We start from the raw sequence: 60,948 nt of genomic DNA, 5'->3' as shown, positions 1-60,948 counted from the left end.
GTGTGATCACATGTAATGCTAAAAGCACTTACTGCAATAGCCATGTCTGTTTGTCTGTCCGTCTGCATGAAACAACTCGGCTCCCAGTGAACCTATATTTGGCACACGTTTTCTTCAAGGAAGTTTCTTGAGACAGTTCAATTTTCAGTGAGATATCTGTATTTGAGAACTCATCTGTCTGATGCCAACTTGTCAGTCTTCATATAAATAAAACATTTTGTGCTAATTAGATTACTGTTTCATTTTCACCATGAGAGTGGCTACCTTAACTTGTTTATTTTTTTTTTGATTTGTTCAACAGTTGCAAAACAGTGAATCACCTGCAGTTGTGTGTGCTGATGCTAAAAATCTTTCTTCATGGTGCATGGTGTTTTTGCATTAATGTACTCAGAGCAGCTCATGTCTGCTCCTTGAAATTACAGCAGGTAGTTGAGATAATGGCCATGTATGTAAACGTAAAAACTAAAAGGAACTTATGTAGAAATGTATGAAAGATGCTCAGTAAGTGTTTATGCTACGCTGACTAAACATATACTCAGTATTTCCAATACTCTAAAAACAATCTCCCAGCTTCATTATCCAAGGATTATAATTATTCAGTATTTCCCTGACTCTGCAATTTATCAGAAAAGCTGGAGTCGACAAGTCTGTGACTCTCCTTGAGTAACCCAGCCAAAGCTAAAATGTAAAGCCTATAAAGTATCTGTGGAGAGACCTGAAAATGACAGTTTACAGGCACTGCCCATCCAATCTAATGGAGCTTGAGAACATCTGGCAGGAAGAATGGAGTAAACTGCTCAAATCCAGGTATGCAAACCTTGTTGAGACTTAGCAATAAAGACTCAAAGCTGAAATTGCTTCCAAAGGGGTTTATATGAAGTATTGAACTGAGAGTCTTAATATATATATATATATATATATATATATAGGGCGGCACAGTGGCGCAGTGGGTAGCGCTGCTGCCTCGCAGTTGGGAGATCTGGGGACCTGGGTTCGATTCCCGGGTCCTCCCTGCGTGGAGTTTGCATGTTCTCCCTGTGTCTGTGTGGGTTTCCTCCGGGCGCTCCGGTTTCCTCCCACTTTCCAAAGACATGCAGGTTAGGTGGATTGGCGATTCTAAATTGGCCCTAGTGTGTGCTTGGTGTGTGGGTGTGTTTGTGTGTGTCCTGCGGTGGGTTGGCACCCTGCCCAGGATTGTTTCCTGCCTTGTGCCCTGTGTTGGCTGGGATTGGCTCCAGCAGACCCCCGTGACCCTGTGTTCGGATTCAGCGGGTTGGAAAATGGATGGATGGATGGATATATATATATATATATATATATATATATATATATATATATATATATATATATGTCAAATACAACTGACTCACTCATCACAAAATCTCCCAAACCATGAGGACTTGGGACTTGAAATTTGGAATGTAGGTTACCCTTGGTCCATAGGTGCTTGCTAAGAAACGGTTTTAAAAATTTCATGGTCCAAGCGCGAAATTTCTCATAGTTTTTTAGACCCATTTCTATGTCTGTCCGCTTATCACAAAAGAACTACTTAATGGATTTAGATATGGTTTTTTTCTATAATTTGCTTGAACATTCTGGTTGATTTTGTGACTTTCTCGTCTCACTAAGTATCTTTGCTCGCTTGTGGTACCGATTTATTAGCATGAATCCGAGAGAGACTCATGAGGCTGCGGGGCCCTCCTTACTCGCATGTCTGCCTTGGGGCGTAACCTTAACTAGATAGATAGATAGATAGATAGATAGATAGATAGATAGATAGATAGATAGATAGATAGATAGATAGATAGATAGATAGATAGATAGATAGATAGATAGATAGATAGATAGATAGAAATTCATAAAGTAACTAGAACTTTCACTAGAAAGAAAGAGAGAGAGAGAGAGAATGCTAGTTTTATTTTAAGTCATTTTGACTGACATCTTTTCGGTTCTTGTTATTCAAAAGGGTTAAAAGGCTGGTGGGCGCTCCGGTTTCCTCCCACAGTCCAAAGACATGCAGGTTAGGTGCATTGGCAATCCTAAATTGTCCCTAGTGTGTGCTTGGTGTGTGGGTGTGTGTGTGTGTGTGTGTGCCCTGTGGTGGGCTAGCGCCCTACTCGGGATTTGTTCCTGCCTTGCGCCTTATGTTGGCTGGGATATACTCCAGCAGACCCCCGTGACCCTGTGTTAGGATATAGCAGGTTGGATAATGACTGATTGACTGACTAAAAGGCTGGTACCCCAACCTTTCTTGGTTTCTCTTCAGTGGTCTGCTTTCCAATCCACAATTACAGTAGTGCTGCCACCGCTTCCTGATAGATAAGAAAAGGCACTATATTACATAGATAGATAGTAAAGACACTATATTAGATACATAGTATTTTACTTGTCCCCAGGAGGAGAAATTGCTTTTTTCTAGAAGGTCAATAAATCAATAAATAAAGTTATTATATTATGACAAACAACAAACCCTCTCAAATATGCAACAGAATGACTAAAAAGAAAGAAAACATCTGATCTGGCAGTCCCAGTCCCAGTGAGGTGTTTTGCAGGTGTATTGCCTTTTGGTATAAAGGAGCCCCATTAACGTTTCTTGACACAGTTCTGCTGTATAATTTGTTGGCTGAAAGTCCTCATTGTTATTGTGTCACAGAGAGGATGTGCAGCATTGTTCATAATGGCACTCAGCTTTCTTTTTATTCTCTCTTCCACTACTACAGTCAGGGGAACAAAGTGCTTCCCATAACTGAGCCTCCCCATTTTTATTAGTTTGTCAATAAGTTGGGCCTCTCTTGAAGTGATGTTACTGGCTGAGTACACCACTGTGTAAAAAAAATCACACTGGCTGTCACTGAGTTGTAGAAGATGTTAAGGATATCACCTCCACATTAAAGGAACACAGTCTCCTAAGGAAAAAAGAGCCTGCTCTGTTCGTTCTTCTGTAGTTCCACTGTGTTCCGAGACCATTCCAGTCTGTCGTTGATGTAGTCCTCCAAGTACTTGTAAGAATGCATCGCCTCCACATCCACTCTCTGAATAGTGACTGGACATAGAGGCTCTTTGGTACGGCAAAAGTCAATAACCAGTTTCTTGGTTTTGCTGATGTTGAGTTGCAAACAATTATCAAAGTTCTCCATCTGACTCATCTTCACTGTCTCATCCTCCTTATCAATACTCCCCGTAAGTTTTGTAAGTGCAGAGTCATCTGAGAATTGCTGCAAGTGAGTTGACTTGGTCTTGCATTTATAGTTGAAGGTATACAGAGTGAAGAGAAAAGGAGGACTGTTCTTTGTCTTGCTCCAAATATTCTATACCTGCCACCTTTTTAAATTTTTTGTTGCTTGTAAATTCCTCATTATGACCCTGGAGGAAGCCACATAACAAAGTTGATACTGGTGTGAGTACCTATCAGCCGGATTTGAGTGCCATGGCCAGTACTGGTGCATTCCAAGTGCCTCTTGTCACCTTGCCTGTACTGCTGACTACTCATATAATGAGTCGTCCTTAGACTTTTGGTAAATCAGTATGTTTTAAATGCGGACTGTAGACAAACATTTAAATTTTATTTGCACATTAATATTTTTTTGTAATAACAGGTATGACAAAAAACATTTGTGTAAAAAAACACAAGAAAAGCATTTAATACTCCCTGTTTGATTTTAATGGAATACATTTTTTCTCAAGTCATTAATCTAAGTATTCTTTACTTCATCTTGCAAACCTGTCTTTATACAGTGTCTTCCATAATGTTTGGGACAAAGACACATATCTCCTTGATTTCTCCCTCAAGTCGAACAATTCACATGTGATTAAAGTGCACAGTACAGACTTTAATTTGAATGGATTTACATACATTTCGGTCACACCGTGTAGAAATGACACTTTTTCTGCATGTTCCTCCCATTTCACAGCCCCATAATGTTTGGAATAATTGGCATTACCAACGTTTGTGATTCCGCAGGTGTGTTTCATTGCTTCATAACATACCTAGACTTGATTCTGCCTGTTGGAGTCTGTAGTTGCCATTGTTCAACATGAGGGCAAGAGCTGTGCCAAAGTCAAAGAACCAATTAAGAGGCTGAAAAACACAAATAAAACCATTCAAGACATCAGTAAAACCTTAGGATGACCAAAACTGTTTGAAATATTATTAAGAAGAAAGAACACACTGGTGAGCTCAGTAATCACAAAGGGACTGGTACACCAAGGAAGACCTCCACTACTGATAACTGAAGACTCCTCACCATGGTAAAGAAAAAGCCCCAAATGCCTATCAAACAGATCAGAAGTTGTCTTCAGGAGGCAGATATGGATGTGTCAGAGACGAAGGTCTGCAGCAGACTTTATGAACATAAATACAGAGGCCACATTGCAAGATGCAAACTACTAGTTAGTCACAAAAACATGATGGAGGCTTACAATTTGTGAAGAAAGGACTTTAAAGAACCTGTAGAATTCTGTAAAAATGTGTTGTAGACAGTTGAGACAAAGGTGAACCTGCATCAGAATCAGAGCAGAGTATGGACACAAAAAGGAACTGGCCAAGATCTACTGCATACCGCCTCCTCTGTTAAACATGGTGGTAGGGGTGTTATGGGTTGGGTGTGTAAGGCTTCCACAGGTACTGGAACAATTATCTTCATTGATGATGGAACTCCTGATGGCTATTGCACAAGGAATTGTGAGGTTTATAAAAAGATCTGATCTGCTCAAGTTCCAGTAAATACCTCCAAACTCACTGGACAGTGTTTCATCCTGCAATTAGGTAATCATACAAACATGCTACTGAAGCAACACAGGAGGTCTTCAAAGCTAAGAAATGGAAATTTCTTGAATGGCCATGACAGTCACCTGATTTAAGTCCAATTGAGCAGGCCTTCCATATGCTGAAGACAAAAGTTAAGGGGCCAAGTGCCCGGAACAAGGAGGAGCTGAAGAGGGCTGCATTAGATAGATAGATAGATAGATAGATAGATAGATAGATAGATAGATAGATAGATAGATAGATAGATAGATAGATAGATAGATAGATAGATAGATAGATAGATAGATAGATAGATAGATAGATAGATAGATAGATAGATAGATAGATAGATAGATAGATAGATAGATAGATAGATAGATAGATAGATAGATACATTAGAGCTGGGGTCTCCAACCTTATTTCCCCTGAGAGCTACTTTTACAAAATGAAAATGGCCGAGAGCTACTCATCTTTCTAAAGTTTATTCTCATAGCTTATTTCAACCCAAACAAACTGAATACGCTTGTTTTTCCTGAACATTTACAAAATGTTGGTGTCCACAACTCACATTTTGCATTAAAACTTCACAAAAAATATTTAGTTCACCTGCAAGTGCATTTTGTATGTCTGTATGCATTTTCTAGTGTATCTCACGCTACTGAATTAAAACGTGAATGCTGTCAAAACAAAACAATGCGATTCCAAATACATAGATATGACTTATTCATTTGTCATTTTGTTCCATGTCACTGTGTCACTTTATTCACAGGTCCAGATGCAGGTGTGATGTGTTTTTTAGTCAGTCAGATGACTGGCACTGCATGGATTCAACAAAAGAGGTGTATGGTGGAGTGGAGCCACTTTGGTTCACTCATATGGAGTCATTTAAATGTTCGTCTCTCAGTCTTGTTCTGAACTTTGATTTCATGACATTCATGTCAGACTCACAGAGGTATGGAGACTCCAACAAAGCAGACATTTTCAGAGCTGCTTGGTGAAGATTCTTATAGTTATCTGACTCTACGAAGCTCCAGAAATGCTGAGAATTCTGTTGAGACTTTAACTGCACATTTTTTTGAAGGTTTACTAATATATAAAATATAAAATCCAATGTCTTTCTGTCTGTCCGCTTTTCACAAGAGAACTACTTAATAGATTTAGATCGGGTTTTTTTCTATAACTTGCTTGAACATTACGGTTGATTTTGCGACTTCTCTCATTTCGCTGTGTATCTGAGTTCGCTTGCATTAATGGGCTGGGGGGAGGGGCCTTCCTCACTCACTCGCCAGCTTCGGGGCGTGTGCCTTAACTCTACTTAGCTAGTGAATGACAGAACAATTGAATTCAACTTTGCTTGATATAAAATAAAGTGTTAACTTAGGTATTGAAAAGTTTGAGTCTGGATATTCTCTTAAGTGTATGCCACATTGAAAAGATAGATTGCAATTCAGGATTGTGGTTTGTGATTTTGTGTTAAAAGGATCATGATATGATTTTTTGGAAAGATCGCCTACCCCAAATTTGACTAATGAAGTTTTCAAGTTTATGTAGGATTCATTAACCCTTTGGCGACCTACTTGGAAAGGAGTTGTGAGCTACTGGTAGCTTGCGAGCGACATGTTGGAGACCCCTGCATTAGAACATTGGCAGAGCATCAGCAAAGAAAATCCTCAGTGCCTGGTGACGTCTATGAATCAAAGCCTTCAAGCAGTCATTGCAAGGGATGTGCGACAAAGTCCTAAAGATAGATAGATAGATACTTTATTAATCCCAAGGGGAAATTCACATACTCCAGCAGCAGCATACTGATAAAGAAAATATTAAGTTAAAGAGTGATAACAATGCAGGTATACAGACAGACAATATCTTTGAATAATGTTAACGTTTACCCCCCCCGGGTGGAATTGAAGAGTCGCATAGTGTGGTGGAGGAACGAACTCCTCAGTGGAGCAGGACGGTGACAGCAGTCTGTCGCTGAAGCTGCTCCTCTGTCTGGAGATGATACTATTTAGTGGATGCAGTGGATTCTCCATGATTGACAGGAGTCTGCTCAGCGCCCGTCGCTCCGCCACATATGTCAAACTGTCCAACTCAATGCCTACAATAGAGCCTGCCGTCCTTACCAGTTTGTCCAGGCGTGAGGCGTCTTTCTTCTTTATGCTGCCTCCCCAGCACACCACCGCGTAGAAGAGGGCGCTCGCCACAACCGTCTGATAGAACATCTGCAGCATCTTATTGCAGATGTTGAAGGACGTCAGCCTTCTAAGGAAGTATAGTTGGCTCTGTCCTTTCTTGCACAGATCATCAGTATTGGCAGTCCAGTCCAATTTATCATCCAACTGCACTCCCACGTATTTATACGTCTGCACCCTCTTCACACAGTCACCTCTGATGATCACGGGGTCCATGAGGGGCCTGGGCCTCCTAAAATCCACCACCAGCTCCATGGTTTTGCTGGTGTTCAGGTGTAGGTGATTTGAGTCACACCATTTAACAAAGTCCTTGATTAGGTTCCTATACTCCTCCTCCTGCCCACTCCTGATGAGCCCATGATAGCAGTGTTGTCAGCGTACTTTTGCACGTGGCAGGACTCCGAGTTGTGTTGGAAGTCCGATGTATATAGGCTGAACAGGACCAGAGAAAGTACAGTCCCCTGCGGCGCTCCTGTGTTGCTGACCACAATGTCAGACCTGCAGTTCCTGAGATGCACATACTGAGGTCTGTCTTTAAGATAGTTCATAATCCATGCCACCAGGTATGACTCTACTCCCAACTCTGTCAGGTTGTCCCTAAGGAGCAGAGGTTGGATGGTGTTGAAGGCGCTAGAGAAGTCCAGAAACATAATTGTTACAGCACCACTGGCTCTGTCCAAGTGGGAGAGGGATCGGTGTAGCATGTTGATGATGGCATCCTCCGCTCCCACCTTCTCCTGGTATGCGAACTGCAGAGGGTCGAGGGCATGGCAGACCTGTGGCCTCAGGTGGTATATGGCATCTTTAATAGACCTGCCATTGCTGTGTTCCTAATATTATGATTCCCAGAAATGGGGGGCCATATAGAAGTATTGTGGTGACCGAAATGTATGTAAACCTCCTTAAATAAAGTCTGCAATGGGCACTTTAATCACGATATCTGAATTGTTAGATTTGTAATTTAAAATGGTGAAGCAGAGGAGTAAATCAAGGAAAAAAATGTGTCTTTGTCCTAAACATTATGGAGGGCACTGTAACTGTTAAGAATTATTCACAAGTGTTGTTTATTTAAATAACTAGGCTCACATGAGATCAAATAAGATCACATTTTGTCTTCTACTGGCCTGCATTGTATTGACACATATTTATATTACAATGTACAGAAATATTTCATATCTGTCATTATCCACATCTACATACAGTATATATAGTGCCCTCCACTGTGGGGTCTCCACACATACCTACAGCACCTTCAGAAAGTATTCAAACTCCTCAACTTTTTTCTCACTTTATTATGTTGCAGCCTTGTGCTAAAATCATTTAAATTTATTTTTTACCAACATCATGCAACATTCAATACCCTAGAACAGGGGTCGTCAGCTCCAATCCTGGAGGACCACCATGGCTGCAGGTTTTCATACTAACCCTTTTCTTAATGAGTGACCTGTTTTTGCTGCTAATTAACTTCTTTTGAATTAATTTTATTTGACTTGAAGACTCAGACCCCTCAATTGTCTCTTTTTCCTTAATTAGCAGTCAAACAATAATGAGACACAAAATGAGCCAAAACGGGACCAGCAAACTGTGACCATCATACAATATCTGAAAATAAAGAAAGATGAAGGTCTCAGGAATGTCGATCTGTTCAGGTCCCCAAAACATTTGAACAAACCTCTTAGATAAGAGAAAATCACCAATTTCAGAAATATGTGCTAATGCACCACGAGAGCAGCAACAAACCATGGAATTAAAGAATGGATTTAATTAACGACAAGAATCGGCACCTCATTAAGCAGCTGTTTGGAGTGAACTTGGTTGGAGTTTGAGGCCCTGACTTAGTTGGTCTTCTGATGGTTCACTCACTTTGCAATTCATTTCTGTTTGGATGCCATTTAAGGAAAGAAATTAAGCAATTCAGAGGAACAAATCTTAAAAAAGCAATTCAATTAAAATGAATTTCACAAGAAGTTAATTAGCAGCACAAACAGAGCACTCATTATAATAAAAGGGCTAGAATGAAAACCTGCAGCCATGGCGGTCCTCCAGGACCGGACTTGGTGACCCCTGCCCTAGAATGACAAAGCAGAATCAGGATTTCTTAAAAATAAAATACAAACTATCCCAATAACAAAAATATTCAGACCATTTGCGCTGACAATTGAAATTTCACTCAGGTGCATGCCATTCTTCTGATCATCATTGAACTGTTTCCACACCTTCTCTGGAGTTGACTTCTGGTCAATTCATTTGATTGGAATTGTTAGGAAAACCACACAACTGTCTATAGAAGGCCCAACAGTTGAACAGAAACCAAGTGATGAGGTCAAAAGAATTGCCCACAGAGCTTAGAGATAGGATTTAACACATATCTGGAGAAGGCTACAAAACATTCTGCAGTAGTGAAGGCTCACAGGATCACAGAGACCTTCATATTTCCTTAAATAGGAGAAGTTTGTGAACAACTGTGACTCTTCCTAGAGCTGGCTGTTCAGCCAAATTAGGCAAAGTTGGAGAAGGGACATGGTAAGGAGGTGACCAAGAAGTCGATGGTCATGATGGCTGAGCTCCAGGGAACCTGTGTGCAAATGGGAGAAAGTTCCAGAAGGGCAACCATTTCTACAACACTGCACTAATCTGTGCTTTATGACAATGTGGCCAGATAGAAGCCTCTCCTCAATAAAAGACACATGGAAGCCTAATTGGAATTTAGAAAACTGTGAAAAGCAAGATTCTTTGGTCTTATGAAGCCAAAGTTAGCATTATGTGTAAAGCAGTGTTTCCCAACCTCGGTCCTGGGGGCCAACTGTGGCTGCAGGTTTTTGTTCCAACCAACTTCTGTTTTTAATTGGACTCCTGGGCTAATTAAGTGATGTGTTATTTCCCAAGTTCTATGTTTTGGGAAAAATATAGAAATTAGAAGACTTCTAGGTGTTGTAATTGTTTAATTAATTAATTATTTACTAATTAGTGGGTCTGATGCTAAGGTATTTGCAGCCTTTGATTATTCAGTGTTGTTTGCCAGTGTGTCTGCTCTGCTCATTTTTAATTGTCATTAATAAGAAACATCCATCCATCCATCCATTTTCCAACCCGCTGAATCCGAACACAGGGTCACGGGGGTCTGCTGGAGCCAATCCCAGCCAACACAGGGCACAAGGCAGGGAACCAATCCCGGGCAGGGTGCCAACCCACTGCAGTAATAAGAAACAACGAAGGGGAAAAACTGCACAGAGAAAGGGCAAAATATAATGAAATCAACAAAAGAGAGTTAAGCATTTAAATCGACAGCAAAAGCAGAAATATTTCTAAATGTCTTATAAATGTAAATATCATGCTGCTGTGCTTTTCTGAATGTAGAATAAAAGAAAAATAATACCAGCTAATTAAATGAGATCAGCCTTATCAGGTGTTGTCACTGATTAGGAATCTGGTTGGAACAAAAACCTGCAGTCACAGGGGGTCCCCAGGACCGAGGTTGGGAAACACTGGTCTAGAGGGAACCAGGTACTTCCTAATCATCTTTGTAATACCATTCCAGCTATGAAGAATGTTGAGGGAATACTGAACAGGGCAAAGCACAGAGACTGGGCTGACGTTTCATCTTCCTACAAGACAATGATCCTAAGTACAAAGCAAAGACCACAGAAATGTCCTTGAGTTTCACAGCCGGAGCCAGACTTGAACCCAGTCAAACATCTGTCAAGAGACCTGGAAATAGCTGTCCACTGCCAGTCTCCATCCACCTGACTGTAAGCTTGAGAGGATCTGCAGAAAAGAATGGCAGAAAGTCTCCAAATCCAGATGTCATGTCTAACTTAAGAAGGGTCTACAGTGTAACAAAGTAGTGCATAAAGGGTTCAATGTGGTATTTGAGTTTATATATAAGTGCTAAGGTCTGACATGATTACTCACATACTACAGGGACTTGAGCCTTGATTTTAGTTTAGATCAAAAGTTTATGACCTGATACGTACTGGGAATTAAAAAAAGTTGAAGTAAAATGACATGTGCTTGTGTTTTTATTACGTGTCACGCATGTGCGTCTGAGGATCTCCTTGCTGGCTCAGTCGAGGTAAACAGTAACCCACCATGGCGAGAGGGGGCACTGTCGCTAACTTTGTTTCCTTTTCTCCCCACAGCTCCCAGAAACCTCCTAATGAAGGAAATTAGCTCTGCCTCTTCCGGTCCTCCCATTAATAAAAAGACCGGGTGCCTCCACTAATTTGTCTTTTGATGAGACCAGTTCCGACGAGTGAAAGCTTTAGGAAAGCCTTCCATTGTTTTGTCTGCTATAACTAAACACTGAAGTTATTTTCTGTTTTGTTCCCAGCTCCCTTACGTTAAGTATTGCCAGACGACACCTGTTTAAGTTTATTGAGAGATTTGTGAGAATTAAAAGGGATTACCCGGTTGGTGTCCCAAATATTTGTGATTTGTTCCAGCTTTGTTTGAACCCGTGTTCGGCCATCTCACATACGGCAAAGTGATTGGCAAATTAAGTGCTATGGCGGAAAGAAAAAGACCAGTGACATTTACTGAATGTCAAGCAAATCAAAGAGGAAGAAGACAATACAAAACACCTAATAGGAATAAGAAGATGGGATCTGCAGAGTGCTATGTACAGAGTATAAAATACAAGAATAACAAAGGTGGAGAAATGCATGTGACCAGACCGGAGGTCAATTGGTTTCATTTGTAACATTTCTAAAATCTAATTTTCACTTTGTCATTCTGAGATATTGAGTATTGGTTGATGTGAGGATAAAACTGAATTTACATGATTTTAGCATAAGGTTTCAGCAGAGCAACGTGTGAAAATAGTGAAGGAGTCTGACAGCTTTCCTAATCCACTGTATTTGTATATTTTATTTCTTGCATTTTTATTCTTGGATTAAAGTATTAAAACCAAGTTCCTTCACCCTCGCTATCAATTATTTCACTCTCCTTTAATGAAAGTTGCTGCTCTTCTTGCCCAGTTCCCCGGTCATTTGCCCGTAGCAATGATACTAACATTGACACAGTTGTGTTCGAATCAAGTAAAGTAATCAGAGGAAGCTCCACATTCCTCTCCTGGAATACGCGATTTTGCAGGGTCATTGCCAGCATGGAATCAATTCCAAGGATGTAGAGAGAAGTATCTTCTTTTAGCTCTTCTGTGTTAGTGTGCGTGATTTCACAAATCAGAGACTTAATGTAAATATCAGGACTGGAGGCTGAGTTGGCCTGCAAGTCCTGTTGCACATTTGCCTTCATATTTTTCAGTTCTTCTGTTACGACAGTAAAAAAGCGCCTTCGGAGGGAGGCATTTTGAGAAAGCACATGGTTGTTTAAATTCTGAAAGTTAAACTTACAGACAGCTTGTTGAGGATTGTCCTGGAGCAAACAGTTTTCAAGTCCTTCGAGAATTTCTGATGACTCCATGATCATCATTCCTTTGGATTCAAGGAACCTTTGGAAGGAATCTTTGTTTAACAAAAGTCCAAGATTTAAGGCCCCCCAGTTAATCGACTGGCCTGAAAGTCCCATCCGTCTTCGGTAATGGCAGAAGGTATCCAGAAATGAATTTGCGGCAGCATAGTTGGTTTGGGCTGAGTTTCCAACAAATGAAGTGATAGAAGAGTAACACACAAAATAATCTAGCTGACAGTGTCTTGTAGTGTTATGAAGATTCAGGACCCCTGCAACTTTAGGCCTCATAACTTGCTCATAGTGAGATTTGTTCAAAGTCTGTATCAATCCATCATGTAGGACCACTGCACTGTGAAAAACCCCTCGGATTGGAACTTTGGGGAAAGTATGTCTGATGGCAGCAACTGCCTTCTCAACATCTCTGAGAATGCCCACATCACAGCAGATACTGGAGATGGTCGTTCCAAACATGTTGTTCAGATTTGCAATATCGAACTGTCTCTCAGGATTTGGGCCACTTCTGGACAGAATAACAATGTAGCCACCACCCCGCTGGGCAATGAACTTCACAGTCTCAAATCCCAGTCCTGACAGACCACCAGTCACTATGTAAACTGAATTCTTTTTAAAAAACATTCTTTGATTCTGATGGACTGGAATACAAGAAATATCCCTGTTTTCTAACAACTTATCCATAATAACCAATGGGATGGACTTAGTGGTGAAGTACGATCCTGGATGCTCAAGGGACATTGTATCACTACAGGAATAGACAGTGCTTTGCAAGCATTTACTGTTGAGGTTCAAGTCCTTTGTACCTAGTTTGATCGATTTCATCCACTTGTAGACATCGATTTTGTGCTTCTTTAAGAAAGCCTTTTGAAAAATATGGGAGACTTGAAGGACGTGAACATGAGTTTCTTCACTTTCAAATCTGAGGAGATTCTTAGACAATGGATGAGTCCCGTGGTTCTCACACACTATAACAATGTGTTTGGCAGTGGAAAAACAAACTTCTTGAAGAACTTGTGTGTCATACGGGGGCAAAACAACCACAGCATTGTATTTGTTGACTTGGCATTGTGAATAATGCTCAACTGATACCATCCATCCAGATCTACCAGCAGAAAACTGTAAAACTTTTGTTAAGCTTGACTCAGGTGCAGAGGTAAAAATAGCTAACCGTTTTTGATGCTTTACTTTTGGTAAAGTTATTTGTAATATTTCCCATGACAGTATAAAGTGGGATAGACATGGAGTTTCCATGAGAGATGGAAATTTGTGCCCATCATAACATACAGACTCGGGTAGAATAACTTGTGACGACGCCATTATGGGGAAACAGGAAACGATTGGATCTCCTACTTTCCATTTTTTTACATCCCTTCCCAGGCCAGCAATTACACCACAGAAATCCAACACTAACAGATTGTGTCCAGTTGACGCATGTTTATTCCAATACAGCGTCTGAGCAAAGCTCAAATCGGAAAAGCTGACTGGAAAGAAGTCACATGAATGAAGGCAAATCTTCTTAATCTGAACCTTTACGGACTGTCTCCCTGGGGGCTTCTCATTGTCAGTAGTGAGCTCAGCGTACAGACCAGTAATGTTGTAGGGGTCTGTTGTGCGGAGAACCACACTCTCAGAAGGTGAACTAGAAATCTTTGGTTTGCCATGATTTGAAATTTTGGTGGGCGTGCGACTAATGTCAGCTGTGTAAATGTGACCCTTATTTATTGCGATTTCTGGAAAATGTTTACCTTCATATGAAGAAATGACTTCTGCCAGAGCACACATGTCCTCATTGCTGACAGATGAAACATCAATCAGCTGGAAGGAGAGAGTAGCAATTTCTGCCGCACAGGCCCTGGTCATACCAGACAGTGCAAAGCCTGGATTTATATGATCAACGGTCCATTCACTTGTTCTGTATGTGATGGTTCTGACTGGAAATGCCAAGTTATTTTCTTTTAAATAGAGTATCATCTGGCGATAAGCCTCACAACAGCTTACTATATGCTCAAGTACCATTTGTGAGCTTAGATCACTAAGGTTTTGAATTCCCCAGAGGAACAGAATCATGTCAAAGCTGCGACCATTGACCTGGATGTTAGACTTTGTTAATAATTCATTAATCTCAACTGTGGACCCCCGGTCTTGTCTTTTCTGTGAAACAAATACAGATTTTGGATCCAAGTATGCCTTTAAAGTCCTGGCAACACCTAGCTGATCTGCAAACACCAAGGCTATAGGTGCAATTTGTGACACCGGTTTTTCTGTGACCTTCTTCCAGTTATTCTGGTAGAAGAACTTGGTCACAACAGAATTGTGTGTTCCCAAAAATCGGATGGTTACTTGCTGGAGTTCAGCTAACACAAGGCCCTCTTCGTTTGTGAAAGCGCCACACACTTCACAGATCTCAGGCGTTTCTTTTGTTGTTCTTAGGTACAGAAACATGTCCTCCTGTAGAGGCTGAGAAACAATTAAACTTCCAACAGCTGAAGGAAATCCTGGTCTGGGTTTGGAACTACTCATCACAACAACAGCTGTCATTTGCATGAAATAGTCTAAAATTACTGGGTGAATGCAGTATTCGTGGAGCTCTTCTAGGACCTCTAATGGGACTTTAATCTTTGTGATGGCTTCCTCAAATTCCTTTCCATAATTCACCTCCCTGAGTTGCCTCAATACAGGTCCATACTGGAATCCTGCTTGGAAAAGTTTTTCATAAACCTCATCAGATTTCACTATTATTGTACACCTTTTGTAGATCTCTTTCACTAAGATGTTCTTTTCATGCACTAAACTGTTATGCTGAACACTGCCGGAGGCAAATGTTGTCTTTGACGAATGAATTTTAAATGTAGTCTCTCCGGCAAATGGCTCTAATTGAAGCTTCAGCTCAATAAAATTCTGATTTATGGTACAAGGACTGTGAAAGCCAGCACTGATCCGAAGGGATCTCAGAGGCAACTTTGGTTTCAGGCTAGCAAAGACAGCGGCCAGTCCAAGTTCTACGTACAGAGCACCAGGCACAATTGCAATGCCATTGTTTTTATGCTCATAAACATAAGGCGAGCTATCAATAGAAATGTCACACACAAACTCTGTGCCATTGTTCCCAACGCAATGGAGAACAGGATGAGCCGAGCTTCCCACGGTTTCTTTACCTTGGCGTACCATTTCAAAAGATACCTCCTTCTTGATGCAATCGAACTGGTACCTTGGGTAAGGGCTTGGCAGAGTCTCGGTCCCTTGATAAAACTGTTCCCAGCTGATGTCAAAGCCTAGCTCGAACAGTTTGGTCACCACAGTAAGCAGAGTCTCGTAGTCCTTATCTGGTTGCACTATGGGAAATATTAGTGTCTCAGATCCTAAAATCTCTACAATGTTCCTTTGTAGTGCCCTTCTGGGACCAATTTCTAGAAATACAAGATCTTTCTTGCCAAAAACAGACGCTTTCACTGCCTGCTCAAAGGATACAGGTTCTCTAACATTCTTTGCCCAGTAGTGACCAGTGTTGAAATCTCCTGTGGAAACAAATTCTCCTGTTACTGTAGAAATAAGATCTGTGGTCATTGGTCCAGTTTGTAGGAGGCCAATTTTCTCCTCAATCACCTTCAAAATTGGATCCATCATATGACTGTGATAGGCAGCAGGGACATCTAAGGCATGCAAAAAAATACTCTTGGAGCTAAAAGTTGATGATAACTTCTGGTGAACATCGTCTATTGCCTCTGCATCACCTGATAATGTGCACGATCTAGGGCTGTTGAAGGCAGCAATACTGATTTTCCCAGAATAAGCATTAACAAAACCTAAAATATCAGAAACAGGAAAGTTGCTGACAACAAGCATCTTACCTCCGGTGACTTTGCCCTGTAAGAGACTTCGATAGTAAATGACTTTCACAGCATCCTCAAGGGAGAGCAGACCTGAGCAATGTGCGGCTGCAACCTCACCTACGGAGTGACCCAAAACAGCATTTGGCTTTATACCCCACTGACTCAGAAGGCTTGATAAGGCCACCTGGATGGCAAACAGCAATGGCTGGATGATATTTGGCTTGGAGAAATCATCATAGTCCATTTCATTTTCCAACCGGTCTAGAAGACGAATTGAATCGTAATCATTAAAAATGTTTTCAATTTCAATAATTTTCTCTCTAAATATATTTTCTTCCTTTATCAGTTGTTTGCACATCCCCTTGTAGGTGACTCCATTCCCACAGAACACAAACACTAAGTGTCGATCGGATTTGGAAGCTGCTATTTTCATCTTGACTGTGGTTTGGATCTGCTTACTTAAATTCCCAAGAGTCGATGTTACAAAGGCTTTTCGGTACCTGTGTTTGGCGTGACTTCTCCTACATGCAGATGTATATGCCAGGTCATGCAGCTCTAATGACACACTGCTGTCAATTTTCCTAACAATGTCAGCCATTGTCATATGAATGGCTTTCTCTGAGGCTGCCGAGAGTACAAACAGCTTCAACGTCTTTTGAACTCTGTGATTCAGAACCCGGGTCTCTTTGTATTGCTGCACCACAACATGTGCATTAGTCCCACCAAATCCAAAGTTATTCACTCCTGCGGCCCTACCAAATGGTCCACTGCTTTCCCATTTTTCTGCTTTAGTTGGAATTTTAAGATTGAGAGCTTCTGTGTCAATGCTGGCACTGTCTTTGGAATAATGGAGGGATGGAACAATAGTTTCATGTTGCATCATCAAGAGGATTTTGATGAGCCCTGCTATACCGGCTGCAGATTCAGTGTGTCCAATGTTACCTTTTACAGAGCCAATGACAAGGCTTGGAGAGCCAGCTGAACGAAATTTAGCAATAGCATTAGAGATGCTATTGGCTTCAGTAGGATCACCCACTGATGTTCCAGTCCCATGAGCCTCTATATATTGTATGTGTGAAGGGTCAACATGTTTGGAATAAATGCTGTGTAGAAGCTGCTCCTGCTGCATCATTGATGGCCTGGTGATGGGCATTACTGTTCTTCCGTCTTGATTTACAGCACTGCATGTTATGATGCCTCTGATACGGTGAAGATCTGTCATTGCCTGAAAAAAAAATAAATAAGAAATTTGTTGGTCAACTGATTTTAAAATTGATAATGTATTGTTATACACGTAAGTTTTGGAAGGTCTAACAGGTGTTGGTTTGGAGTGTCATGGGAAAGGAAGAGGGAGACACACTGTGACTAATACGGTTTCCATTTCCTGTAGAGTGGAGGAGAAGCTGCTGGAAGATAAATGATCTGACATTCAGTATAATCGCTGCAAGCCCCACCTCTTCTGGTCATAATACAGAGTTTTTAAGTTTTTAAGTTACGTTTTAAGGTGAAAGCTTGGATGGCAGTGAACTTTAAATTTTAATGAAAATAAGACAGAGGTTATAGTTTTTGGTCCTGGGGGCACCAGTGGGTCTATTTCTACTTCTGCTCCTGTGGATTTGGGTCCCCTTGCACAATATGGTACACCTGTTATTACAAATTTGGGTTTTAGGATAGATGAGGATTTTAGACTGGACGGTCAGATCAGTGCGGTGGTGAAATCTTGTTTTTTTCAGATAAGACGTTTGGCGAAGATAAAAAACATTCTTTCCAAAGATCAGTTTACAACAGTAATCCATGCCTTCATTACAACCCGGTTGGACTATTGTAATTCGTTGTATGTTGGTGTTAGCCAGTCCACCCTGTCTCGGCTGCAGCTGGTGCAAAATGCTGCTGCACACCTTTTAACTGGCACGCAAAAGAATGAGCACATCACACCTGTGTTATCCTCACTGCATTGGCTGCCTGTTCAGTTTAGAGTTCATTTTAAGATTCTTTTATTTGTTTTTAAGTCCTTAAATGGGCTTGCTCCACCCTACCTCGCTGAGCTGCTGCATATGCACTCTCCTTCCCGCTCACTCAGATCAGCTGGTCAGCTGCTTCTGGATGTGCCTAGGACTCAGCGAAAGCTCAGGGGGATAGGGCTTTTACCGTTGTGGCTCCAAGGCTCTGGAATTCACTGCCGATCCACATTAGACAGGCCTCGTCACTGCCCATTGTTAAGTCTGCTCTTAAGACTTACCTCTTTGGTTTGGCGTTTGATCCTGTGTGAGCAGTTGATTTTGCTCTGTTTTAACTCTGTTTAGTTGTTTTTACTATGTTTTAATTAGTTTTATTTATTGTATTTTATTTATTTATTTATTATTTTGTTTTTGTTTAAAATTTATTTTAGTCTATGTTCAGCACTTTGGTCAGCGGCTGTTGTATGTAAAGTGCTTTATAAATAAAGTTGAGCTGACTTGACTTGACATTCTTCATTCAGAAGTCAGCATTCTTTCAGGGACCTGCATTGGAAGAAAACGCTGCTCCGACTCTGAAGCATTATTTTCCGCCAGTAACGGCGTACTGCAAGATAACGTGTAGTGAATACACTTGACTTATAGTTTTATACTCTTTCTCTGTATGTTTAGCATTCATTTGCTCAGAGGTTGATGTGCTTGCTGCTTTGTGAGCAGCTCTTGTTTTCTCCACTTTAGCGGCCCACTTCTTATCTTCTTCCGTCAGCATCTTTTCGAGTTAAACCTGATTAAGTCAGTTTTTGTGTTGCAATTACTTAGTACGTTTTTCTTAAATTTTCACTTAAGCTGGCACTTAAGTGTTCAATCTGCCTTAAGAATGATTTAAGATATGAAGAGGTAGAGGAAGTGACGGCGAAGGTGGTAGGGAATGAAAACGGCTCCCGTACACATGTGCTGCATGGCCGCCATGCTGCCCGCGGACGAGAGTTGATTCTACAATAAAATAAAATAAAAATAAAAGGAGTAATAAAATTCATCACCCCGATAGCGGACAGTAGATGTCATGTAGTATATACAGTATGTACCAAATGTCAGGTCAATAGGTCAAACGGTTTGCGAGCTACAGGTGATTTAAGATCCTGGACAGACAAACGTACAGCCACGGTAGCGTATTATATAAGAAGATAGTCAGCTGCTGTCAAGGGAAGCTACAACGATGGCATCTATCATTTTTCATTTCTTTATTTCGATTTCAGTAAGGAACATTAAATGAAGTGTACAAGGGGAGCCCCAACTCTTTCCTTTTGGTGCTTTGTCTTTTTACAGTACGCTCAGCGTAAAACTAAGATCCAACTGTCCACTTATGACTGGATACACCACAGATTTTATGACGTTTAACTAAACACCCATTATGGTTTTTCTGAGGACCAAGAATAAATGTCACGGTGGTGCAGTGATTAAAATGCTGCCTCACAGCTGCAAGAACTTAATCTCTTAGGTGGATCTATCAGGGTCTTGTGGATGTGCTTCCTGTGACGGCAAGTGGGGACCACCCCTACTAGAACAAATGATCTTCTGTCCGTGTGCTGAAATCACCCAGGGTGAATCCTCCTAAATGAATGCACCTAAATCACCAAAGGAGAACTCCCACTCCCAACAGTCTTCAAAGCTGCAGAGCCTCCACATGCATTAAATGTCAGGGTGTCTGTGTGCTGCATTGTTTTAAGCGTGATAAACTCTCTGCTAAGGAGCTAATTTCATTAAGACACCCTGGAGCCTGTGGAGGTCTTAATCTGGCTGTTCCCAGACTCAAATCCTGATCCAGTCATGGTGCAGAGTTTAAGCATTCAATGCATTTCTAAATGGGTTTTCTCAAAGTATTCGAAATTTCTTGCACATTTCAATAAACCTGTACAGGACTGAGTGGTTTTGGAAAATTAATGGCTGGATAGATGAAGTCAACTGGAATTATAAGTTTCTGAAATTTGTGAAATGCTAATATTTTATTTAGCTGTTTACAGTACTCTTAGTCACTCTTAGTGATATATCCACTTCAACTGAGTGTGCTGTACAATTTATATATTTAAATGCTAATGTTTTCCACAGTGGCATTTAATGAACATAGTCAAATACAGAAAAAATGGAGGTGTTTAACATACTGTATCAAGTAAGGGCTGTGTAACATTAGACAACTTTTTCGGTGATTTTCTGTCGTAGCCTTCATTTACATAATCTTAGCCATTCTGAGGCAATCAGCGGTGCGTTCCCATGTACAGTCATGTAATGTGACATACCCAGTGACTCACGCTAGCTAGTGCATAACATACTCTGACAAAATCAAGCAGGTTTTGTGTTTAGTTTAAAGGGCAGGACAACTGACAACCAATTAAGGAAGTGAATACGGAGGTACCATGTATATCATGCAGCAACAAGGATTAAGAAGCAGAAGAGAAGCTCGTCTGTCTGATGTCTCGGGTTTTACATACCTTGACAGAAATCGCAGTATAGAAAATTTGCATGCAGATCTAATTTTAGTGTTAGTTTTGCAAAAATGTATCTAACTTGAAATCTGCCTATTTCACTTGTCATTAAACAGATGCCGTTTTCCACTTAATGGCGGAAATATTTGTTCATAATACTATGTGATATGTGGCCGGCTTTTCATTCCGGCCAATACCCCCAGGCCGCCAGCTGGAGCCTTCCCTGCAGCATGGACGTGCCCCGAGTTCCAGCAGGGACTCATGGACTATGTAGTTTTTATGCACAGCCCTGTTGGATACCTTGGGGACCACCAGGAGTCGCTGTAGGGAAGCTCGTGGACTCTTACATGCCCCCATAACCCGGAAGTACGTCATAATCCCAGGACAGGAAGAAATGGCGTGCTTCCGGGTTGAAGAAAAGGACTGTTTACCCTGACCCGGGAGGAATAAGGACTTGTGGGTTGTGGAACAGGAACCACTTCCGGGTCAGGGGATATAAAGGACCATGGGAAAGCCCAGTACGCTGAGCTGAGCTGGGTGGAAGGGTGGCAATGCATCTGGGAGTGGAGGATTGGTTATTGTTTGTGGAATTATTGATTATTATTGAGTATTGTGGAGTGGAGGGTGCTTTGTGCACAATTATTATTATTATTATTATTAATAATAAAACTATTATTTGGACTTTTATCTGGTGTCTGACGTCCAGTCTGAGGGTTCAAGGGGTCACGGAGACCTCAATCTTTCACAACTATTACCAGTAAAGAAAACGTTTGCAGCATTGTAAACAGCTAAATTAGAACTCTTATCACAGCTGCACTTGACACTATAGCTGTTTATGGAAGAAGTAGTTTTTAATTTCCATGTCCTGTCACGTATGCACACATGGGGCGCAGCTTAAGGGCTAAAGTGAATGTAGGTACCCACCAAGTCAGGAGTTGGCACTGTTTTATGACCCTTTATCTCTTTCTCTCTCTGAAGACTAGGTGATTGACGGCCCTTCCATCACTGACGTCATCTCCAGTGTTCGTTTTCCTGGACCCGTCCCTTTCTGCTGTCTATCTTCATAATCTAGAAAACCAGTTGCCTGCTTCAGTTTTGTCTTGGACTCGTGTCTCCACAATTAATTGTGTGTTTATTTTCCTCAAATTTTTCAAATTATACGAGGTCACTAAGGTGGTACCCCAACTTTTTATCTCTGTTCCTTGTATCTTATTATAGCCCATATAACTGATATGCTAGCTAGTCCGAATGATGTCTCAAAGATTATTTGCATGGTATTCAGTGAATAAGTTAAATGCTCTTTGCACAGCGATAAAGCTCGAATAAACTTAAAAGGAAGTAGATAATTTCCCAGGAGGGAATAAAAGGAAAGTGAGAGGTGAATTCTAATACACAAAATTTCAACAATCAGAAAGTCTGGAGTCTGGGTTTGCAGTAAACTAAATGTAAATTATAGCATTGTGATGTAACTATGTCTAAGGTTGATTCCTACTACTGAATTGCATATTTGAGAATTTTATTATCTGTTAAATGTACAGTGTAGATATGGGATTACGTTTGGTGGAAGAACAAGGAAATGATTACCAAAGTCCAATGCTTAAATCGATTATTAAAATTTATCATTTACCTTTGTTAAGGGTTTTAGAAGAACAATCCCACATCCTTCTCCCCTTCCATAACCATCTGCACTGCTGGAGAAAGGTTTGGAAGTCCCATCAGGAGACACCATCTTGGCTTTGCTCAGAGCGACATAAACTCGTGGTTCAATTATGCAACTGACACCTCCACAGATGGCCATATCACAGTCTCCTGGATGAGATAAAATACACAATCACTATCTGGAGTCAGTCGTTGTTGTACTCAGTCAGAGGATTAGAGATTCAAGATTACAAAAGTGAGAATTCCATAAGGATAGTGTTAACAAAATCAAAGGAATTCTCTACCCAAAAATGATATTTTCTTAATATGTTGTTTACTCCACATGGTTTGTAGTGATGGTCAAGAAGAAAATGATCTTAATCCTGTGTTTTCATGCAGAATGGAGATAAAGTTTTTTATATACCAGCACTCAATCGGGAACAATGCCGTACAAATGCAAATGATGTGAAAAAAATTATCACATTACTTGTACTGTATAATCCACATGTTAATTATCCAGATCTGTGTTCAGAACGGACAAAACACAGGCTTGTTTTGCTAAAATATTGTTAAATATGGAAGAGCCATCAACAATTAATGCAAGTAAAATGGTATCCAAGTTTTGAACTGAAGATCCACCTCACCCCCTCATTGATTGGTCAACAGTCCTTCAGGAAATGCAAGTCACATGGGATAGAAGTTTTGAAGTGAAGATCCACCTCATCCCTTCATTCACTGATCAACAGTCTTCTCATCCATTCAATCCAATGTGACTTGCATTTGATGTATGCAGATTTTTCCAGAAGTGTCTTTTTGAAAATATTTTAGCAAAAAAAAAAAACATGCATTTTGCCCATCTTGAGCATACGACTGGATAACTGATGTAGATTATGTGAAATCAGTAGTATTTTCTTTTGTATTTTTTCCACTGATATTTGTCACATTGTCATCAGCATTGGTCTCTGTTGGTTTTTATTATATCATAAACTTGTTTTTATCGCCATTCTGCATGAACACGAGATTAATCATTTTTCTTGGCCATCACTACAAACTACATCGTAACATATACAAAATATCATTGTAGAGTGGGGTATTCATTTAAACAACTCTAAAAATATTTTGAAAAATGAAATGGAATGATGACATATTAAAAAACAGAATCCACCTGAACATGAACGTTACCTGTTTTCATCAGTGTTTAATAAAGTACGTTTTTGTGTGTTGTGACATAGATCTCACATGGTTTCCCTAGTTACTTGAAATTGCAACATTGGGTTTAAAGTATAGTGCCATAACTCCTACACTCAGGAGCTGGTTGAAAACATTTTCACTATGCAATATTTTAATTTATTTTGTTTTTAATGTTGCTTTGTTTGCCTGGCAGTCTCCCACTGTTACCTGAGATCCTAAATGGCTGTGACATTATGTCATCATGGAACTGGCACGGCTACACGACACAATTTGTGTAAGTGATTGTATGTTGGCATATGATGTCATTCTTAACAAATCTGGCATAGGTAAGATCCATAGTTATTCTGATTATTTTGTGAAATCTTAACACTTAAAACCGTATTGTCCTTATTTTTTAAATATATCTGTAGTTACTTATTTTACATGTTAGTCTTTTTGCCACATTTTTTAGCATCTCTTATGTTCTTATTTTTGTTCTTTTCTAAGTACTGCAGGGTTTTTGTGCTTATTGAGAGGGAATTATTTTCAGATAGACACTCACATTTCATCACTTTAGACCATGAAAGATACGTAAGATCTTGCCCATTAGGCCTGTGCTCTTAGATATTATCATTTAGGATTGTACCGAAATCAAACAAATCACCAGGACAAGATAATATTTATCTTCAAGTGTTTAAGGAGGTTAAAGAATACATATAAAAACCCTTGACATACATTCTTAGGAAGTCACCGTGTACTGGGCAAAGTAAGAAGGACTGGAAAATAGCAAATATTATCTGTTTATATAAAAATGGTGATCAGGCAGATCCAAATACAGGCCACAGGCCAGTAAGTTTAATGTGCATCACAGGTAAATTAATGGAAGGAATTATTATGGAATTATTAAAGGAAAGATTAAGTAACACCTGGAGTTTTACTGAACATTTAGCATGGGTTCAGAAGAGGGAGGTCATGTTTTATCAACATGCTGCAATTATATGAGGAAGCAAAAAAAGGATATTATCAGAGTGGAGCATGTGATATTTATCTTGACTTTCAAAAGGTATTTGATAACGTGTCACATGAGAGGTTGGGACATCAAACTAAAACAAATGGGAGTTCAGTTTGTTGTACAAAATTGGCTAAGACGCAGGAAGCAGAGGGTGCAAGGAATCTTATCAGAATTGGGTGATGTTAAGAGTTGTGTCCAGCAGGGGTCAGTGCTAGGGCTTCTGTAAATGATATGGATAGAAATATAAGTATCAAGCTGATTAAGCTTTGCAGATGATACCAAGATAGGTGGATTGGCAGATAATCTGGAATCCGTTGAATCATTACAAAAGGACTTGGCCACAATACAGGCTTGGGCAGATCTGTGGCAGTTGAAGTTTAATTTCAGTAAATGCAAAGTCTTACACATAGAAAGTAAAAATGCTAGGTCTGAATACACAATGGCAGGTCTGAAAATCGAAAGTACACCTTGTGAGAAGTTTTTAGGAGTTGTAGTAGTTTTGACACAGTCAACTGCCAGACAGTTTTCAGAAGTCATTAAGAACGCTAACAGAATATTAGGTTATATAGCACCCTGAGGTGTAGAGTACAAGTCAAAGGAGGTTATGTTTAAGGTTTATAACACACTGGTGAGGCCTCACCTGGAGTACTGTGTGCTGTTTTGGTCTCCAGGCTACAAAAAAAAAACACATAGCAGTGCTAAAAAAAGGTCCAGAGAAGAGCAACTAGGCTGATTCCAGGGCTACAGGGGATGAGTTATAATGAAAGATTAAAAGAACTGAGCCTTTTCAGTTTAAGTAAAAGGAGGTTAAGAGGAGACATGATCGCAGTGTTCACAGTTATGATAGGAATCAGTACAGTGGATCTAGACTGTAACTTTAAAATAAGTTAATCAAGAAGACAGGGACACATCTGGAAAATGGTAAATTATGCACAAACATTAGGAAAGTGTTTTTAACATGAGAACCGCAGACACATGGAATATGTGACCAAGTAGTGTGACAGGCAGTAGAAGTTTAGGGACCTTCAAAACTTGACTTGATGTTATTTTGGAAGAATTAAGTGGATAGGACGGGTGAGCTTTGTTCGGCTGAATGGCCTGTTCTTGTCCAATTTGTTCTTATATTCTAATGTACTGTCAGGAAATTGAGCAGCACAAAAAGAATTAATACTTAGGACTGGGAAATGATTTAAAATTAAAAGACCAAAAAATATCTGAAAAGTCAAAACATGAAACATTTATCAAAATCAAAGTCAAAAAGGAAAGAAATGAGACTCAAGACCAAAGTAGCAAATGTGGAGGTTCATGAACAAACGTTAAGAGTTTCAGAATCAATTCAAATTACAGATAGCAAGTGGAGTGTCATATTGGTATTTAAACTGTTGAATAGATGACATCAGTGGAACCGTGCCCCCAGGTGACCAACAGATGAGTCTTACCAATGCAGTCTCTGAAATGACAGCACCCATACCCTTCACAAGCTTTGTGTCACAGGACTATAATAACATAAAATTTAAAAAGTAAACTACCTCTGATGAAGAAAAAAATAATAAACCCTGCAAGGAATATTCTAAATGACAATAAATTACAATTGCCACGTATAGATTTTAGAAAGGTCAATGCCAAAATGAGAAAACAATTTTGCAAGTTGGCCCATTCACAATAAGGGTACGGTTGGAGTCTTTTCTTACCACTATATACAAGTAGGCTAAGCACCATGTTTAGTACCTTTTTAAAATCTTTATTATTATTATTATTATTATTATTATTATTATTATTATTATTATTATTTTAAGCCAGTTCAGTCACAACATTTAAATTGTGTTAATATTTGACATGCATTTGTTCCCATAACTACACGAAATAATAAACGCAATACAGTGAATATGCAGAGTTAATTTGTTTTTTTCAGAATCTGAGTCATGTGTGTTGTCATTTTTTTATTAAAAAAATCCTGATATTTAATTTAAAAGTATTGTTTCTACTCTGAATCAATAGATTTGAGTCTGCCTGAAGATGAGAGTTAATGAATAACAGTGATGAATTAAAAAATAAACCGAACCTCCACCATCTGTGAAAGGAAGAAACTACTAACATTTCTCCATTTGCCATTCTTTAGCAGTTGGTAACACTGCTGCCTCATCGATCCTGCACTCTGGGTTCGATTCCCACATGTCTGGTTCTGTCTGTGAGTATCGTGCACACTCTGCTCATGCCTGCATGGATTTTCCACCCTCATTCCAAAGATGGGTGGTACTTCTAAATTGACACCATACAGTGGTAACATCATCTCAATTCCTTAATTCCCCCATCAAACAACACTCAATACCATAGAATGACAACGCAATATTAGAAATTTTGAAAGTTATTTAAAATAAAAAAACTGAAATTTCCCACTGATGCAAGTTTTGAGACATTTTCCTCAGTACTCAGTTGAAGACCCATTTGGGAGCAATTCCAGTCTGGAGTCTTCTTGGGTATGACCCGACAAACTTCACACACCTAGATTTGGGGATTTTCTGCCATTTTTCTCTGCAGATCTTCTCAAGCCATGTAAGGTTGGATGGAGACCATTTTTGAACATCTATTTTCAAGTCCTTCCAGAGATGTTCTTTTGGTTTCAATTCTAGCTGGGAATGGAGTTGACCGTAAGCCACTCCTGTATTATCTTTGCTTTATTCTGGCAGCAGGCCATCCTTTAGCCCAGTCTGAAGTCCAGAGTGCTTTGGAACAGGCTTTCATTAAGGGTATCTCTGCACTTTACTCAGCTTATCTTTCCCTTGACTCTGACTAGTCTCCTAGTCCCCCCACTGCATGATGAACCCACCAACATACTTTATGGTTGGAATGGATTTGTGCAGGTGATTACTGGTATCTGGTTTCCTCCAGATGGGGGTGCATTCCATTTGAACTGGAAAATCAGAATCTCAAGCTTCCAAGTAGGATATTTCAACTGGAATTCCCGCACACTATCAGAATTCCCTTCTGAGGTAAATGAAGCCCAGCATTAGAATGGAAGCCAGCCATTTGAATCTTGGTTTCATCAGATCAGAGAATCTTGTTTTTTAGTCTAAGTGTCCTTTAGGTGTGTTTTTGCAAACTCCAAGAGGACTTTTATGTTGGTTGTCCTTAAAATTTTTTCTCCTTGCTCCACTTCTCTGCAGGTCAACCTGGGTGACAACTGGATCTTGGTCACTTCTCTTTCTAAGACTCTTCTTCCCTTATTGCTCAGTTTGGCCGGACAGCCTTCTCTCTGAAGAGCTGTGGTTGTACCAATTGTATTCTATTTAAGAATCATGGAGAGTGTTGTGCTCTTGGGAAACTTCAAAGCTGTACAAGTTTTTTCTTGCCTTCCCCACATCTGTGTCACACAGTCTTATCTCTAAGCTCTACAGGCAATTCCCTCAACCTCATGGCTTAGATTTTGCTTGCCTTCAGACCTTCTATAGGAAGGTGACTACCTTTACAATTCAGTCCAATCAATTGAATTCACCACATGTGGACTGCAAACAAGATGTAGAAACATCTCAACGTTGATCAATACAATAGAATTTGAGCCAGACTTCAAGTGTCATAACAAAGGGTCTGAATACTTGTGTCAATGAGATATTTCAGTTTTTTACTTTTAATAGAGATTCCTAAAATCCTGTTTTACTATTTAATTCTGGTGCTTTGAGTATTGTATGATGAAGGAGTAAAGTGAGTTTAATCATTTTAGCTGTAATATAACAAAATGTGATGAAAGTGAAGGGGTCTGAGTACTTTCTGAAGGCACTGTACAGTAAGTGTACGTGAGTGGGCCCCGTAGTGATGTAGTGTCTTATCCAGGGTTGGTCCCTGCTTTAGGATAGCCTTTGCCCCTACACATCCCTGAATTGGATTACCTGGGCTTCAGAGTGTTTTATTTTTATTAATCATTATAATACTGAAATATAGAGTATTCTTTGTAATTGTTGTGTTTCAACCAAGGTTCTTCCCCTGTTTGGGGTTCAAATTTCTTTTTTATGTCTTATTTATTCACTTTTGATAAATTTGTTCATGTCATATTGTTGTTCATGTTTATTATTTGTATAATTATCTATTTGTTGTTAGTATTATTGATCGTTTAGTTTCTATTTGTCTGTGTATTTTCCATTATGTAGTATGTGTTTTGTGGGTGGTTCCCCAACAGGTGAGGATCCTGTCCATTACTGGCAAAGGACTTCCTTTAACTGTATAAAGGATAAAGAAAAACAAAAACAGTCCCCTGCAGATCATTGAAGGAGTTTGGTAGTTTTAGTCAGTTCTCTTTTATTAATATTGTGCTTTTTTGTGATTCCTCGATTACGTGACCTTTTTTCTCTGCCTTTGACCATTCTTTTGGAGTTTGTTTTGGGACCTGTTTACTACTGAGGTGCCTATTACAGGCAACTCCTTCTGTTCCTTTTGTGCTGATAGAATTTTTGTAAAATGCATAGTTTTATTTATAAAGATTCCTTCCTTGCCACCTTTTTGCTTCAAGCCAAAGGTTGATGGATCCTTTTACTTGTGGGGTTGTTGCTACAGTTTTTGGGATTCTGTGCTGAAGTACTCCATAGTTCATGACAGTAATAGTTCTTTGAAATACATTTACAGGTTCCAGTTACAAAAATGATTACATAGACATTATAGTAAATTTACGGAGAATAATTTAAAGTGTGTATAACCATGATAGCGAATAACATGAAACATATTTTAAAACTGTTACCTTGTTTTATAGCTTGGCAAGCATAGTGCAGGGCCACTAGTGAGGAAGAACAAGCACTGTCAATCGCCAGCGAGGGCCCAGTGAAGTTGAAGCAGTAGGAAATACGGTTGGCAGCAATGCTTGTGGCAGTACCAGTTCCATTGTAGTGGTCAATATTGCTGGCGCTGTTGTTCAAAATCATTTCATAATCATGATTCATGAGACCTGCGGCATGAGAAAAACATTCCTATCAGATTCTTCACTTATTAAATGTACAAGAGTCTTCAATCTGAAAAATTAAGGAAAATGAAGTTCATAACTGAGAAGGACCATTAGAACAATCTAGATGAGTAAAGGCCATTCAGCCCAACAAACCTTGCCAGTCCTGTCCACTTAATTCTTCAAATCAACATCAAGTTGAGCTTTGAAAGTTCCTAAAGTCCTTGGTCACAATACTTGGTCATGTATTCCATCGTTCTCTGTATAGAGAAAAACTTCCTAATGTTTGTGCAAAGTTTATCCTTAATGTGTTTCCAACTGTGTCCCCGTGTTCTTAATGAACTCATTTTAAAGAAACAGTCTTGATCCATCGCACTAATTCCCTTCATAATTTTAATCACTTCAGTCAGGTTTCTTCTTAAGGCTTCTTTTGCTTAAACAGAAAAGGCTCAACTCTATTAATCATTCCTTATAATTTGCCTCCTGTAGCACTGGAATCAGCCCGGTCACTCTTCTCTGGGCTTTTTCCAGTACTGCTGTGTCCTTGGTGTGTAAATGGTTGTGACCTTACTGGAGGGTAGGCATTTAATAGACAATTGATTAGGCTTTATTCAGGATGGAGAGGCCATAGTAGGGAGGTTGTTGTTGGTCTTTGTTGGCAATCATTAGAGTTGTAGGATGAGAGACTGAATGTTTGAGTAGTATCCACACCAGTGGTGAGAGAAGCTGAGTGACACTGCTGTTTTACCAAACTGTAAATCAACAATCATTTTTTCCTTTTTTACATATGTCATCTTTCTTTTTTCTATGATCTGCCATTACTACCTTTTGGTCCTGGATGGTCCCAAACCACTAACAGGGCATCTGCCTCTGCGGATACCAAGTGACAGTAATGTCATTGATCTGCTCATTGAGAAATATTTCAAAGAGAGCAGACCATTCAGTCCAACATAGCTCAATAATCCAATCCTAATTCCTCCAAAATAATATGAAGTTGAGTTTTGAAGGTGCCTAAAGTCTTGCCCTCTATGTGTTAATTTTTTCACGTCTGTGGTTCTCTGTGTGAATTTAAATTAAATTGGCTACATCATTCCATGCTGCATTTTTTCAAAGTTTCCAAAAGAATAATTTTCATTATTAAAAGAATGAGTTTCCTTTAATTTATTCCATATATTGGCATGTTTTCTTTTGCTTCACTTCACTTTTCATCCCCTCAGCTCCATGATAATACATGATTTGGTTTGTGCCATTTTAATCTATAAACTCTACATGTACCTTGACCAGGACAATTGGGAGGTTGGAGATTTGTTGTTGTTTCTTTTTGTTTCCTTTTATTCTTTGTAGGGATTTTTAGATAGTCTTCCCCTAGCCTAAACCCTGAACTTAACCCCACTGGAAAACAGGCCCTGATGTTAATCAGTGGACATGGGCGGTTCAGTGTAAGTAAGTAACGCTTCGGGTTGTGGTTATTATTTTGTTAGATAATTTTTTGATGTTTAGGAGGGGATAACCCTCGCCCCAACTCTTAACTTAAACCTACAGGGATTTGGTCCTGATGTTAAGTAGTTGAGGAGGGCAGCCTGATAGTGGAAGGAACAATTGGAGTTGGATTGGATTATATGTTTAGTTTTTGGTTTTATGTGACTGACTGATCCTTGCCTTATTCTAAACTTAACCCCTAGGGGTATGAGGCCCTGATGCTAAGCCAGTAATGTTGGGCAGCATCAGTAGACAAGGGATAGGAGTGAGGAGGACAGTGTTATTTATGTTTAGTGTGAAGGGAGGATGAGGAGGAAATAAATAAAAAATTTCTTGGACAATTTTGGTAGTGTAATATAGATAGGATTTGGTGGTCAGTGGTATGATGTGTAAAACACCTAATCGAAAAAATTATAGGACGTGATCTGTTGTGAACTTTAGGGTAGTGTTCTTTTGAATATCTAGTAAGTACTGTACTATTGAATCGATAGATTAAATTTTAAATTATTAATAAAGTGATGGTGGGCATTGGTTCGTTTGAACGGCCATAACTAAAAACAAATAATAAAAATATTTGAAATGAATTTGTAATTCAATGATAACGGTACAGATTGGATAAGTGGAGGGATAGTTATAGAGTAGTAGATGGATCATGGATTTAATTTGGATAGATTGAGAGATCCTTTTAAAATAAAAATATTTATGACTGGAAAAGTGTACCCATGCGTTGCCATAAGACTTATGTTCCCCTAACTTGACCACCATTTTCAAGTTCTTCTATTGCCATCAATTTGACATTCGTCATTAGCAGCCATTTCTAGGGACGTGGCTTCAAGGGTTGGGACCTGCAGTTAATCGATGCAACAAGAATAAGGGTCACCCGGGGGCTCCTTTCATTATCTATTCTGTGGATACAACCTCTTAAAAAAATGCTTTTCTATTGTGCTTCTCACAAGTTTTGTTCAGTTTGACCTCTTTGCTTATTTTCTCCACTTTGATTCTTGTCTATCATTAGGATTTGGTAGCTAGCTTTATTTTTATTTGTTTTGGTTTCATTTTTTAAGCACTTCTCCAATTTATCTCAGTAAAAAGTTACCTGTCCATTTCTCCACAGGACAAGTGGCTGCAGCAGTCATGGCTGTTGTGAAAAGATTTCTTAATTTTTTGCAAGACATTTTGTCTCAACTTGTATGGATTTTTTGGTACCCATATAAGGTTTTTTTTTAATAATGGTATCCACCTGAACAATGCTATTTTCCACTGAACTGTAAATCAACATTAATATGCCAGCTTTCTTTTTTCTTTGGTGTGCCATTACTACCCTCAGTCCAGGTTAGTCCTGAACTACTATCAGGCCATCTGCCTCAGTTGGTGCCTTGTGACAGTGATAACACCGATTGGCTCATTGAGAACATCATAAAAATGTATGATTAAAAGATAAAAGGAATCCAAATATTGTATCAGTTTTTCTGAGTTCTATAAGTAATTAAAGTTACAAAGATTATTTTGGGCCACTTCAACACCATTTTATTTTGTTTAGGGATAGGTCATTTTGTGAGTCCTGTAGTTAGGACGAAGCTCTGATGTCATTGACATGCTGTGTTTAAAATTCAGCACTAATGTTCCTTCCTCATTCTAAATTACAAATACACACAACTGTTTGGTATGCAATTTTGTTCTAAACGTTTTTCTGGTTAATGATTTTTTTTTCAATTGACATTTTTGACTACAATTCTGGTTTCGATGACCATATTTTTGATCCGCCCATTTTCCACTTTAACATTGTTGCCACTGCGTATCTTTCTCTGATCCTACTCCTTCTGATCTTCTAGTGATCCATGTCTAGTTGAGCAACAATATGCTAAGCAGAGCAGACTAGGCCACCCCATCTCAAGCTCCACCAAGGAAATTTGCAGAAGCATATCATCTTTCTAGTTTGTGCTAGTCCATCACCTTTCAGGGGAGCCATAGGAAGCTCCATGGGGTATCCTCACTACATGCCTAAACCACCTCATCTGATTCCTTTCGATAAGGTGAAGCACGCACTGTGCTCTGCACCTTGTCACTAGAGTCAAGTGTGATGCCAGACACAGCTATGACTTTACATTTGGACGATTTTTCTACATGGTGTTTTAAATCACTTCGAGACATAGAAAAAAAAAACATTGATGGAGTTCAGTTCTCCTGAGTAAAACATGAAAATCTTTAAATGAAATGATAATGTTTGAAATCCGTACCAATGAAGACACCTGTTTTACTCCCGCTAGCCATTTCCATCGGAATCCCGGCATCCTCCAGGGCTCGGTAGGTGCATTCTAGTAGGAGTTTTTGCTGTGGATCCATTCGGTCGGCCTCTGCTTCAGAAATTCCGAACAGTCTGTGGTCAAGCTCATTGAACCTACAATTTCAACAAAGTAGAGACTTCTTTTGTGAGCAACATGACCGAATGAAGCTTTAGAAATGATATTGTATGTTTTTATTCACAGAAGTTTAACACGTGGGTGGTGCAGTGGGTAGCGCTGTTGTCTCGCAGTTAGGAGACCTGGGTTCGCTTCCCGGGTTCTCCCTGTGTGGAGTTTGCATGTTCTCCCTGTGTCTGTGTGGGTTTCTTCTGGGTGCTCCAGTTTCCTCCCACAGTCCAAAGACATGCAGGTTAGGTGCATTGGTGATCCTAAATTGTTCCTAGTGTGTGCTTGGTGTGTGTGCGTGTCCTGCGGTGGGCTGGCGCCCTGCCCGTGGTTTGTTTCCTGCCTTGCGCCCTGTGTTGGCTGGGATTGGCTCCAGCAGACCCCCGTGACCCAGTGTTCTTCATGAACTCACTTTAAAGTCACAGCCTCGATCCACTGGATTAATTCCCTTCATAATTTTAAACACTTCAATCATGTCTCCTTTTAATCTTCTTTTGCTTAAACTGAAAAGGCCCAACTCTTTTAACCTTTCTTCATAACTCATCCCCTGTCATCATAGTCACTCTCTTGTGGACTTTTTCTAGCGCTGCTATGTCCTTTTTGTAGCCTGGAGACTAAAACTGCACACAGGACTCCAGATGAGGCCTAACCAGTGTGTTATAAAGCCTCAGCATAATCTTCTTGAACTTGTACTTGTACTTGTACACACATCAAGGCACTATATAACCTGACATTCTTTTAGCCTTTTAATGACCTCTGAACGTTGTCTGGCATTTGACTCCCTAATCCTTCTTATAAAGTGTACTTTTGATTTTCAGACCTCCCACTGTGTATTGAAATCTCACATTTTTACTTCCTATGTGTAACACTTTACATTTACTTACAGTACATTAAACTTCATCTGCCACAAATCTGCCCAAGCTTGTATGCTGTAAACATCCCTCTGTAATGATTCAACAGATTCTCGATTATCTGCTAGTCCACCTCGCTTGGTATCATCTGCAAAACTTAACCAGCTTGTTACTTTCATTCATATCCAGAAGAGCATATGCATTCACACAGTAAAGAGGGTTTGAATTAAAGTCCTCACAGGTGGCGCAGTGGTAGTGCTGCTGCTTTGCAGTAAGGAGACTGTGGAAGATTGTGGGTTTGCTTCCCGGTTCCTCCCTGTGTGGATAGCGCTTTGAGTACTGAGAAAAGCGCTATATAAATGTAATGAATTATTATTATTATTATTATTAAAGACCTCATTTGTAACCAATAAATCAGGAATAGTGGTGGGTATTCAATAAACCTCTGCACCTGTGCACTAGTCTGATTTTCAGAAGATATTTATTTAACAGTTTTTTATCAAAAACAAAAAATGCATGCATTTTGCCAGTTGTTAGCATACTGTTCTGCCCGAGAGCAAGAAGAGGACCAGGAGATGAAATGTAGTTAACATGAGAAATGAGTTAAAACCTTAATGATGAAACCTTTTCACACCTATGTCTAATCACTGTAGCAGCATGAATAATGAGGCATGCCAAAATACAAATGCTTGGGGTGCCAACAAAACCCCATTTAGTGCCAACAAAAAAAAGAAAACTGTAAATTAAACACATGCTCGATGGCGCTCTCTGCTTGGAAACAGCTCTTTTTAAGGTATGCTCTTTCTCTCTGTATCTCCCTAAGGTTGTCAGATCCAATATGAGACACTATCTGCCTGAAGCATCTCCCTTTTATACAGAGTGAACCAAAAGGGGCACGGCTTCCTTGGCTTTGTGTTGCCCTCCAGGGGCAGTTTCTCAAGTCTGTGAGGGAGAAAAGGAAACAAGACTATTAGCAACAGCGCCCCTTCTCGTCCTGGGGTGATACAACAAACCTTAGGTGGGCCTGAAAGGCAACCCTCAGGCACGCAAGCGTGACATCACTAAACAGAAATTAAAGTCCCAGAGAAAACAGTAAGACTGGAAGCCAGAAATTTGAGAAGAAAAAATGCACAAAGTTTGTGTTTTTATCCAAATCACAGATAGGGAATAAATCTTTGCACGCTGACGATGCAAGACATGGTGACGTCTGCAACAACATACACAATACAATACAATACAATTTATTTTTGTATAGCCCAAAATCACACAAGAAGTGCCGCAATGATCTCTAACAGGCCCTGCCTCTTGACAGCCCCCAGGCCTTGGCTCTCTAAGAAGACAAGGAAAAACTCCCAAAAAAACCCTTGCAGGGAAAAAATGGAAGAAACCTTGGGAAAGGTAGTTCAAAAAGAGACCCCTTTCCCCTTTATTTGATCTTTGATCTTTTGAACATTCCATGGCAACCAGGAATAACATGCTGGTAAATGGGAATCATAACCTGGTGCCACCGAATTGCAAAACAAACTAATCTCTCAGCACAATGAATTACTGTAATTAATCATTATATTCAGGAAATACAGTGGAACCTCGGTTTGCGAGTAACTTGGTTTACGAGTGTTTTGCAAGACGAGCAAAAATTTTTAATAAATTTTCACTTGATAAACGAGCGAGGTCTTGCAGTACGAGTAGTTTGTACTGTATACGCTTTGTTTGCTGAGCGTCATGTGATCACAACTGAGCTGATGGTTCTTTGCTCTCTCTCACTGCGGGATTGTGGGCAATCATCTCCTATTCTCCGTCTGAGTCGTCGTGCCTCACTCATATAGTCAACATCTGTACGAGCGTATAGTGTTTACTACAGCATTAGCATTGTGACTGTGTGCGCGCGCACGTGTGTGTGTATATGTGTGCTCACGCACGCTCGTGTGTGTGTGTGCTCGCGCATGCGTGTGTGCTGTGACATGCGAGTCCCCGTCTTGCACCCTAAAACACGAAGCTGAGTCTCAGTACTTTAGCAACACAAGCTTTATTCAGCTTGAAACAGCAACAGCGTGGTTATTTATACACAGACACAGCAGTCAGGCAGGGCCCTGCACATTTATAATGTTCCTTGTTCCTTGTATCACCCATCGACGGCAGGCGCTTATAGCATGTCCGCGATCTTTTCGGATTCGCTTTTACGGAGAACTGCTACAGCGCTGGGAGACTGCGATTGCTTTGGGACGCTCTTCCGCGTGTCGTCCTGTTGGGTGCAATCCCACAAGAGTTTAGAAACTCACTCACACCAGCCATGATTCTTTTCAAAGGTAAAGTGCAAGTTAATTTGTTTTATGTATTTTTACTTTATATTTTGTATTAATCATTTTTATATGAATAGTTTTGGGTTGTGGAACAAATCATCTGAGTTTCCATTATTTCTTATGGGGAAATTCACTTTGATATACGAGTGCTTTGGACTACGAGCACGTTTCCGGTACGAATTATGCTCACAAACCGAGGTTCCACTGTATAATAAATTTTTAGGAAAAAAAGCAACCCATATTCCCATGTATATTTTAGTTCTAAAGAATTTATTTTAAGAGAAAAAAAATTCTCAAAGTGAACAAATCAAAACACATACAACCAAATGACTTGATGTGTGGATTGTGTGACACAAGTAACATGAAATTTTTTTCATGGATGCTTTTCATAATGATTACTGTTGACCAACATTGCTCTCAATAGATGCCCATTTTACCAGAAAATGTTTCATCTCCATTCTCCATAAACACATGAGATTATTTTTTATTTCTTGGCAATCACTTCAAACCATATGGGGTAAGTAGCACAAAAAATATCATTTTTGGGAGCAGTCTTCCTTTAAGTGTTGTTATACAGCTTATAGTTCAGGAGTCTCCAACACGTCGCTCGTGAGCTACCGGTAGCTCGCAACCGATTTCCAAGTAGCTCACCAAAGGGTTAATGAATCCTACATAATTTGAAAACTTGATTAGTCAAATTAGGGGTGGGCGATCTTTTCAAAAAATCATATCATGATCCACAATCTGAATTGCAATCTATGTTTTCAATGTGGCTTACACTTAAGAGAATATCCGGACTCAAACTCATCAAGACCTAAGTAACACTTTATTTTAAATATCAAACAAAGTTGAATTCAATTGTTCTCTCGTTCGCTAGCTAAGCGGAGTTAAGGCACACGCCCCCAAATGGGTGAGAGAGTGAGGAAGGCCCCTCTCCTCGGCCCGCTGCGTGGATCTTGGATTCGCACAAATAAATCAGTACTGAACTCTGATACATAGTGAAATGAGAGAAGTCGCAAAATCAACTGGAATGTTCAAGCAAGTTATAGAAAAAAACTCGATCTAAATCTGTTAAGTAGTTCTCTCGTGAAAAGAAGACAGACATACAGACAGAGAGACATTGGATTTTATATTTTATATATTAGTAAACCTTCAAAATAATGTGCAGTTAAAGTCTCAACAGAATTCTCAGCATTTCTGGAGCTTCATAGAGTCAGATAACTATAAGAATCTTCAAAAAGCAGCTCTGAAAATGTGTGCTTTGTTTGGGTCTCCATACCTCTGTGAGTCTGACATTAATGTCATGAAATCGAAGTTCAGAACACGATTGACAGACGAACATTTAAATGACTCCATAAGAGTGGACCTGAGTGTCTCCTCTCCACCAGACACCTGCCTCTCTTGTTGACTCCATGCAGTGCCAGTCATCTGACCAACTAAAAAACACATCACACATGCAACTGGACATGTGAATAAAGTGACACAGTGACATGGAACAAAATGACAAATTAATAAGTCATATCTGTGTATTGTTAATTGCATTGTTTTGTTTTGACAGCATTCATGTTTTAATTCAATAGTGTGAGACACACTAGAAAATGCATACAGACTTACAAAATGGACTTGCAGGTGAACTAAATATTTTTTGTGATGTTTTAACGCAAAATGTGAGTTATGGACACCAACATTTTGTAAATGATCAGGCAAAACAAGCGTATTCAGTTTGTTTGGGTTGAAATAAACTATGAGAATATCCATCCATCCATCCATCCTCTTCCGCTTATCCGAGGTCGGGTCGCGGGGGCAGCAGCTTGAGCAGAGATGCCCAGACTTCCCTCTCCCTGGCCACTTCTTCTAGCTCTTCCGGGAGAATCCTGAGGCGTTCCCAGGCCAGCCGGGAGACATAGTCCCTCCAGTGTGTCCTGGGTCTTCCCCGGGGCCTCCTCCCAGTTGGACGTGCCCGGAACACCTCACCAGGGAGGCGTCCAGGAGGCATCCTGATCAAATGCCCGAGCCACCTCATCTGACTCCTCTCGATGTGGAGGAGCAGCGGCTCTACTCTGAGTCCCTCCCGGATGACTGAGCTTCTCACCCTATCTTTAAGGGAGAGCCCAGACACCCTACGGAGGAAACTCATTTCAGCCGCTTGTATTCGCGATCTCGTTCTTTCTGTCACTACCCAAAGCTCATGACCATAGGTGAGGGTAGGAACATTAGATTGACTGGTAAATTGAGAGCTTTGCCTTACAGCTCAGCTCCTTTTTCACCACGACAGACCGATGCAGAGCCGGCATCACTGTGGATGCCGCACTGATCCGCCTGTCGATCTCACGCTCCATTCTTCCCTCACTCGTGAACAAGACCCTGAGATACTTGAACTCCTCCACTTGGGGCAGGATCTCGCTACCAACCCTGAGAGGGCACTCCACCCTTTTCCGGCTGAGGACCATGGTCTCAGATTTGGAGGTGCCGATTCCTATGATTTCCACTATGAGAATAAACGTTAGAAAACATGAGTAGCTCTCGGCCATTTTCATTTTATAAAAGTAGCTCTCAGGGGAAGAAAGTTTGGAGACCCCTGTTATAGTTTAAATGGGTGAATTCATTCATATCTGTATCTGTTTTTTGTTGTTATTTTAATGCTTGATACATAAAAATAAAATCTTCTCCATCAGACTAAAAGCACATCCTACATAGTTAGTCTTAAGAAGATTTTTAGACTATCAGTTAAATGAGAAATGCCTTTAAAAAAGAAAAAAAAAAGTGAATTTACCCATCAATAAGAGCTGCTCGAACTGTTCTGGATTTCCCTGGTTTGCTGTCACTGGAGTCGTACCAGAAAGTACAGCTAAATCTTTCCGATGGAATCTCCACTGTGCAATTTCTACCTTCTAGAAGGATGCGCCAAAAATTGTCAACTCCTTCCCCTGTAGAAATTGTGAAAGAAAGGGAACCAAGGATTAGAGTGAATTGGGTGTGGTGAAGCATATACTATGGTGTGAACTGCTTGAATAACACAGTGCCACTATCAAACAAGTAGAGGCGATCAATTCAACTTTCACACAAACACATATTTCCCTTTATTTTGAACACCATGCCAAAGCAATTTATTGCAATGGAACACTTTTCTTACACGCTTATGCAGAACTCTTTTTACCCGTTAATACAATTGCAGCCAAGGTAAATGATAAGACCCACTCTCAGCCACAAATTGATTCAGTGGCAAAGGGTAAATAGTAAAACACTAAGCAGATTAAAATTCTTTTAGTGTTTTGGATCAACATCTAAGCAGGACACCTGCTTATAAGCAATCTAAGCCCCAATTATCAGCTGCTTGAACACTTTCCAGTCGCTATTCAGACCATGAGACCGAAGGTGATGATGGGAAATAGAGACTAACTGACATCCCCATTTTCATGAACTGGGAATTCCAAAACACACAAGTCCCAAAATGCACTCCTGAAAATGCTCACTAGAGGGGGATTTCACGTCCAACTCTGGTCAAATATACGGACAAACACAGAATCTTTATTAGATTTTTCACAATAAAATGCTCTGTATTACTGAAAAGCTCCAAAAGAGCGCAAAAGGCATAAAGGCAACTCAAAACAAACACAGTCCCAAAACAGAATCCAGATACAAAGCCAGGGAAACAAAGTAAGAAGTCCAAAAATCCCATAAATCACAAAAGCACAATGCACAGTAAAAAAAACTCAAGGACTCACCAACTCCAGAGTGCCTTCTCAAAGAACTGTGGGAGACTCTCCAGATTTATAGAGTGAAGGGCAGCTCCTGGCCCCAGCTCTTGGGGGGATCACCCACAAAACACATGGGACATAACACAGGCAGAGACAACCCACAACCTTGCCCGTCCATATCTGTCTGACCTCCTCCATGTTGCCATTCCCTCCCGCACCCTTAGATCCTCTTCCTCCATCCACTTGACTGTCCCCTTCATCCGTCTTACCACTATGGGGAGCAGAGCATTCAGTTGCTCTGCTCCCCAGCTTTGGAACTCCCTACCATCTGAGCTTAGAAACACTGAATGATTTTCACTTTTCAAATCTAAACTTAAAACTCATTTGTTTAAGACTGCTTTTTCTCTTTGATTACAATTGCTCTGTCTGATTTTAATTTTTGTATTTTAGTTTTTTTTATAATGTGTGTTTTATCATGTCCTTGAGTGTTTAGAAAGGTGCATACAAATAAATAAAATGTATTATTATTATTATTGTTAATACAAGAGATAATTACTAAAAGTAACATCAACCTAAATCAATAGCTCGACAAAAAGCAAGAAGGACATAAACCATGGATTTGAACAGATCAAGGAACTCATTGGTCAATCTCACAAACAGCTCTACCGTCACTCGTGAATAATATCCAGAAATACTTGAACTCCACCACTTGGGGCAGCTGGTCACCCCTTACCTGCAGGGAAAAAAACACTCTTCTTCTGAAGAAGACCATCACCTCACACTCACTCCCAACCACAGCACACCTCATCTGGAGTCCTGTGTGCAGGTTTGGTCTCCAGGCTATAAAAAGGACATAACGGCACTAGAGAAAGTCCAGAGAAGAGCAACTAGGCTGAGTCCAGGGCTACAGGGGATGAGTTATGAGGAAAGATGAAAAGACCTGAGCCTTTACAGTTTCAGCAAAAAGAGATTAAGATGTGAATTGATTGAAGTGTTTAAAATTATAAAAGGAATTAATGCAGTGGATTAAGACTGTAACTTAAAAATGACTTCATCAAGAACACTGGGACACAGTTGGAAACTTATTAAGGGTTGTGATATGTGGCCGGCCTTTCATTCCGGCCAATACCCCCAGGCCGCCAGGTGGAGCCTTCCCTGCAGAATGGACGTGCCCCGAGTTCCAGCAGGGACTCATGGACCATGTAGTTTTTATGCACAGCCCTGCTGGATGCCTTTGGGACCACCGGGAGTCGCTGTAGGGAAGCTCGTGGACTCTTACATGCCCTATAACCCGGAAGTGCGTCATAATCCCATGATAGGAAGAAACGGCGTGCTTCCGGGTTGAAGAAAAGGACTGTTTACCCTGACCCGGAAGGAATAAGGACTTGTGGGTTGTGGAACAGGAACCACTTCCGGGTCAGGGGGTATAAAGGACCATGGGAAAGCCCAGTACGCTGAGCTGAGCTGGGTGGAAGGGTGGCAACGCGTCTGGGAGTGGAGGTTTAGTGATTAGAGTATTGATTATTGATTTATATATGAGTATTGTGGAGAGAAGGGTGCTTAGTGCACATTATTATTGTAAAATAAATAATGATTGGATTTTTATCTGGTGTCTGACGTCTGATCAGAGGGTTCAAGGGGTCACGGAGGCCTCAATCTTTCACAGGGTAAAATTCGCACAAACATTAGGAAGTTTTAGGGCGGCACGGTGGCGCAGTGGTAGCGCTGCTGTCTCGCAGTAAGGAGACCCAGGTCCTCCCTGTGTGGAGTTTGCATGTTCTCCCCGTGTCTGCATGGGTTTCCTCCGGGTGCTCCGGTTTCCGCCCAAAGACATGCAGGTTAGGTGCATTGTCCTGTGTGCTTGGAGTGTGTGTGTGTGCCATGCGGTGAGCTGGCGCCCTGCCCGGGATTTGTTACTGGGTTGGAGAATGATGATTAGGAAGTTTTTCTTTACAAAGAGAACCACAGACACATGGAATAAATGACCAAGTAGTGTGGTGGACAGTAAGACTTCAGGGACCTTCAAAACTTGGCTTGATGGTATTTTGGAAGAATTACAGTGTCCTCCAATATGTATGCAAATCTGCTTAAATGAAAGTCTGCAATGTGCACTTTAATCAAGTCTGAATTGTTTGATTTCTAGTTTTAAAATGTGGAGCACAGGGGGAAATCAAGCACAAAATGTGTCCTTCTCCCATACATTATGGTGGGTCCTGTGTTTGCAATTGAAAACATACTCCACTTTGTCTGTACTGGAAAATATAAATAAATACATAACTAATTGATTCAGTATACAGTATTCATTAATTGATTCATCAATTTATGGATCAATTCCGAATCACTGAATGATGCAGCCCCATTACCGTATCCTTCTCTGTATTCTTGTTTTTAATGGTTCAGTTGCTGCATGCATCTGAATATCCCCATGGGATTAAAAAAATCAATCTAATCTAATCCTTAATTTCAAACACAAGAATCACTTATTTGCCATAAATGTGAATGTTTTCCAAAAATAAATAAATGTATTGAAATATTTCTTCAACTGCCCTTTCAAAGGTTCACATTTGACTTCTCTTTAGACCTTTTCTCTTCCCCAATTGTTAACTACTCCTCTGCTTGATAAGAGCATTACAAATGTCTGAATCATCAATTTATCATTAATATTTTTTGTAGAGTAATGGAGCTTGATATCTACTGATAATGTTCTGAAAAAAATATTAGTAGGCTTCCTGCTAATTTCTTAACGCCTAGAATTTTAGATAACAGTGGAAAAAAATCTACAAACTGATATAAAAAGTTTCAAGTGAAATGTGTGCACAAAACACCAAGACAGTGAAGTGAAGGTCGTGTTGCAAAATACGGTGGCAAGAGTTTACTCAGCCATATTATCTTATCATCAGATTATTGAAATACAGAATAAAAGCAATAATCCAATCACCCGTGCACCCAATTCCAGAAGTGTCTTTGTATAAAGTACTGTAATAATAGTAAAATCTTACCTCCTGGGAAGTTGCATCCAATTCCCACTATGGCAATATTTTCGCCTGGATCCCCCATTGTGCATTTACATGTAATAGGCAGTGATAAAGTAACTAAAACAAAAACAAAGTTTTAATGAAACATTTATGAAAATTCACTGTAGTTAAATTTAATGGAAAACAAGTTATCTGTTTTAAAGTTCATTAAAAAATTGGATGATTGTTATGCATTTGCATTTTTAGTGTTGTTGCTTACAGTAATGCAATCTATCAAAAATACAAGGAATATACAAAGCTTACACCTGATGTGTGTCTCTCTTCAAATTTAAAAACATATTTTTTTCTGTTAAATAACATTATGGAAACCTAAACAGACAAACTGATACCATCCAAGTTCAAGTGATTACAAATCTGAAAAAGACCTTTATAGATATTATACTCTTAACATTTGACCACATCAGAGTCATTATTTATTATATTATACAAACATAACACAGTCAGGAGTTGTTTTGTGCAGTCTGTTACTGTCCGGTGGCTCTTTAGCTTTTTTAATGAAAGTCTTGGAGGTCCATTGGGTTGTTAGCTATCATGCCACATCCAGCCCCGGCCTTAGGCATAGGCGAAGTAGGCGACCGCCTAGGGCCCCGGATCGACTCCTTGGTCTAATTTTCACGCATTTCACAGAGCTTCCGGGGGGCTCCGCCCCCCTCAGGGGGCCCCTGGACCCCCCTTTCGCCTAGGGCCCCATAATACCTAAGACCGGGCCTGCCACATCCAGGACAAGGCTGCACAGTCTCTTCCGCTTATTTTATCACTACTGTGGTACTGGGCTGTCAGATACCTGACTGGACTTCATCTGTCACCCTGCACAGTGTTAGCATCTTAGCCTCTCTTACGTCTTTCATCAATGGCATTTTTCAGACTACTGAACTGATATCTGCTGGAAGGTTTTTTGGATGGTGGTCCACTTTGACACTCTTGGGCATGAAAACTCAAGGCTAGTTGGCAATCAGTTACTAGGCTCTGTTCAAAGCCACTTCAAGGTTACTTCTTGCCCAGTCTTTGTCTGAAATGCACACAAGCGATGGTGCAAATGTGAAGAGGACACTGACCGACTATTTTATCACATGGGAAGGAGTGGATGCATATATAATATAATATAATATAATATAATATAATATAATATAATATAATATAATATAATATAATATAATCCTGCAGTGGGCTGGCACCCTGCCCGGGGTTTGTTTCCTGCCTTGCGCCCTGTGTTGGCTGGGATTGGCTCCAGCAGACCCCTGTGACCCTGCAGTTAGGATATAGCGGGTTGGATAATGGATGGATAATGCTGTATAATATAATATAATACTGTATAATATATAATATAATGGTGGTGCAGTGGTAGCGCTGCTGCCTCACAGTTAGGAGACCTGGGTTTGCTTCCCGGGTCCTCCCTGCATGGAGTTTGCATGTTCTCCCCATGTCTGCATAGGTTTCCTCCGGGTGCTCCGGTTTCCTCCCTCAGTCCAAAGACATGCAGGTTAGGTGCATTGGCGATTCTAAATTGTCCCTAGTGTGTGAGCTTGGTGGTGTGGGTATGTGTGTGTGTGTGCCATGTGGTGGGCTGGCGCCCTGCCCGGGGTTTGTTTCCTGCCTTGCGCCCTCTGTTGGCTGGGATTGGCTCCAGCAGACCCCTGTGACCCTGTGTTAGGATATAGCGGGTTGGAGAATGACTGACTGATAATATATTATAATATAAAATGGGGGCTTCGCTCGCCCACCCCAGGGTTTGGTTAACCAGATATACAATTTAAGAGATTGTTATTTTCATGGGAATTGTTACATACTCTTTCAATTTTATGTTGCATCGCTTCTCTGTGATCATAAATATATACCTGACTGAATTGTGGTTTCTTCAAAATTAAACTTGTCGTTGCTTTAATTGTTGCGGGACCACAGATTCTCATAGCGTATGGCCCATAATTGTGTAAATCTACGTTTTGAGCATTGAATGATGTGAACGCAAACAGATTATTGTAGACTCGAATATTTTGCCTGTAGTTTTTGTGGATTTCAATTTCACCAAATAACAAATCTTTTATTTCTCACGGATACGCCTCTTCATTGGGAAGAAACACTACTTTTCCCTGATGGCAACATGAATTAGACGATCTACAAGTCTCCGACTTAAAGTTTAAAGCCTTACAATATCTACACATTTCTGACATATCACCTATCTCCATATATTCGATCTCTTTTTGCTGTTCCGTTATTTCCGTTTGTTTGTGCTAATGCGATCTTTACTTTCTTTTTTTGATACTTTCGAATTTTACTACTTTCATATTCTTTAACTTGCTCTGTATGTGTATCACGCCAATGTTTTTGAAGTCTTTTATTTCTGACCCCGATTGGACCTACAAGGTTTTCAACTCCACTTGGTCCGGGCTGATTATTACTTTCCTTATTGTCAGAATTTGCACATAGATTATTATTGTCTGCGGTGGGCTGGCACCCTGCCCAGGGTTTGTTTCCTGCCTTGTGCCCTGTGTTGGCTGGGATTGGCTCCAGCAGACCCCCGTGACCCTGTAGTTAGGATATAGCAGGTTGGATAATGGATGGATGGATGGATTATTATTGTTCTTTTTTGCATTTATTTTTGCCTTATTTTCTCTCCAACACTGTTGGGTCTCTTTTGATACCCTGCTCTGTTTTCTTCGCTTAGTCATTGACGTGCCATCTAGAACGTATAAAATTTTTAAGAGCTGAGAGCACATGAAGTGTGTCTGCCAAAAACATTCCAACAACTGAGAGGTTAGACGTCCGTGTTCTCGTGGGACGTCAAAGTGTCTTTCCAAGAAGGTCACGTCTCGACCCAAGGTTTTTTTATATAATACTAGGGGGCTCTGCCCCCTGCACGCTTCGCCTGCCAACCCCTGTGTTTAGTTAATCGGATATACAATTTTTAAAGCTTTTTTTTGTCTTTGGAGTTGTTTCAATTTCATTATTTGCACTTTTACTTTAAAGCTTCATTAAAAAAAATATTTGGAATTACCTTTTTTTCAAGATCGCATTGAATTTTGATTCCGTTTTTGGAGACATATTGTGAGGGAATATTGTTTCTGTTTCTCTAATAAATAATCCGACTTTTTATAATGTTTGTCCCTGTGATTTGTTAATTGTCATAGCAAAAGCTATTCTCACGGTAAACTGTAAACATTTTAATACGAATGGCATATCAAGATCTCCTTTGGTGTCTAATGTTATTCGCGGAATATATGCATTACTTTTCTTGTCGCCTGTTAAAATTTGCATCGCTTCTCCATGATCATAAATATACACCTGACCGAATTGAGTTTTCTTTGAAATTAAACTTGTCGTTGCTTTAACTGTTGCAGGACCACAGATTCTCATAACGTATGGTCCATTATTGTGTAAATCTATGTTTTGTGCATTGAATGATGCAAAGGTGAAAAGACTTTGTTTTCCACTCTTTGCCTTTTATTTCTGACAATTTATCCTGCTGTTTTTTCAATTACACCTGGTTCTGATGATTAATTACCTTTTGTTTGCACTAATGTGATCTTTACTATCTTTTTTTTGATACTGTAGCGACTGACGTAATAAAGTGTCACAAAAGTTTTACTTGAACAATCGCCGACTTCATAACCCCAAACACAACTTTCTAGGACCCTCTCCAACCCCTCATCCCCCGGGTCTCACCCCCCTTACTGCATCCGTCAATACCCCGCTTTCAGTCTTCCGTGCTGTACTCCTCCCTCCCTTAATCGGACCTAGCGGTCACTTAAAACAAAAAAGGCTTCAACCTGGCTGGGACGCTACAATACTTTTGAATTTTACTGCTTTCATATTTTGTACCTTTCTCTGCATGTGTATCGCGCCATCGTTTGTTTGAGCCTTTCGAATTGCACTGCTTTCATAATCTCTTATCTGCCGTTTTTTCTCTCCAATGCTTTTGGGTCTCTTTTCTCTGCACTGCTCTTTCTTCTTTGCTTAGTCGTTGACGTTTCATCTAGAACATATTGTCCTTATACGCTTTATATGTGCTGAGAGCATAAGATCTGTGTGTGCTACGTGCCTTTACACGACTGAGTGTTTTGCTGGCTGTGCTCTTATTTGATATGGTTTGTAAGTAGGGCGTGTCTTGCAAGAATCTCATGTTACATGTCCCCGCGAGACGGCCCTGGGACAATCTCTTGGCACCAAGTGTCATCTTTGCGGTCCCCGTGAGACGCTGAGTGGCCAGTCTCTTTTGTCTCGTGGGTCTTTTAAGTGTCTTCTGAGAACCTGCGAGAAGATCACGTCTCATCGCCCTGCTTTTCCTTTCCAGGATTTTTTTTCATAATATAATATAATATAATATAATATAATATAATATAATATAATATAATATAATATAATATAATATAATATAATATAATATAAAATGATTCTGATGTAGTTATATGTTAACAGTAATTATTCTAATATCCGTAAAAGTTTTATTCAGATTTGCAGTCAGTTGAATTTGGACAGTATCAGTCTGTGTAAGCTTTGTATGCTTCTTGTATATTTGATAGACTGCATCACTGTAATCAGAAGATTAAAAATGCACATGTATAGTGATAGATAGATAGATAGATAGATAGATAGATAGATAGATAGATAGATAGATAGATAGATAGATAGATAGATATGAAAGGCACTATATAATAATAGATAGATAGATAGATAGATAGATAGATAGATAGATAGATAGATAGATAGATAGATAGATAGATAGATAGATAGATAGATAGATAGATAGATAGATAGATAGATAGGGTAAATTTGGCTTTCTACAGAAGCTCTTCACATAAATAATTACATAAACAGGTAGATAAGTAAATAAATAGATATACACCCTTTGGTCTGAACACACACTTGAGTATAAAGGAAGAAAATCAAAAAGAAAGAAAACTTCTGATTGGCTGTCCCTGTTCCAGTAAGGCTTTATACAGCCGTAATTCTGTTGGTATAAGGAAGCCACCTGCTGAATAATTCATTGTCTGAAAGTCCTCAGTGTCGGTGTGTCAAAGAGAGGATGTGCAGCATTGTTCATAATGGCACTCAGTTTTGTTTTAATTCTCTTATTTGCTACGACCTCCAGGGGTATGTCCTGTAACCCTTTTAATTAGCTTGTTGATTCAGTGGGCCTATCTTGAAGTTATGTTACCAGCCCAGCATGCCACAACATAAATCACACTGGCCATCACAGAGTTATAGAAGATGTGAAGGATGTCACTTCCCACATCAAAAAACACAGTCTCCTAAGGAAAAAGAACTTGCTGAACCCTTCCTTCTATAGCTCCTCTGTATTTTGAGGCCAGTCCAACCTGTCAGTGATGTGGACCCAACAGGTACTTATAGGAGAGCACCACCTCAAAATCCACTCCCTGAATACTGACCGAGCATGGAGGCTCTTTGGTGTGGTGAAAGTCAATAGCCAGTTCCTTGGTTTTGCTGATGTTAAAATGCATACAGTTCTCTAAACACCATGAAACAAAGTTCTCCCCCTGAATCACCCCCTTTGTCAATATACCCCATAACTGCAGAATCATCAGAATTTCTGCAAGTGACATGACCTGCTGTTATATTTATATTCAGAGATGTTACAGAGTGAGGAGAAAAGCAGACAGAGCTGTTCCTTCTGCTGCTCCAGTGTTGCTCACATCTGTATCAGAGACACAGTTTACCTTTACAGGGATGGCTGGATGGTATTGAATGCGCTGCAGAAGTCCAAACATATCATCCTCTAAGAGCTCCCAGCTTTTTCCAGGTGAGAATAAGCCTTGAGGAGCACACAAATAATTGCATCTTCCACTACAAACTTTGTCTGATAGACAAACTGCATTGGGTCCAGGTGGTCTACCATACCTACAGCTAGATTACCTACAATAGTCAAAATTGTTCCTGAATTTTTAAAATAGATATTAGTTTTCCGGCGGCACGGTGGCACAGTGGTAGTGCTGCTGCCTCGCAGTTAGTAGACCCAGGTTCGCTTCCCGGGTCCTCCCTGCGTGGAGTTTGCATGTTCTCCCCGTGTCTGCGTGGGTTTCCTCCGGGTGCTCTGGTTTCCTCCCACAGTCCAAAGACATGCAGGTTAGGTGGATTGGCGATCCTAAATTGGCCCTAGTGTGTGCTTGGTGTGTGGGTGTGTTTGTGTGTGTCCTGCGGTGGGTTGGCATCCTGCCCGGGATTAGTTCCTGCCTTGTGCCCTGTGTTGGCTGGGATTGGCTCCAGCAGACCCCCGTGACCCTATGTTTGGATTCAGCGGGTTGGAAAATGGATGGATGGATATTAGTTTTCCAGTAAATTTAACTAGAGTTAATTTTCATAAGTGTTTCATTATAAATCTTTTTTTTCTTTATCTACTTTATCACTGCCCATTACATGCAAATGCACAATGGGGGGGTCAGGGTGAAAATGTTGCCATTGTGGGAATAGAATCCAACTTCCCAGGAGGAAAGATTTTAATATTATTACAGTATTTTATAAAAAGAAACTTCTAGAATTGGGTGCACAAGTGAACAGATTATTATTATTACTCTGTACTTTAATAATCTGATGATTATAACGTAGATAATAAGGCTGAGTGAACTTTTGCCCCCATATTTAGCAGCACGTCCTTCACTTTACTGTCTTAGTGTTTTGTGTGCACATTTCACGCAAATCTTTTTACATCTCTTTGCAGGTTTTTTCCCACTGGGGTGTCTTATCAATATTTTTAAGTGTTGAGAAATTAGCAGGAAGCCTACTAATTTCTTTATTCACAACCTTATCAGTGCTGTTCATGTCAAGCTCTGTTACTAGATAAAAATATCGATGATGAACTGCTGATTCAGACTTGTAATGCTCTTATCAAGCAGAGGAGTAGTTAACAATTGGGGAAGAGAAAAGATCTAAAGAGAAGTCAAATGTGAACCTTTGAAAGGTCAGTTGAAGACATATTTAAATAAATGTATTTATTCATGAAAAACATTTACATTTATGGCAAACAAGTGATTCTTACATTTGAAATTAAGGTTTACGATAATGTGCCTGTGTCATTCAGTGCTTCAGTGTTGATCCAAAAATTGATGAATAGATTAATGAATTTATTTATTTACATTTTCCAGTACCAACAAAGTGGAAAATGTTTTCTATTACTAATACAGTGGCCCTGATAATTTGTGGGACAAAGACCCCTTTTTCCTTCTGCTCCATAGTTTAAAATTACAAATCAAGCAATTCAGACATCGTGATTAAAGTGCACATTGCAGAATTTCATTTAAGGGGATTTGCATCCATTTTGGTCAAACACTTTTTCTATACGGTTCCCCCATTTCAGGACAGGCACACGGCAATGGCAGGTCTATTAAAGCCATCATATTTGTCACGTATCACTTGCATTCAATGACTGCTAGAAGTCTGTGATTCATAGACATGAGAAGGTGCTGAGGGTCTTCTCTGGTGAGGGCTCTGCCAAACTTCTCATGCAGCCGTTTTCAACTCCAGCTTGTTTCAGGGTCTTGTTCCCTTAAGTTTTCTCTTCAGCATATGGAAGTCTTGCTCAGCTGGGTTTCAATCGGGTGACTGGCTTGACCATTCAAGAATTTTCCACTTTTTAGCTTTTATAAACTCCTGTGTGGCTTCAGCAGTGTGTTTAGATCATTATCTTGTTGTAGGATGAAGCACTGTCCAGTGAGTTTGGAGGCATTTACTAGAACTTGAGCAGATCAGATGTTTCTATTCGTTTCAGAATTCATTGTGCCAGTGCAGTCAGCAGTTCCATTAGCAATGAGAAGAAGTGTGCCAGGTCCTGTGACAGCCATGCATGCCTAACCATCAGCACCATGTTTAACAGATGAGATGATCTGCTTTGGATCTTAGGCAGTTCCTATTCATCTCCACACTCTGCTCTTGCCATCACTCTAATGCAGATTCACCTTTCTCTCATCTATCCATAAGACCTTTTCACAGAATGCTGCAGGCACTTTTAAGTCCTTTTTCTCAAACTGTAATCTGGCCATCCTGTTTTAGTGGCTAACTAAGTTTCAAGTGAAATGTGTGCACAAAACATCAAGACAGTGAAGTGAAGGATGTGCTGCAAAATACGGTGGCAAACGTTAACTCAGCCTTATTATCTTATCAAAAGATTATTAAAATACAGACTAAAAACAATAATCCAATCACCCGTGCACCCATTTCCAGAACTTTCTTTCTATAGAATACTGTAATAATAGTAATATCTTACCTTCTGCGAAGTTGCATCCTATTCCCACAATGGCAACATTTTCACTTGGATCCCCCATTGTGCATTTACACGAAATAGGCAGTGATAAAACAGCTAAAACAAAAAAAGTTTTAATGAAACACTTAGGAAAATTCACTGAAATTAAATGTAATGGAAAACTAGTATCTGTTTTAAAATTCATGAACAATTTGGATCATTGCTATTTAATATTGTTGCTTACAGTGATACAGTCTATCGAATATATAAGAAATATACAAAGCTTACACCTGATGCGTATCTCTATTCAATTTTAAAAGCATATTTTCTCTGTTAAATAACATTATGGAAACCTAACAGGCTGATACTGTCCAAGGTCAACTGATTATAAATCTGAATGAATCATTTACAGATCTATAAATATAATCCGCTACCGTGGCAGTTCGTTTGTCTGTCCAGGATTTTAAATCACCTGTAGCTCACAAACTGTTTGGCCTATTGACCTGAAATTTAGTACACATATACTACGTGACGTTTACTATCCGCTTTCGGGGTGACGATTGACCTCCAATGTTAATACTCTTTTTATTTTTTTATTTTATTGTAGAATCAACTCTCGGATGCGGCGCATGGGCACCGTTGTCAACCCTACCACCTTCGCCATCACTTCCACTACCTACCTCTTCATATCTTAAATCATTCTTGAGGCAGATTGAAGACTTAAGTGCCAGCTTAAGTGAAAAATTAAAGAAAACATACTAAGTAATTGCAACACAACACTGACTTAATCAGTTTTAACGAGAAAAGATGCCGATGAAAGAAGAGAAGAAGCGGGCCGCTAGGGTGGGGAAAAGAAGAGCTGCTCAGGAAACGGCAAGAACATCAACCTCTGAGCAAACGAATGATAAACGTACAGAGAAAGAAAGAGGAGGAAAACTAGGAATGCTCAAGTCAAGTATATTCACTGCATGTTATTGTGCAGTGCGCCATTACTGGTATTATAATAATTACTGTTAACATATCATCAGAGTCATTAAAAATTATATTATATTATATTATACATCCATTATGCAACCCGCTATATCCTCACTACAGGGTTACAAGGGTCTGCTGGAGCCAATCCCAGCCAACACAGGGCGCAAGGCATGAAACAAACCCCGGGCAGGTCGCCAGCCCACCGCATATATTATATTATATTATATTATATTATATTATATTATATTATATTATATTATATTATATTATATTATATATGCATCCACTCCTTCCCATGTGATAAAATAGTCGGTCAGTGTCCTCATCACATTTGCACCATCGCTTGTGTGCATTTCAGACAGAGACTGGGCAAGAAGTAAACTTGAAGTGGCTTTGAACAGAGCCTAGTAACTGGTTGCCAACCAGCCTTGAGTTTTCATGCCCAAGAGTGTCAAAGTGGACCACCATCCAAAAATCCTTCCACCATCCCTACCACCTTCGCTGTCACTTCTTCTACTTCTTCATATCTTAAATCATTCTTGAGGCAGATTGAAGACTTATGTGCCAGCTTAAGTGAAAAATTAAAGAAAAAATACTAAGTAATTGCAACACAAACACTGACTCAGTTTTAACGCGAAAGGATGCCAACGAAAGAAGAGAAGAAGCGGGCCGCTAGGGTGGAGAAAAGAAGAGCTGCTCAGGAAACAGCAAGCGCATCAACCTCTGAACAAACGAATGATAAACGTACAGAGAAAGAAAGAGGAGGAAAACTAGGAATGAACAAGTCAAGTGTATTCACTGCACGTTATCATGCATTGCGCCGTTACTGGTTATATTATATTATATTATATTATATTATATTATATTATATTATATTATATTATATTATATTATATTATATTATATTATACCACGATAACGTGCAGTGAATACACTTGACTTGAGCATTCATAGTTTTCATACTGTTTCTCTGTGAAAGGGATGAGAATGGCGCCCGTATGCAAGCACCACACGGCCACCCTGTTGGCCGCTGCAGATAATTGATTCTACAATTAAATAAAAATAAACAGAAGAATAACCTTGGAGGTCAATCATCACTGCGAAAGTGGACAGTAGACATTGTGTAGTATATGTGTACCTAATTTCAGGTCAATAGGTCAAACTGTTTTTGAGCTACAGGTGATTTAAAATCCTTGACAGACAAACGAACAGCCAAGGTAGCGGACTATATATAAAGATTAGATTATACTATATATGCATCCGCCCCTTTCTATGTGATAAAGTAGTCAGTGTCCTTGTCACATGTGTGTCATCGTTTGTGTGCATTTTAGATGGAGACTTGACAAGATTTAAACTTGAAGTGGCTTTTAACAGAGCCCAGAAACTCATTGCCACACATGCTGGTGTGACAGCCAACCAGTCTTGAGTTTTTGTTCCCATTAGTGTCAAAATGGACCACCATCCAATAAAATCCCCAAAAGATATCACTTCAGTAGTCTGAAAAATGCCATTAATGAAAGTGATAAGAGGAGCGCCAAAATTGCGCAGGGTTAACAGATGAAGTAAGCCAGGTATCTAACAACTCCGTACAACAGTAGTGATAAAATAAGCAGAAGAGAGTGTGCAGCCTTCTCATGGATAGCTTACAACCCAAAGGACTTCAAAGACTGCCTATAAAAAAGATAAAGACTGACTGGACAGTAGCAAACTCCATAAAAGACCTCCTGCTCAGAGGACACCCTCTTCTGACTGTGTTCTGTTCATACTGATAGATGAACAAAGACATGTCAGAAAATCCACAAGGCCGGGTAATGTGCAGTAATGACTACGATTCTGGACTTCAGACTCCAAGGCTGTCAGTTCAGTTCCTCACTCTGATTTTGTGTTTGACACCGAGTAAGTCACTTAACTTGCCTGTCAAAAATATCTAAAAACAGTCATAGTGTATCATGATCTTGTAAGTTGCCTTGGAAAAGGATATCAGCCACATATAAACTGTTTATATTCAAGATATGTTCCATCCACTTATTCATCCTAACCTGCTTATCTATGGTAGGATTGCAAGGCAGCTGGAGCCCATCTGAATAAGCATCAGGCAAAATGCAGAAATGATCCCTAAACAGGACACCAGTTCAGCACAGGGTGAACACACAGACACATGCACGCTAGGGCCAATTTGGAAATGCCAGTTCACATAACCTGCATATCTGTGGGAAGAAATGGGAGCACTCAGAGGAAACCAGCACGGACATGGTGAGAACATGCAAACTCCATGCACAACTCCAGTGTCCTTGTTGCAAGGCAGCTGAACTACAACTGCACTACTATGTCATTCTATGCTTGTCACATACAGTATATACAGTATATATAAATATATAACTGCGGTGAGCTGGCGCCCTGCCCAGGGTATGTTTCCTGCCTTGCGCCCTGTGGTGGCTCTGAGGCTAGGGATCTGCACTGGCGATTGGAAGGTTGCCGGTTCGAATCCCGTAAATGCCAATAGGGACTCTGCTCTGTTGGGCCCTTGAGCAAGGCCCTTAACCTGCAATTGCTGAGCGCTTTGAGTAGTGAGAAAAGTGCTATATAAATGCAAAGAATTATTATTATTAATTATTTGGCTGGGATTGGCTCCAGCAGACCCCCATGACCCTGTAGTTAGGATATAGCGGGTTGGATAATGGATGGATGGATGGATACATATATAAATATATATATTGTACAGTATATAGATTGTCACACATGTGCGCTTGGGAGACAACTTGAAGGCTTATCTCATGGTAACTCTACCCTGAGTCGAGGGTTGGCACTGTTGCCAAATGCTTCTCTTCCTCTCTCCCCTACAGATCAGATGACCGGCAGTGACGTCATTTCCAAGTCACAGTTCCCTGGCCCTGCCACTTTTGGTCTGACTTCTTCTTAAAGGTCAGTCTATGTGTTGACTCCAGTCTTCTTCTTAGGTATGTACCTGGTGCTAACCTTATCCTCTTTTGTTCCCTCCACAGTGCTGAGAAGATGTCCAGCGAGGGCAAATGACTCCAACCCTGCTGGAAGGAGGTGTCACTTATTAGGAGAATAGAACTCAGGATGGAACTCCTTCCTACTATGAGTTTGCAAGGCTTTATAAGCCTAGAAAGATTCCTGAACCAAGGAACCTGATATTTGGTTTTTTTGGCACCATCATGCGCACCTCTTTTTTTTTATTCATTTGTAATCTTTTAATTTTAAATTTATACCTTCCATTCAGTCATCACAAATCACAAATCTTTCCTTCTACTGACTTAGTGTTAAGAGGTGGCCCCTTAAATGCCAGACACAGGAGTACTGTCAGTGCTACGACGTTACATGACGGAAGCACCTCTGGGTCAGGTGGAAGCCTTTCAAAGTAAAAACAGCCATTCTCTGTAGCTACCCCTCACTGCACATGCATAAGCATAACCCAGCAGGGCTGCCCAATAGGACTACAATTCCCAGTATGCCCTGTATGTGTGTGCATGGATATGCTGGTCCAGAGACACTGTCAATGTAGGGGTATCAATGGGAACATACAGTCCATTTTAAAGTCCAGTCTGTGTGTGTCCAGTGTATCTACATCTGCTATATAATAAAACACTAAGGTCTGTTTGTCCAGTCCCTCAGAGCAATCTGATTGGTCAGTTTGGCTTTGGTGAGGCAACCTGGGAAAGAATGGAAGTGTGAGACGTACAAGGAGCACGTTGAGAAAGTCACTTTAAAAGATGGAAAGTATAAAACCAGTCGAAAATAATGATAGAGTCTGAGAAGGAGGCTTTATGGGAATGCTCTCGAGAAAGGGAGTGCTGGTGAAGAGATGTTCACACACAGAGGAGAGGTGTTAAGGGTACACATAGGGTAAAAGATAGCAAATATTTTTTAGTTATTTTTTTAACGGGTACCGTGGCTAGTGTATGTATATTCCACCTATACAATAGGCAGCTTATATATATAATTATATATACACATATTTAAATTAATAAATGAATATATACATATATAAATAAAGAAACATTTGTATAGATATAGATATAGTATATATACAGTACATATATGTTTATATATTATTAAAGTTCTTCAGTGGAAATATATATGGAAATTTTGCAGGTATATGTTTGTAGTGCAATATATTATCTAATACATAATATACAGTATATGCATGTACAGTGAACATAATGACACATACGACACACACACACATATATATAGTTATAGCTTTCAGCTTACCTTCTTCCTTGGTCCTTGGTAACTAACATGCTCTGTTTCCTTTATATATCTTTCTCTTTCATGCATCCGCACTCAAACAATAGGAGCAATTACACAAAGACAGTAGTAACAGAGGCATCAATAGTTCCTGTGTAACTGGGATGGTATTATATAACCTCAGGGGTTGACCCTTCTTATAAACAAAACCTAATAATTAACTTGATAAAACAGAAATTCCTTTTTATCAGGATGGTTTATATACCTCCTCAAGGTACTACTCTGTTATTAGTGCACCTCACAGCAAAGTGCAGATAACAGACTATCAGTCTGGTTCACAATGGACCGTTTGTTAAGGACACTTGCAATGGTTTTTTTGTACTTCCTCGCTCACACTGGGCCAATTTAGAAACTTCAGTTAAACCAGAGAACATAGAAACCACAGACATTGAAGGAATTTGCAAACTCCACATAAGACAGGCAGAGATTCTAAGGTAGATTCTTTTCATGGCATACAGTAAATATAATGCTTATTTAGACTGTCTTCGCTTGGCCAGAACTTCCTTCACAGAACACCCCACTGGAACGCTAGGCCACAAACATGGGTTCCTACATCATATAGAGTGCACAACACATCCATCTTGGCCTGTTGAGTTAAAGGAGAATCCCATCAGTTCAAGGGGACTAACTGGGCTTCTCGCTCTTCTCTGCAGCAGGTTATTTCCACTTGTGCCCTGCTACAAAAATACAACAATTTCTGTAAAGTACTTTTGTAGTCCACTGGGGTTACACAGTAATGATCTGCTTCTCTGAATATTCTATTACACAATTTACATGAAAATGTTGTAAATTCAGAAAATTGACTGGGAAAGAAGAAAATAGTGAACAGTGCATATCGTGTTGTGCAAAAAAAGGCTGATCCAAGTAACCATAGGCCAGTGAGCTTAATGTGCATCACATGTGAATTAATGAAAGGAACTACTAAGGAGAAGATCGAGCAGCACATGTCAAAAAGAGGAGAGACAGTGAACAGTCAGCACTGTTCAGACAAGGGAGGTCATGTCTCATTAATATGCTGGAGTTCTATGAGGAAGCAATCAAAGGATACAATCAGAGTGGTGCATGTGATATTGTTTACCTTGATTTTCTGAAGGTTTTGATAAAGTACGACATGAAAGGTTATTGATCAAACTAAAAGAAATGGGAGTTCAGCGTACTGTGAAAAAAGGAAGCACAGGAAGCAATGGGTTTTGGTATTTTTGGACAATCATGGTCAGTGGTCCTCAACCTATTCTATGCCCCGCACTCCTAGAAAATGTTTCATTTATGTTCACAACCCTACGGAAGCCAAGAGAGGATGTGCAATATCGTTATTTTTTTAATTGTCTCCTCGAGATAACAGACTAATTTTATTGAGATCTCGAAAAAATGAACTTTGTTTTCTCGAGATAACAGAATAATTTTATCAAGATCTTAATAAAACAAAAGATCATGTTTTCTCGAAATTATGAAATAATTGTATCTAACGTTTAATGTTTTGCTTATTGAAGTCATGGCCTTTTTAAAATGGCAGAAGAGCAGAACTGTACTAAAGCGCGTCACATTTTTGTTCAATCAAGGGCTGACGTAGGGTGAAATTTGTTTATGCCTTAGTTCAGAAAATAATAATGTCAGTGTCCGTCATTTAAGAAGGCGGTTAGCAAGGCTTCAGCTGTATAGGCGTTGCAATCTAAGCGAGCCTGATGCCAGGAGCAAAGGTTAAATTTCGTTTTCTCAAGATCGCGATAAAATTATTCCATTATTTCCTGAAAACAAATTTTCGTTTTCTGAACATCTTGATAAAATTATTCCGTTATCTCGAGAAAACAAAGTTTGTTTTCTCAAGATCTCGATAAAATGAGTCTGTTATCTCGAGGAGACAATTTTAAAAAATAACGATATTGCACGTCCTCTCTCTGCTTCCGTACTAAACATTAAACGTTAGATACAATTATTTCATAATTTCAAGAAAACAAGATCTTTTGTTTTCTCGATAAAATTATTCCGTTATCTCGGGAAAACAAAGTAATACAAAAGTAATACAACATTGAAGAAGTCCAATTTCTAAATTTTGAACCACATATAGTACTGCTGGTGAACAAATTGAAAAAGAAAGCTTTTAGCTCAGTGTTAAAAATTTAAATACTGTTTAAATTGACCAATTTACCTTTATACATCTCAGCAATCTTGTAACTGTGTCCCCCTCGTGAAGCTTAGACACACAATTGACAATCCAGGGGTTAAGGTATCCCACGAAGCTTCAAGCACCACGAGGAAATGACACACGATCAACAGTCGAGGGGTTTGTGGCATTGGTGACCCCCATGAAGCAACGGGTGCCCTCGTGTTGCTAAGCAATGAAGCACAGTCAACTAGCTTTATCCCCCAATAACACCTGCACTGCAGTTTAAAACCAAATGCTCAGCATAGTTACAATTGCTGCAATACTGTCCGGACCACACATACGAGAGATGGGCTGAATGTTAGCAGCAGGGGTTGCATCCAGTTCAATGCCCCTTGTTGACCCCCCTAAGAGCAATCAAACCTCAAAATCGGTGACGTTTCAAAATCTAGGCTTAGGCAGAAATCAATGCAAGGTGGGTCACTGCAAGGTCCGAATTCCACTCCCTTAACAAATGTTATTCACCTTTACAGTACACCTTTATGAATGCTCCATCCGCAGCAAGAAACTTGTGAGAATGCTCATTTCTGCATCCCATTCACAGGTGACAACTGCACTTACAATTTTTGATATTTTTCATATCATAGAATAGGAGCACAAACTAATAAATAACCTACAAATGACAGCACACTGCTAGACGCTGACTGCACCACAATAAAGTTGGACAACACATCTCAGTCACTGTTGGCGAAACATAATGCAGCCTTCCTCATTGTCACACCCCTTGAAATGCCATCTCGCACCCCATGGGGGTACAGGCAATCCGGGGGTGGGAGCCTCTACCCAGCAGGGGGCACTAGCTCCCTGGTTGGAATAAGTTCTTTTGTAATTGCAGCATGTTACATAACCCGAAATGATATAGATATAATATTAAAAGACGATACCCCTCCCTTAGTGTTACGGCGGTAAGAAATCACATAGGAGAAATTACTTAGCTTTCTTTGTTGACGGCTTATGTGGCATAACAGATGAAGAAGCCATGATGAGGAAGTGGGAGTTCGATGTATACAGTCTGCCATTTTCGTTGCTGCACTGGAAGGATTTTCAGGATCGGATGATGCTATCTCCCATCCGTCTGTCGGCTTCAGAGATGTGCCAGGCAATGTTCCAAGGCTTTATACTCTTTCTCCATGTGCAGGCCCTCACTTAGGTGAAGAATACAATTCCAAACAAGGCAAAGAGAGGATGCAATTTCATGCTGACTCTAACACACAAAAATAGTGCATGTTGCCCATTTGCACTTGTTCTTAACTTGTCTTGTCTTAAAATGCATTCCTAGCAGTTCTAAATGATGACCCCCTGTGTGTTAAATCTGGCTTTGTGTTAGCTATACATGTGAGAAGAAAAGAAAAGCAGATTTAAAATATTTGCACAGAGCATAGTGACATATTACTGCAGTGGGCTGGTGCCCTGCCCAGGTTTGTTCCTGCCTTGCGCCCTGTGTTGGCTGGGATTGGCTCCAGCAGACCCCTGTGACCCTGTGTTAGGATATAGCAGGTTGGAGAATGACTGACTGACTGACAGGGACATATTAAACTTATATTCCGATTACAGAGCCCTTAACCTAGGTAACCTAGGTAATTAGGATGGGCAAGGTTGTTGGGATGAATCCCTTTAAGGAGGTCCTGTTTCCATTGATGCTCACATGCCCAGTGTGGGTAAACGGCTGTGTCGTATACTTTTTCAGTCATTTTAGTAATGACTGCAGGTCAGTGGCACTTATGTCTCACATCATGAAGACCTCTGAGAGACTGGTCCTGGACTATATGAGTCCTCTTGTGACAGTCCACCAGGACCCACTGGAGCTTGCCTATCAGACAAAGACTGGAGTGAAGGATGTAATTATTTGTCTGCTCTACAAGGCTGGACAAAGCTGGCAGCACTGTGAGGATTATGTTTTTTAATTTCTCCAGTGATCCCTGTTAAGGGGTAAACGCAGAGATAATCAGGTGGATGAGTCTATGGTGTCCTGGATAATGGGCTATATGTCAGGCAGACCACAGTTTGAGGGACTCAAGGACTGTGTGAGCAACACTGGGACTGCTTTACTCCTCACTCTGTACACCTCAGACTGTAAATATATCAGCAGGTCAGGGCGCTGGCAGAAATTCTCAGATGATTCTGCACTTAGGGGGTCTATTAATAAGGGGGATGAGACAGAGGAGAAGAGTCATGGGGGAGAACTTTGTGAATTGTCTGCCACTTAACATCA

General features: G+C 40.0%; 1 protein-coding gene across 1 annotated transcript; it reads right to left on the bottom strand.

The window, feature by feature from the left end:
* Positions 1-10,141: 10,141 nt before the first annotated feature.
* On the bottom strand, positions 10,142-56,638 carry LOC114653154 (uncharacterized). The gene is made up of 7 exons (XM_028803320.2): positions 56,540-56,638; positions 43,105-43,197; positions 39,181-39,334; positions 33,086-33,246; positions 29,172-29,375; positions 22,253-22,434; positions 10,142-17,415 (listed from the first exon to the last, which is right to left on the bottom strand). The coding sequence occupies exons 2-7, from the start codon at positions 43,160-43,162 to the stop codon at positions 11,836-11,838; spliced, it is 6,339 nt and encodes a 2,112-aa protein (XP_028659153.1). The 5' UTR covers positions 43,163-43,197; positions 56,540-56,638; the 3' UTR covers positions 10,142-11,835.
* Between the last annotated feature and the right edge of the window lie 4,310 nt (positions 56,639-60,948).

Source organism: Erpetoichthys calabaricus, chromosome 6, assembly GCF_900747795.2.
Source record: "Erpetoichthys calabaricus chromosome 6, fErpCal1.3, whole genome shotgun sequence".
Classification (NCBI taxonomy): Eukaryota; Metazoa; Chordata; class Cladistia; order Polypteriformes; family Polypteridae; genus Erpetoichthys; species Erpetoichthys calabaricus.
This window is presented reverse-complemented; position numbering and strand designations above follow the sequence as displayed.

What these genes read in the sequence shown, in the direction of transcription:
- LOC114653154 (XM_028803320.2), bottom strand. Translation starts at nt 43,162, where the DNA reads ATGGGGGATCCAGGCGAAAATATTGCCATAGTGGGAATTGGATGCAAC. An exon ending in CGAGCAGCTCTTATTGATGG is followed by an intron (nt 33,247 to 39,180) that starts GTAAATTCACTT and finishes TTGAAATTGTAG; the next exon opens with GTTCAATGAGCTTGACCACA. An exon ending in TTCTAAAACCCTTAACAAAG is followed by an intron (nt 17,416 to 22,252) that starts GTAAATGATAAA and finishes TTTTTTTTTCAG; the next exon opens with GCAATGACAGATCTTCACCG.